At 42.3% G+C, this 67,998-nt stretch overlaps 1 protein-coding gene across 3 annotated transcripts; it reads right to left on the bottom strand.

Annotated features, from left to right (window-relative positions):
- Positions 1–7,544: 7,544 nt before the first annotated feature.
- KHDRBS1 (KH RNA binding domain containing, signal transduction associated 1) lies at positions 7,545–50,689 on the bottom strand. Of its 3 annotated transcripts, XR_010750226.1 has the most exons (12): positions 50,033–50,689; positions 36,745–36,869; positions 35,612–35,728; positions 31,849–31,995; positions 29,027–29,160; positions 28,251–28,452; positions 27,666–27,733; positions 26,644–26,702; positions 22,864–23,056; positions 20,233–20,290; positions 16,429–16,526; positions 7,545–8,226 (listed from the first exon to the last, which is right to left on the bottom strand). XR_010750226.1 is itself a non-coding variant. In XM_066375716.1 (9 exons), the coding sequence occupies exons 1-9, from the start codon at positions 50,412–50,414 to the stop codon at positions 22,959–22,961; spliced, it is 1,332 nt and encodes a 443-aa protein (XP_066231813.1). In that variant the 5' UTR covers positions 50,415–50,689; the 3' UTR covers positions 21,735–22,958. The 3 variants fall into 3 exon arrangements, 1 of the variants encoding a protein (XP_066231813.1); XR_010750225.1 differs by lacking the exon at positions 16,429–16,526; XM_066375716.1 differs by lacking the exons at positions 7,545–8,226; positions 16,429–16,526; positions 20,233–20,290 and having other exon boundaries at positions 21,735–23,056.
- Positions 50,690–67,998: the final 17,309 nt, after the last annotated feature.

Raw genomic sequence — 67,998 nt, 5'->3', positions numbered from 1 at the left:
CGACTATTGATCTTGCCTGCCCAGCATCTATTCATTCTTACTTCTGCTAGTAAGAACACTGTGATTTTCCCTTGGGGAACTACCCTTCCTTCCACTCAGCTTATGTGGTTTGGTGGGGCTTTTACTCTGCATTTTCAGTGTGGGCAGATGACCCTGGCCTGGTGAATCAAAGCATTTCATCCCTGCCACCCCAGTGACAGTGACTGGTTGTAGGGTTGGGGTGGGAGGCGTTAGTGACCCACCACAGACCAAATGAGATATAACCCTAGGATCTTTGCTAGAAGTACTGAGAAACAATTGGTAACTTCCAGATGGCTAAGCAAATAGGATATAAACATGGAGCTCTTGGGCCCTGGCCAGTTGGCTCAGTGGTAGAGCGTCGGCCTGGCGTGCAGAAGTCCCGGGTTCGATTCCTGGCCAGGGCACACAGGAGAAGCGCCCATCTGCTTCTCCACCCCTCCCCCTCTCCTTCCTCTCTGTCTCTCTCTTCCCCTCCCACAGCCAAGGCTCCATTGGAGCAAAGATGGCCCGGGCGCTGGGGATGGCTCCTTGGCCTCTGCCCCAGGCGCTAGAGTGGCTCTGGTTGCAACAGAGCGACACCTCGGAGGGGCAGAGCATTGCCCCCTGGTGGGCAGAGTGTCGCCCCCTGGTGGGCATGCCGGGTGGATCCCGGTCGGGCGCATGCGGGAGTCTGTCTGACTGTCTCTCCCCATTTCCAGCTTCAGAAAAATACAAAAAAAAAAAACAAAAAAAAAAACAGAAAAAAGAAAAAAGAAAACAAAACATGGAGCTCTTGGTAGGTATCTCACTACTTTTCAGCAGAACTTAACTGACAATAAAGGAAACAGCTATACCTGAAGGCTTTATGGACTTTTTCATCACAAAGTCAGTTTGTGTTTGGTATCTGACAACTGCATCTGAAATAATCCACAATATACATTTCTATCCCAGCCTCTAGCAGAAACACCTAGGGTTTTAGTCCTTTCACATCTGCCTCCTACAGGCTCTCAGGGGAAAATAATTATACAATGGCAAGATGTTGGTTAGCTTCTGTCCTCCAGTTCTGTCGCCACACATCTCAGCTGTTTTGTGACCTTAAAGCCCTCACTTCCCTTCTCTGTCTTCATTTCCTGATTAACTTGCTCTCTGTTGACTCTTCCAGGAGTCTGAGTTTTTAAGGAAATGCCACTGGCTCTAGGCCAGTCCTGTGCCATTGAGTGTCAGGAGTTGCAATCTCTTCCTTGGTTATGCTTTTCTGGGGCCAAGACTGGCACTCTGTCTTCCAGATCAGTTTTCAATCTGGAATATGCAGACCTCTGGTGGTATACAGTGGGGGTGCTGAAGCCATGGGATAAAACACAGTACTGCTTTCTGGAGTGTCAGTTTTATCCATGGAAATGTAAGGCAATATTTTCAACATTAAAGTGTAGGTATTCAGAGCACCTTTTCTGAGCCAGACTTAGATGAATTAAAACCCTGCCTCCATCACTTACTAACTACATGACCTTAGAATTACTTAACTTCTCTGTGCCTGTTTCCTCAAATTTTGAAGATAGTATCAGTACCTATCTTATGAGATTGTTGTAAAAATTAAGTCTATGTAAAGTACTTAGAACAGTGCCTGGTGCATAAGTACTATTTAAATATTAGCCATTACTGTTAAAACATGGATATATTATGAAGTACAAAGAAAACTAATGTAATTTTAAGATACAAGACTTTGAAGAAATGTCACCTGAAGGTCTGACCCAGTTCTGCAGGGATTTGCCTATTTTCTTCTGCCAGCAAGAGTACTTACATCTGTGGAGGAAAGGGAGCCCTGTGCACTACTGGTGGGAGTGTAAATAAGAGCAGCCACTATGGAAAAGTTTGGAGGCTCTTCAAAACATTAAAAATAGAACTACCATGCAATCCTACAATTCAACCTCTGGGTATTTATCCAAAAACAAACACATTAATTGAAACTATGCATCCCTGTTCACTGCAACATTACTTACAATAGCTAAGATATGGAAGCAATCTAAGTTTCTAGTAATAGATGAGTGGATGAAGATGATGTGATATATAGTGGCATATTAATCAGCCATTAAAAAGAATGAAACCTTGCCATTTTCAACACAGAAGGATCTTGCGGGTAATGTACTAGGTGAAATAAGTCAGAGAAAAAGACAAATACTGTATGATTTCATGTATATATGGAATCTAAATAGCAAAATAAATGAACAAAACACAAACAAATGCATAGAGAACAAACTGATGGTTGCCAGATGGAAGCAGGGGAATGGGTGAAATAGGTGAAGGGAAATAAGGCACAAAATTCCAATTATAAAATAAGTCACAGGGATGTGATGTACAGCATAGGGAATAGTCAATAATATTGTAATAACTTAGTGTGGTGACAGATGGTTACTAGACTTAATGTGACCATTTTGTAAGGTATTTAAATGTTAAATCTCTATGTTGTACACCTGAAACTAATATTGTATATATACTATATTCTTTAAAAAAGAATACATTTGGCCTGACCAGGCGGTGGCGCAGTGGGTAGAGCGTCGGACTGGGATGCCGAGGACCCAGGTTCGAGACCCCAAGGTCGCCAGCTTGAGCTCGGGCTCATCTGGTTTGAACAAAGCTCACCAGCTTGGGCCCAAGGTCGCTGGCTCAAGCAAGGGGTCACTCGGTCTGCTGAAGGCCCGCGGTCAAGGCACATATGAGAAAGCGATCAATGAACAACTAAGGTGTCGCAATGTGCAACGAAAAACTAATGATTGATGCTTCTCATCTCTCCGTTCCTGTCTCTGACTCTCTCTGTCTCTGTAAAAGAAAAAAAATAATACATTTGATTTTTACTATAAGAGACTAGAAGAGAGAATCCAGGTGAATTCATGTTTTTCTAATTTCTGGGGCCATTCTCACTTCATGTAACTAGTCTCCCCCATCCACTTTGCATATGTACGGCCTCCCACCCATCGTAATCCAGGCATTTGCCTCCATATCTTATATTTGATTATTAAAAAGATAATATATGCAAGCTTTAAAAAAATAACTATTTCTTCAGTTTTTCAAAAATAGGATTTTATTAAGTATTTGGTGGGAGGTGGGCAATGAAGACAGAAGGGACAACAGCACAAGCAAAGCTCTAGAAGTTATGTTCCAAAAGAGCAAGACCATTTTGGCTTGTGAGTAAAGATGAGGCTGAAAACATAGATTAAGTTTATGGCACTTGAGGATCTTGAATGTTACATATATTTGAATATTACGTATATTGAAGAGTCTGAAGTTGATTTCAACTTTCTAAACCTGTTTCATTTGTAAGATTAGGATAATTTCTCTTATTGAATTGTTGTGAAGATTAACAATAAAGAGAAGCAGATAGATGGGTGAGATGTAAGAAACAAAATGACTGTCTTACAAATTGGAGACAAAGATTCTTGCGTCCGGTATAAAGCAAACCATCCCAACTCTCAGGGTGGCCTGTAATCTAGTGTCGCTGAGATTTTTATATTCCTGTAAGGCACACATACTAATAACCACTAGAGGGAGCTCAATACAAAGGAATCAGAGCTCCCAACTCCAGGAAAATTGTGGTGGGCAAATCTGGGCGGGTGTGTATAATCCTGGACCCAATCCAGACTTTTCAATGGTAGGGGTGGGGCATGGATCTAGGTGCCAACTGGCCCCCTTTTCTTAGGATGTTTAAACACATCCTAAGGACAGGGTTAGGGCATGCTGCTACAACCTAGAGTTTAGCAGCTAACCAGATAAAAGATCTCTAGGATGGGGAGTACAGGATGAGGGCCAGATCTAGTTTGGGGGCCTGAATTACTGTATCTCAAATAAAAAGGGCTTTCACCAACTCTGTTTATAAGCCCAACTTCTTAGAAATACTGGGTACCAGGCCAGGTAGTCTAGCTAGATCTGGGAACCTTAGAAAAGGAGCAGGGCTGCAGTGTGAGGAAGGGGGAAGGACAAAGGGAGGCAGTGCCGTATATCTCACAGTCAGTCTTTAGAGCGGCATCTACATTGACTTAAGACTCCAAGCTTTAAATCTATCATAAAGGGTTATGGGATCTAGTTTCTCCAATCACGACTACTTACCCTGTTTCCCCGAAAATAAGACATCCCCCCAAAATAAGACCTAGTACAATTTTTTTTCAAGCTTAGAAATATAAGGCCTTCCCTGAAAATAAGACCTAGCGCATCTTTAGGAGCAAAAATTAATATAAGACACTGTCTTCTTTCGGGGAAAACAGGGTAGATTGTTGCACATGGAAACAGAGTCACAAGAAATTCTTGATGGAATTCAGTTTGGTTGGTTATGCTGATGTTTGTGATGACTACAGTATATTAACCGACTACAGTAATATTAATGACTATTCCCTATGCTGTACATCACATCCCTGTGACTTATTTTATAATTGGAAGTGCCTTATTTCCCTTCACCTATTTCACCCATTCCCCCACTTCCATCTGGCAACCATCAGTTTGTTCTCTATGCGTTTGTTTGTGTTTTGTTAATTTATTTTTCTATTTAGATTCCATATATACATGAAATCATACAGTATTTGTCTTTTTCTCTGACTTATTTCACCTAGTACATTACCCGCAAGATCCTTCTCTGTTGAAAATGGCAGTTTCATTCTTTTTAATGGCTGATTAATATGCCACTATATATCACATCATCTTCATCCATTCATCTATTATAGTAATATTAATTACTACAGTATATTAATAAATGTTGATTTTTTGGTTCAACAATAAATGTGAATTCTTGTTCATGGAAAAATAAGACGTCCCCTGAAAATAAGACCTAGTGCGTCTTTAGGAGCAAAAATTAATATAAGACACTGTCTATTTTCGGGGAAACACAGAACTATTAATTGTAACATTTCATACAACTTTTACAAAACCTCCTTTGTCTTCTCCACTTACCTGCACGAGTTAAGCAGGAATTTATGTGTTGCAGATGTTAAAATGAAGGCCTAGAGGCATTTAGCAATTTACCCAAGATCAAATAACACTCAAGGGCAGAGTTGGGCCTGGAAGCAGTTGGAGTGGCTCTGAGGGGCCCAGGAAAGGGAAGACAGGCCTACAGAGCAAGAGCCTTCTGAACTGCTGCAGCAAGCACTGGCTCCCGGCCAGGCTTCATACCGCCCCTCCAGGGCCAGCTCTGCTGCTAGGCCCCAAGCTGCCAGCCCAGCCTCCACACTCCCACCCCAGTCCCCTGAGAGTCCATCACCCTGGCAACAGCCAGAGAAAAGCCCAGCTAAAATATTTATGGCTCAGAACAGTCCAGAGGCTTCCGATGGGGGGAGGGGAAAGGTTGATGTCATCCCTTCTCTGCTTGCAGGCTGGGTGACTGACATGCAGGGCAGCTGGGCCAAGCCCAATAGGTCAGGGCTCTCAAAGGAAGCTCCCTAAGGCTGCAAGTGTTAATGAGAGGAGGGAGGAGTCTGCATGTGACAGACATGACAGGTGACAAGACTGAGAAAGAAACAGAAGATGGGGGAGGGGGAGGAGGAAGAAAACTCAAGTGTTGAGCAGTATTATGTATAGACCCTGTGCTAGGTATTTCACACATTCCATTTGCTTTTCAGATCCCATTCAGGGAATAGGGATTATTATCTTACTCTTATGGAGTTAACAGGCCCCCAAAATACATGACAAGTGATGAGCTAGGATTTGAATCCAGACGGGTTTGGTGTTAGCCCTGTGAGCTTTCCATAAAATTCCGTGGCTCCCAAGTAGATACCCTGCATTTGGGGGTTGAGCATGTGGCTGCCTAGGAACCTAGGACTGGCTTCTCAGACAGTGACCCCAGCTCTATGTCTCCAGCTACCTATGACCAGGGTGCCATCTGATGCCCTAACTCCTCACCCCAAATCCCTCTCCGCCTGCTAAACTAAAGCAGGTCCTCAAATGCAGATAAAGGGACTCTGGCCACAAGGTGAGGCCTACAAGACCAAGAAACCAGGAAACTGCAGCCTCAGTGGTCAATCCTGGACTGAGTCCCAGTGCTAACCTGGGTTGACAAATCCATTTTAATTTGTCTGGCATTTTCCTGGTCTCAGCAACGAAAAACTCCACATCCTAGGAACCCTCTCAGTTCTGGGTAAACCTGATTTGTCATCCTTAACAAACCTCTTAAACAAACACAACGCTTTACTGCTTCAAAATAGTTGTGCTGAAAGAGGTACAAACAAGTTGAAAGCAGGGACTATGAAAATCTAATAGCCCCCTTTTTTAACCTTAGGCATGTTATTTACCCTTTTTGAAGTTTTTTTTTTTTTTAATTTAATTTTTTACAGAGACAGGGATAGACAGGAACAGACAGACAGGAACGGAGAGAGATGAGAAGCATCAATCATTAGTTTTTCATTGCGCGTTGCAACACCATAGTTGTTCATTGATTGCTTTCTCATATGTGCCTTGATCGCGGGCCTTCAGCAGACCGAATAACCCCTTGCTGGAGCCAGTGACCTTGGGTTCAAGCTGGTGGGCTTTTCCTCAAACCAGATGAGCCTGCACTCAAGCTGGCGACCTCGGGGTCTTGAACCCGGGGGTCCTCTGCATCCCAGTCAGACGCTCTATCCACTGCGCCACCACCTGGTCAGGCTTATTTACCCTTTTTGAACCTGTTTCCTCATCTATAAAATGAGTATGACAGATTGGAGATTAGGTGAAACAGTGCATATAAATTCTTGACATAGTACCTGGTATATACTAAGCATTCAATAAATTATTAGCTACTATTCATAATGTAATCAATAATGAAGATAACGTGCTCAGAGGTTAAACAACTTGCCCACAGTAAATCAACTAATTTTAATATCCCTTTCCTGCTAAGAATAAATCTAAGCTTATTAGACAGTCCTAGGCTCAATTAAAAGGCCCACAAGGTCTGTCCCCAAGTTCAGACCTTCCACTTGATCCACTGTGAGGAGAAATCGCCAAAAGGCATCAAAGGAAGAGCTCACCTGACCAGGCGGTGGCACAGTGGATAAGAGCGTCGGACTGGGATGCGGAGAACCCAGGTTCGAGACCCCGAGGTCACCAGCTTGAGCTCAGGCTCATCTGGCTTGAGCAAAAAGCTCACCAGCTTGGACCCAAGGTCGCTGGTTTGAGCAAGGGGTTACTTGGTCTGCTGAAGGCCCGCGGTCAAGGCACATATGAGAAAGCAATCAATGAACAACTAAGGTATCATAACGAAAAACTGATGGTTGATGCTTCTCATCTCTCTGTGTTCCTGTCTGTCTATCCCTATCTATCCCTCTCTCTTTCTCTCTTTCTCTGACTCTGTTAAAAAAAAAAAAAAAAAGGCATCAAAGGAAGAGCTCAATAGGAGAGGCTCAGTGTAAAACCACCTGGGACATCAGTTCATAGGAAACCAGAAGTCCATATCAAGGGCTGATTTTCCAATCCTTTAAGAGAAAATGTTAGGACAAGTAGCTAGCCTAATATACCTGGAAGGAAGGTGGCAGCTATACAGGAGGGCTTTGGCTCTCTCCCCAAGTTGATAGAAGCTCTCAGAGTGGGACTACTCATCACTTGACCAAACCTTTATTGAGCCCCTCTGTGCCAGACATTTGCTGGGGAAGGGATACAGTACAGAGGTAAAACCCTTCCCCTAAAACAGCTTTGTGAACAAGGTTAGGTATCAACAAAAAAGAGAACAGGTGCAGAGGTTAAATGACTTGCCCCAAATAAATGAACCTCCTCACTTGGCTCTCCTCAGCCTGTTGCAGAGGTGGTGACCAGCTTCTCTCCAGGAGCCCTCTGGAAGTGTCCAAGGGCTCCCAGGCTGGCACCCACAAAACAGGTGTGACAGGGAAGCAGGAGATGGTAGGGTGTTGGTAGGGTATTCCAGCCAGTTCTGCTGGGGGCTAAGTGGAAGCAGGCAAACTGGGAATGACATAGCAGGAGTTGCCAGTTTATTCAGATTTAGGAGGCCATGCTGAGGATACTGTTAGTCCCCTTCAACTCTTTAAAGTTCTGAGCATGCGTAACTGTTAGTATCACAGTGCCCTGTAGCCCTGAGGACTCCATTCTGGGCCTACAGACTCTTAGGGGATCCTGGCTGGCTTTCTGTGGGTAAATCAGACAGATCAAAGAGGTGGGTAAGAACAGACTGTTGATCTCTCTTGGGTTTCTCTGTGCTCAGCAAATGCCCTCAGGCCAGCCTTGACACAGCAGGCAGCTCTCCCAGTTTCCGGAGTCCTCTGATAGCTGCAAAGACACAGGCAGAAAATTAAGGAACATGAAGATGCCACACCATGTTGCTTCCCAGCCTCCCATATGGCCAAGCTGCCTCCCTTACAATCTCCCCACCCACAGCACAACTGCAGTTGTTTCATTCAGTACAAGGTTTCTATGTGGACAGATGAGTAGAACACAGATATCCACAGCCCATGAGCTGTCTTTTCAAGTCAGTCAGGCACATGGACTCTTACACCTCATACGTTCCAGCCTTAGCCATGAGTGATTGGGAGCTGAATCAACTAAACCTTGGGGGCTTTTAGTTTTACAAGCTTTGAGACCTCCAGCTTTATAAAGGAGAAATGCTGCCTGTTCCCCCACAGATGTGTAAATGATACAGATGAACAAAGAGCTTTAGAAGTCTTTGGAAGAAAGGGAAAGGGGAAATAGGCATCTTCTAGCACCTCAATCCTATGTTCAGGTGTGACCTGTGGTGATGCAGTGAATCAAACGTCAACCTGGAATCCTGAGGTCGCCAGTTCGAAAGCTTATGCTTGCCCGGTCAAGGCACATATGGCAAGCAATCAATGAATAACTAAAGTGAAGCAACAATGAGTTGATACTTCTCACTACTGCCCCTTCTGTAAAACCAACAAAATAAAATCTGAAAAAAAAAATCCTATGTTCAGAGGTCTATCCCTTCTGGCCTTATGAGGGATTCAGCCCAGCCCCAAATAATCAGGGTTATCCACGGGAGAGATACAGCCTAAGTCTGTGGCACAGGGCAGGGTCTTGCTCTGATGCCAAAGCCTGTGGCAGTGCTCCCATATTTAAAAAAAAATGGCACCGTAAAGGCCAGTAACCTGGGAGCCCCCCTTTTTTCCTCCTATATCTAATCAACCGCCCATTATATTCATTCTACCTCCTAAAAGTTCCTGAATCCATTTACTTCACTACATTTTCACTACTATCATTCTATAAATATTATAGGTCTTCTTCATTTCTTGCCTGGACTATAATCCATTCTCTACTCAGGAGCAAATGAAGTTGAAAAACCAGAAATCTAATCATGTCACTTCCTACCCCACACTTCCTCCTGGATTCAATGGTCTTCAGTGATGACCACAGAATAAGGATCAGATTTTCACCTCACCTTGAACCTGCCTCAGTCCTACCCTCTACCTAGAATGTGCTCCATGCTCTTCTCCCAATCCATCTCTTCAGTCTTTTACCTAGATAATGCTTTCCCCTTTAGATGTCAGCTTAAACATTATTAGCCCCCTACTATGTGCCCTCATAGCACCGACAGCTGATATAATATGTCTCCCCAAATACACTGTTAACTTCCATGAGGCCAGGGACCAATTTTATCTTGCTCACTTGCCACTGACTTTCCAGTGTCTACTAGTACATAGTGGACAGTCCAATTTATAACCGTGAATGCATTATGAAAAATAAAAAAAAGTGGCTATGTGTACTGCTATCTGAAGAGCAGCTATGAAAAATTGTATCCGAGTGCAGGTAGTTCTCTTTTTCAAAGGCAGATGCAATTTGTTTCCTCCATTCCAACCCCAGAGAGCCTGAGAAATGTGTAGCACTCATTTTATAACTAAAGCTGGGTCATGAATAGGAAGCATGAAGCCTGTAGGAGTCAGAAAACCCCAGAGAAGAATTAGCCCTGGGCCTGACCAGGTGGTGGCGCAGTGGATAGAGCATTGAACTGGGATGCAGAGGACCCAGGTTCGAGACCCCGAGGTCGCCAGCTTGAGCGCAGGCTCATCTGGTTTGAGCAAAAGCTCACCAGCTTGGACCCAAGGTCGCTGGCTGGAGCAAGGGGTTACTCCGTCTGCTGAAGGCCTGTGGTCAAGGCACATATAAGAAAGCAGTCAATGAACAACTAAGGTCTCGCAACAAAAGGCTGATGATTGATGCTTCTCATCTCTCTCCGTCCCTGTCTATCCCTCTCTCTGACTCTGTGTCCCTATAAAAAAAAAAAAGAAGAAAAAAAAAAAAAGAATTAGCCCTATATCTAAACCCAAATGCTTTTTGATTGATTGACTGATTGAAAGAGACAGATAGACAGACAGACATGGACAGACAGGAGGGAGAGAGATGAGAAGCATCAACTCATAGTTGCGGCACTTTCGTTGTTCATTGATTATTTTCTCATATATGCCTTGACTGGGGGGGTTCTAGCTGAGCCAGTGACCCCTTGCTCAAGCCAGTGACCTTGGGCTTCAAGCCTGCAACCTTGAGGTTTCAAATCTAGGTCCTCAGTGTCCCAGGTCAACAGTATCCACTGTACCACCACCTGGTCAGGCCCAAATGCTTTTAAGTTCTCTCTCCTGGTGCCTGGGGGGAAGAGACTGTCTGGCTATCCTGAGGTAGGCCGAGGTGGGCTCCAGAGTTTGACAAGGAACAGCTAATTCAGGCATCTTAATAAAGTATGAACTGGCAATGTGCTCTACTTGGCTGATTAATCTGGGGCAATAGCCTAGCCATGGCTCACACTCTGCCTAGAAACTTCTCACAGGCTGTCTTTTTTCAGAAGTCCCTATGACCTCCCAAAATTTGCCTTGAAAATGACAAGGCCTCCTTGCAAAGAACTCCCTAGGACTAGGTGAGGGAAACACAAGGATAGCTTATGTACTTGCCTGAGATGCAGCCAAAGGCAATCACCACAGCTTAGTCTAGGAATGAGTATGGCACCTACTGCTGAGAGGCTACCCCACTTGTAGTTAAGGAATGTCAAGGGGCTAAACCCCAGAAGCACGGTTATGAAATTCAAGTTCCTTCTAGATACAAATCTCCCTCCTTTAACAAAAGAGAACTGCAGTCGGAAGAACACTGGATGAGAACACGTTCTCCACCTCAGAGCCAAAACAGGCCACAGAATAGAAGACCTCCATCCCAGGGGCTAGAAAGTTATTCTAGATGTCAGAGAACATAATCTGCTCCCCATTACCCAAAAGAGGCTTTGGTCTGCTGTTTGAATGTAACCTCCTTGGGAGCAATCAGGCCACAATAGGACTAGGGTGCAGTGCCCACCACAGGCCTTTGCTCCTAAAGGGCTAGGCCAGGGAACAAAAGAAGTAGTTAGGCAGTGCAGTGCACTTCCTCCCCTCCCCCTAACAGCTGCTGTCTCAAGACAGCTGTATCCAGCCAGTCTGCTCAAGACTATTAAATATTCATCAGATGCTTGCTAGCTTTAAACATGCAACGACTATTAATTTGGAGAGCAAGAGGTACATAAGGGTCTGGAAAGAAAGAGAGAAAAAGAGAGAGTGCTTAGAAGTAACCAATTCTTTTAAGTCTAAGAATCTGAAAACCAAGCCAGTGACACCCATCCTATACACCAAAACTGGAAACTCCTTTCAGTGTAAACTGATCTTGTTGCCACTCTAGACACTGAGGCGGCAGCTCATGGGGGCAGAGACTTGGGTCTAAGCTGTGGTTATCCTAACCTGTACACATCAGCTTTCAGTTTCCCAGGATAATCCTCATTTCACAGGCTTGGGAGAATTACATGGGATGCTGCATATGATACTCCCAGCACAGAATTAATAGCAGAATTAAGAGCTTAAAATGGAGGCAGAGACTTCATTCATTTGGGACAGAGTGGTGAGAACAAAGTTTCTATCTGTGAAGATTCAGAGTTTGGTCTCCAACTCACAGGGTGGGTAAAGGGGATGAGGTTGTGGGAAGAGGCTATATCAACATATGGTGAGGGTTTAACATCCCACCTCCATATTGCCCAAATACTATACTCTCTGAGAGGAGAGATGATTTCCTTTCTGAAAAAGGTAAGAACCAAAACAACTTCAGACAAGACAGAGAGGAAGAACTGCAAGGTGGTGGGAGACTATCCCCCTTCACTCTCCCACAAAGGAGTGGTATCACAGATGGCTTTTCTCTTCTGGCTCCTTACTCCCCTACCTCATCAGTACAATGGCAAACAGGTGTGTTCTGGTGCTTAAGGCCTGCCTCCAAGAGCTCCCTAAATTTTAGAATAAACTCTAAATTCCTTGTCTAACATTTATCTTTTCAAGATTGGCACTAACTTACTCTTCCAGCTTATATTCATAGCTAAATTTATTGGAAGCTTACATATCATGTTGAATGTGATACAAATATTAGTTCACTCAATCTTTACAGTAGTGTTGTCTTGTCAAATGAATTATTACCCCATTTTACAGATGATGAAACTGAGACCTGGAGAAGATAACTCATCTAAGTTTCTAAAGCTAGCAGCTTTGGAGGCCAAATTTGAAATTAGTCTTTTTGAAGCCATTGTAAAATGCTATGCTAACCTTAGTTATACTTTGAGACTTAGCTTCAATGTCACTCCTCTTCGCCAGCACTCCCTATACCTTTCCTAGCAGCTCCTGCAAGCTCCCTGAAATGCAGTTTAGCAACAGAAACAATCACACACTACCCCAACTATGTAAGACTCTCTCACACTGGACTGAGTTTCTTGAAGGCAGAGACTACGAAATGATGTAGACTGTGACCCAGCACAGCCAGTACAAGAGCCTCAGCAAATGTTCTCTGCATTAGTAATAATATTCCTGCAGAAAAGCCTCCTTCCAGATACCGAATGAGTGTACAAGCTCCCTGTGATGGTTCTGGTTAATAGATTAAACTCAATTCCAGTAGTTGAGACTAATCACAGCCTCTAAAATCAGACTGCCTGAGCTTGAATCTCAGCTCTGCTACTTAACAGCTGCTTGACCTTGGATAAGTGATTTAATTTTTCTGGGCCTCAGTTTCATCACTGTGTAAATATGGGATAATTACAGCTACTCCACATGTGGAGAAGAGAGTGTATGGCACACAGTGAAGAATGTTAGAATTGAGAAAATGCCACAGTAGTCAAGATGTACCCTATTTCCAATTTTAACATCTCTGAAATCAGGATGCATCTTACATTCAATATAAAAATAAACCACTGTGTCGGCCCTGGCCGGTTGGCTCAGCGGTAGAGCGTCGGCCTGGCGTGCGGGGGACCCAGGTTCGATTCCCGGCCAGGGCACATAGGAGAAGCGCCCATCTGCTTCTCCACCCCCACCCCCTTCTTCCTCTGTCTCTCTCTTCCCCTCCCGCAGCCAAGGCTCCATTGGAGCAAAGATGGCCCGGGCACTGGGGATGGCTCCTTGGCCTCTGCCCCAGGCGCTAGAGTGGCTCTGGTCGTGGCAGAGCGACGCCCCGGAGGGGCAGAGCATCGCCCCCTGGTGGGCAGAGCGTCGCCCCTGGTGGGCCTGCCGGGTGGATCCCGGTCGGGCGCATGTGGGAGTCTGTCTGATTGTCTCTCCCCATTTCCAGCTTCAGAAAATTAAAAAAAAAAAACAAAAAAAAACCACTGTGTCAATTTAATTGGTAGTCATTTTTCTTTCTTTGTAGTACTTAATAATACATCTTATAATAAACGGCCTCAAGTGTCAATAAAATATAGAAGCAGCACGCTTTCAGCATAGAAAATGAACTTTGGTGTACAAAAGCGTTGATATACACCACCTCCCACAACTTGATATGTAACCATTGTAAATTACTTCATCTTTCCTATTATCTACTACTTCATTTACAACCTAGTAGGCATTCAAATTGACTTCTCTTCTTCCTTAGCCAGGCAAAGCTACTTATTTTTCCCATGTCACTTTCTTCTTTTATTTATTTACTTATTTATATCCAATTTTCGGTTTATTAATTGAGAGGAGACAAGAGACTCCTTCATGCGCCCCAACTGGGGTCTACTGGCAAGCTCCCTGGGGATGGGCTATGCTCTGCCCATATGCAGCTGGCAGTTGCTGAGCAACTGAACTATTTTTAGCACCTGAGGTGAGGCTCCACTGGAGCCACTCTCAGTGCCAGGTGCCAACTCACTAGATTGAGCCGGGAGAGCAAGAGGAGAGGAGAGAGAGAGAGAAAGAGAAAAGGGCCAGGGGAGGGGCGAAGAAGCAGATGGCCACTTCTCCTGTGTACCCTGACTAGAATCCAACCCGGAACTTCCACACCTGGGCCAACCAGCCAGGACTTACAGTGTGTCCGTGAAGTCATGGTGCACTTTTGACTGGTCACAGGAAAGCAACAAAAGACAACAGAAATGTGAAATCTGCACCAAATAAGAGGAAAACTCTCCCAGTTTCATACCTATTCAGTGCAGTCCGATGTGGGCTCACGCACAGATTTTTTAGCGCTCCTTAGGTAGCTATCCCGTATAGCCTCTACAGACTCGTCACTGACTGATGGCCTACCAGAACGGGGTTTCTCCACCAAACTGCCGGTTTCCTTCAACTGCTTATCCCACCGAGTAATGTTCTTCCTATGTGGTGGCGCTTCGTTATAAACACGCCGATATTCATGTTGCACTTTGGTCATGGATTCTAATTTAGCGAGCCACAGAACACACTGAACTTTCCTTTGTACCATCCACATCTCTACTGGCATGGCTGTGGGCTGCTCTGCTGTATACACGGTATTACGTCATCATCTGCGCATACGCACATGCTGCCACATCATCCTACAGAAACTAGGAGGGTTTTCCTTTTATTTGGTGATTTCACATTTCTATCGTCCTTTTTTTTTTTTTTCTTTGCATTTTTCTGAAGCTGGAAACGGGGAGAGACAGTCAGACTCCCGCATGTGCCCGACCGGGATCCACCTGGCACGCCCACCAGGGGCGAGGATCTGCCCACCAGGGGGCGATGCTCTGCCCCTCTGGGGCGTTGCTCTGCCGCGACCAGAGCCACTCTAGCGCCTGGGGCAGAGGCCAAGGAGCCATCCCCAGCACCCGGGCCATCTTTGCTCCAATGGAGCCTTGGCTGCGAGAGGGGAAGAGAGAGACAGAGAGGAAGGAGGGGGTGGTGGAGAAGCAAATGGGCGCTTCTCCTATGTGCCCTGGCCGGGAATCGAACCCGGGTCCCCCGCACGCCAGGCCAACGCTCTACCGCTGAGCCAACTGGCCAGGGCCTCTATTGTCTTTTGTTGCTTTCCTGTGACCGGTCAAAAGTGCACCATGACTTCATGGACACACTGTACTTTTTCCTTTTAAAAATAATGTGTTCGTCTGACCAGGGAGTGGTGCAGTGGACAGAGCATCAGACTGAGAAACAGAGGACCCAGGTTTGAAATCCTGAGGTCGCTGGCTTGAGTGCAGGGTTGCTGGCTTGACTGTGGGTGTTGGGGACCGCAACCTGACAGGGTCCTTGTGGTTTAGATTTTTTGGGGACACAGGTGTGGGGGACTAGCAGTAAGCTGACAGTCAGCCCAACCTTCCACCTCACTTGCCTGCTTAAGTTGCTAAAGGCTAAGTTTTTTCCCAATACCTTTATATTAGCTGTGATGCTGGATTGTTTCTACTCTTCCTATCCCCCAAGTCCCTCTGAGAGATTGGAGGCAGTTTTCTTTTTATCCTTTGTTTTGTGAAGTTAAGATGTTATGTATGGAGGGGGTTTTCTGCACTTGGGAGAATTCTTGGGTTGCCTTGGAAATGTGACTGTTTCAATGATCTCTTTGATTTGCTAATGACTTTATTCTGCCCTATAAATAAAGCAGGTATGGGGGTGGAGATGCTTTTTGCAAGCTATCTTTTGCGATGCAAAGAGACCTCCTGATCCCATCTTTTTTCTCTAAGTTTATTTCTTCATTCCATGCCATTCCCACTCAGGACCTGGAATTACTAGCCACACGGTCCTTGGCACGTGGGATCATAGACATGACCCCATGGTTGTTGGCTTGAGCCCAAAGGTCATTGGCTTGAAGCCCAAAGTTGCTGGCTTGAGCAAGGGGTCACTTGTTCTGCTGTAGCCCCCCACCCCCCCAGGGCAAAGCACATATGGAAAAGCAACCGATGAACTAAGGTGCCACAACAAAGAATTGAAGCTTCTTATCTCTCTTCCTTCCTCCCTGTCTGTCCCTATCTGTCTGTCTGTCTCTGTCACAAAAATAAAATAAAAATAAATAAATAAATTACGGTCAAGATCACTTCACAGACTGAGAAGCGATAAGATGAGAAAATAGAACAACTACTTAATAGTAACACTACCAGCAAACAGCAGCTGTATAGGCTCACACAAAGCAGGAGCCTATATATCAAGAAAGAGGGAACCCGTATGGTGCCTATGCATTCTAACCCAGAAATGATCTATGGGCAAAGCTTTGGGGGACACAGAACCACAGGGTTTGAGGCCAGGAAGAGAATATTTAAATTTCAAAAACTTGAACAAAACATCTTACCAATACTACCTCTATCTCCCTTGTTTACTTGGTTCAAGAGCTCTCTGTATATCTGTAGACAAGCAGCCATTTGGTTTCCAACTTTCAGGCTGCTGTTCCTAAAACAAAAAGCAGTCTCAGTCTGTTTTACCCTTTGTGGTCAGAAAGCCCTAGTAGTTGCTGATGTCTCCTTACATTAATTTTTAGCTTGGCATTTCTTTTTGGGGCGAGAAAGATGTTCTACAATGGTTGTGGTGATGCTTGTACAACTCTGTATATACAGTCATGAGCCACTTAACAATGGGGATACACTTTTTTTTATTTTTTATAAATATTTATTTTAATGGGGTGACATCAATAAATCAGGGTCCATACATTCAAAGAAAACATTTCCAGGTTATCTTGTCATTTAGTTCTGTTGCATACCCATCACCCGAAGAGAGAGCGTCCTCCGCCACCCTCCATCCAGTTCTCTCTGTACCCCTCCCCCACCCCCCCTTCCCCCCCACCCCCAACCACCACACTCCTGTCCATGCCTCTTAAGTCTCGCTTTTATGTCCCACCAATGTATGGAATCCTGCAGTTCCTGTTTTTTTCTGATTCGCTTATTTCACCCTGCACAATGCTACCAAGACTCCACCATTCCGCTGTAAGTGATCCGATGTCATCATTTCTCTTAGCTGCACTTCTTTTTTTTTAAGATTTTTATTTATTGATTTTACCGAGAGGGGAGTGAGGGGTGAAGGGAGGGGGGGAGGGAGGGAGGGAGGAGAGGAGGGAGGGAGGGGGGGAGGGAGAGAGATAAAGGAAATGGGGGAGGAGCAGGAAGCATCAACTGTTGCTTCTCATATGTGCCTTGACCAAACAAGACCAGAATATCAATCCAGTGACCTCAGCACTCTAGGTTGACCCTTTTAACTCTGTGCTACCACGTCAGGCACAATGGGGATAAATTTTGAGAAATATGTACGAATAGGCAATTTTGTTGTTTTGTGACCATCACAGAGTATACAGACATAAACCTAGATGGTCTAGCCTACTAGACACCTAGGCCAGTGGTCGGCAAATTCAGTCAACAGAGCCAAATATCAACAGTACAACGATTAAAATTTCTTTTGAGAGCCAAATTTTTTAAACTTAAACTATATTAGGTAGGTACATTCCTTATCGAGGTAGCACCCGCACGCGGTATTTTGTGGAAGAGCCACACTCAAGGGGCCAGTTGCATGTGGCTCGTGAGCCAGATGTGGCTCTTTTGATGGCTGCATCTGGCTTGCAGACAAATCTTTAATAAAAAAATAATGTTAAAAATATAAAACATTCTCATGTATTACAATCCAATCATTTCCTATCACTCATGTTTATGGTTGTGGGTGGCTAGAGCCAATCACAGCTGTCCTCCGGGACACCACCAAATTTTTATTGGATAATGCGTAACACACACAGGTCGTTGTATGGCTCTCATGGAATTACATTTTAAAATATGTGGCGTTCATGGCTCTCTCAGCCAAAAAGGTTCCCGACCCCTGGAATAGGCTATACAGTATACTGCCATTGTAAATGTGGTCTGTTGTTGACCAAATCATTATGCAGCATATAACTATACTAAAACCATTGGATTATACACTTTAAATGGGTAAACAGGCCCTGGCCGGTTGGCTCAGCGGTAGAGCGTCGGCCTGGCATGTGGGGGACCCGGGTTCGATTCCCGGCCAGGGCACATAGGAGAAGCGCCCATTTGCTTCTCCACCCCTACCCCCTCCTTCCTCTGTCTCTCTCTTCCCCTCCTGCAGCCAAGGCTCCATTGGAGCAAAGATGGCCCGGGCGCTGGGGATGGCTCCTTGGCCTCTGCCCCAGGCGCTAGAGTGGCTCTGGTTGTGGCAGAGCATCGCCCCCTGGTGGGCAGAGCATCGCCCTTGGTGGGCGTGCTGGGTGGATCCCGGTCGGGCGCATGCGGGAGTCTGTCTGACTGTCTCTCCCCGTTTCCAGCTTCAGAAAAATACCAAAAAAAAAAAAAAAAAAAAAAAAAAAAAAAAAATGGGTGAACAGATGCCTTTTCAAGCACAAATTACAGGCCAAATAAAACAAAGATTTTCCCCACATGATCTGGCGGTGGCGCAGTGGATAGAGCCCTGGACTGGGATGTGGAAGACCCAGGTTCGAGACCCCGGGGTCGCCAGCTTGAGCGCAGACTCATCTGGTTTGAGCAAGGCTCACCAGCTTGAGCCCAAGGTCTCTGGCTCAAGCAAGGGGTCACTCGGTCTGCTGTGGCCCCCCACCCCTGTGAAGGCACATACGAGAAATCAATCAATGAACTAAGGAGCTGCCACAAAGAATTGATGTTTCTCATCTCTCTCCCCTTCCTGTCTGTCCCTATCTGTCCTTCTCTCTGACTCTGTCTCTACCACACACACAAAAAAGTTTCCCCAAAATTCTGTTCTTTAGACTACCCTAGGCAGAGTTGAGAGTAACTTCTCTACATTCAGAGACTTTCCCTTAAAATTTCCTACCCATTTATGTGACCAATATCATGCAGGACTTTGTGGGTGCTTCAAACCATGCTCAAGACACATGGCCCTCTCTGCCTGACCTGTGGTGGTACAGTAGATAAAGCATAGACCTGGAACATTGAGGTTTGATACCCTGGGCTTGCCTGATAAAATAATTTCCCTACTAGGGGTTGCCTAAGTATGAGAAATACCCTTTTCCTTAGATTATAAGCAGTATAGGATAAGTCAGATGGTAGGTTCTGGCAAGATATCAACTTGGGCTTGATTACTAATAATACTAATTATGGACCCTGGGAGATCACTTTACCTAATTCTCAGTTACTTCTGTAAAATACAGGTATTACTGGACAACTGTTTTCTTGGCTACACAGAATCCATTTCTCTTTCCTAATTACACCCTGACTTCCTTTTGTGGACTATTATGTTATTTTTAAACTATTCTTTTTTGTGTGTGTGTGACAGAGACAGAGAGAGAGTCAGAGAGAGGGACAGATAGGGACAAACAGGAAGGGAGAGAGATGAGAAGCATCAATTTTTCGTTGTGGCTCCTTAGTTGTTCATTGATTGCTTTCTCATATGTGCCTTGATTTGGGGGGGGGGCTACAGCAGAGCGAGTGACCCCTTGCTCAAGCCAGTGACCTCAGGGTTTCAAACCTGGTTCCTCTGCATCCAAGTCTGATGCTCTACCCACTGTGCCACCGCCTGGTCAAGCAACTATTCTTTATATTTTTAAACTATTCTTACTGTATACTGCTCAAGTATGGGGGACGTGATTCAAGCTAATCCAGTCTGACATTCCCTCCCTATAACTTGAAATCTTGAGGGAAAAAGAAACCAAACATGGTTTGAGTTCACTTATTCCACAATAGTGCCTAAGCAGCTATCACCACTTCAGGATCGCTTCTGAGGTCTACCACTGCTGCTTCAGTTCTCTGCAGTCACTCTGGTTCCTAAACCAGATTTTCTAGCTTCATACTAAATCTGTGAAACCATAACATCCTTCTAATAAATTCCCTTTGTTTACATTAGTTACTTTGTAGCTTACAACCAATGAACTCCAAATGAAACATTGCCTAATTAGGTTACTGATAGGATAGAGTGGGGTTCAACAGCCATAAATTGATACTGTCTACTTCTTACAAATACAGTAAATTCAAGAACTAGAAACAAACATATAAACATGGTCATGTTATAAATGATACAAACATCATACTAGGAAGATGCACCCACTGATCATCTCCCAGGCCACCTCTTAGCAGAACTTTTTAGTTAGCATAAAGTCTCACATCCTTAATAGAAAGCCACCTTAACATACCTGACATGGGTCTTTACTACCCATTCTACTTCACAAAATGTCTTGAGTTTTCAATGACCTGAAAATGGAGAAGTAAGAGATCAGTCTCTCGAAAAGGAAGTTTTAAAGACATACAAAATAAAAGATAGAGATCCTGCATGCAGTTTATACATTACAGGAGAGAAACATGCAACTTTAAGGAAATTTTAATTAACATTTCATTGTGAATATCAATATGGGGACCTATAGGGGCTCATCCTCGTACATTTTAAAATAGCTGAGCAGAAAGCTTTACTTTGGGGAGATCTAATCTACAGTCACTGAAATTTTACACTGTGTCCTTTAAGATGTCAGACTTTGTGCCCAGGTTACATTACAGTTTACTTGTGATGGGCAGGATTATTAAGAGTTATGGCTAATTTATGCGGCAGCATATGGTTTTTCTTTTTACAGCTATTTTTATTAAACAAGTTTTTGCAAAGTTTTAACATTAAAATTAACAGCTAAAGAATTGTTTATGCAAGTTGCTGTCACAGTTTATGTAAAAGAGAAATATGTGCTATTAAAATCAGACATTTAGGTTACCTTTGGTTTTTTGCGATGCATGTTAGCTTTACACATCCTGATTCTCTTGCGATAATTTTCCTTTAAAAAGGGGGGTATAGAGTGATCTCTTTTCATCAAAACAAGACATAATGCCCTGAAAGCTGACTTCAAACCATGGTTGAAAATTCAGTTATTTACACTTTATCACAATCTACAAATACATTTTTTTGTTGGTGTGTTTTAAAAAGAAAAAAAATGTCCATCATGCACTGCTGCAGGCAGCTTGGCACTTCATACAAGAGGATTTTTCACCCCCGAGCAGTTTTAGGTGGCCCATTTAGAAAAGGCATGCGAACCCTGAAAATGAACAGGAGTAGAAACAGGGCCAACCAATTCCGTCATTTCCTCTTGACCTCTCAGAAGGGAGTACAGAGCCAGCCTATCATGCCAGATCCTGCCCCAGCCCAGCTGATTTATTAATAGCATTTCTGGGATTAGAAGGGAAACCCTTAAGGGCATCCAGGGTTTGCTGAATTGTCATCTCTAAAAGCAGGTAACAGGCGCTACCCCTTTTCAAGTTCACAGAGATTTGGTGTCACTCTTAGGACCACCTAGGGGCTCTACAGAAGATGCAACAAGGGTAGCTGGCACTTTACATATTGATACCTCCATGTGGAAATCAGTCCAAGTTTTGGTTTTATTGGGTTTTTCTCTTCAGATACTGGATCTTGTGATAGGATTAGATAAAACTGTTTTCAACAACTTCCAGGGGGTGAAAAAGCTTTGGTTATTTTTAAACTAAAACTTAACAACTCGATAAACTTTTTTTTGGTAAACTTAAAATAAAATCCCCACCACCATTTTAAGAATGTCTCCAACTTTTAACAAGCCCATTCATTAACTTTAGAATTAATTTAAGTTTATTTGAAAGAGAAAACTATTTTATTGTCCACCCACAAAAATGACAATTCATCACATTTACTTTGATTAAAAAAGGACTAAACTTTATTGACAAACTGCTGCAGACATTTTGACATAAAGTTAAGCTACCTATTTAGGCAGACTTACACATGTAGCATTTAATCTTCCAAAAACAAAATGGGAGGATGGTACAAATCCAATTAGGACTTTAACTTATGTACAGAGTGGATTTTGATTCCTTTTTCATTCAGCTGCAGTGTCCCTTTTTATATCATGCTAGTGTTGAGACATACTTGACTATATTTTGGGAAAGTTCAATATTGACAACCGTCAACTTAAGGAAATCACCAGCTTTTGGCCCCAGTGTCCAAGTGAGCTTTTCATGGAGTGCAGAATCTCAGATGGACAAAATACTTTGTCTTTTTAAATACTGAAATTTTAATTGAAAGATTGTGGCTAAAAAGCTCTGCATCAAATTCAATTCAGGTGGCCAGCCCCTCTCCCCCAATCAACCTCTTCAAAACCTAGTCTCTACTAAGTATCTCTCAACACTGTATGTCTGGGGCTAGATTTCAAAACCCACATAATGAAAAAGTCATTTTTACAAACCTAATCTTGTTTTTTAAGTCAATTAATGTTAAAAATTGCATCAACTATTTAATTCATAAGGATGTTTCATATTAAAATTTAACCTTAAGATTCAACCGCCATGTGCTTTTAAAGGAAATGTTTTTAGAGACGTCTGAGCTCACTTTTACATGGTGGCACCTATTGCCATTAACGTTTGTGATTTTAAATCTTAAAACAGCCCTGAATTTTGAAATGTAGCCTAGTTTGGGATTCTGCAACTACAACTATACGGGATGCCTCAAATCAAAACTAAGATAAAGTTAACAAGCCTTAACTTCAGAACCTTTAAGCAAGCAATGTCATTTTTGAAACTAACAGGTTTGTGGTTTTTTTTTTTACTCAACTTCTTTTTTTTATTATAAAAGGTACATTTCTGTTTATATTTAAACAACAAAGAAAAAAGGCATCTACACACTTAAAAAATTAATTCAATATTCCTAAATCTATTTTTAACTCATTTTAAAATACTACATACAGAAGCCAGAATGCAGAGTTAAGAATGAAGTAAGGTGGGGAGAAGAAGGGGACCACGAAGAAAAACACTTAGACAATTACTTGTCTGTTGTGGGTAAAGCAACAGGAATCCTGGGAGATACAAGAAATCAGTAACAACTTTGCTCATAACTGATATTTCCCCCTCATGTTTGTTTTTAATAACGTCCATATGGGTGCTCTCTGTATGCTCCCTTCACCGGCCTAGCCGGAGGGGCCTTCAGCGATGGCCTGGTCCCATTCCAGTCGTCTTGGCCTATGAAGAAAGCAAGAACAATTTAGAAACCATGTACCTAGGCATTTGGGGAGGAGCAGGGGTAAGTCACCTGGTAAAAAAAACACACTGCTTTGCTTCCACTGTCTTGCTACCTCTCCAAGTGGTCCTTCTTTTCTCTCTACTTGGCTTTCCTGAGTAGCTTAGGCAATTTCCCAATTGGAGGGGAGTTGTGAGTGGATGAACGGAAGGAACACTCAGAAAGCGCCTGGAGACTCTCCATAGGCAACATGATCTATACTCCAGCTCCCAAACCTCGCAAAACCCAACATTTGCTGAGACAGTGCAGAAATCAACTTCAGGGGGTCTGCAATGCCCTTTTCTGTTCCCAAAGCAACCAGACAGTCTCAGGTAAGGTGAATTTCTGGGAGTCTTTCCAACTGGAAGCAGAAAGCTGCCTTTCCATCCAAAAGCGAAGTCAGGTTTCCCCATGGAGAAGTGTCCTCTGGCTCTCTGGAAGAAGGAAGCAAGGACCACTTTTCATGAGCCTCCCCACCAGCAGAGCCAAGGCCTACTGCTCTGGCAAAAGGATATACGATCAAATCTGTTTAGAGCACTGATTAGGAGAATTCGTTATTTCTTTCCTTGGGCCCACAGTCCAGAGAAGCCAGACAACATGGGTGACATACTCAGATGGCTTTCTTTCATGACAGGGAAAAGCCTGAGGGAGAGGATCACTTACTTCTAGAGCTGACTTCTCAGAAAAATGAGTTGTGTTCATAACCTTTTTGGTCTCACTCACTGCTATACTTTACCCATGCCAGTTCACTTCTTCAGTGGCCTGCATTCAGGAACATCTTCTTTTATCACTATAGGTTTAAAACCCCTTACATGGCTCTCAAGTCACAAAGAACCCTACCTAAGCCTGTTTCTATGCCTAGTATAATAGACATGACCATCATTTTCCAAGTTGCTTCTGGGTACCAACAAGATAGTTTATTTTTCCAATTCTGTTTATAAAGACAGAAATCAGTCCTGGCTGGATCCTTGGTTGGTTAGAGAGCATCATCCCGAAGCATAGAGGTCGCCAGTTTGAGCCAGTTAGAGCACATACAGGAACAGATGTTCCTGTCTCTCTTACCTACACTCTCTCTCTTCCTCTCTCTAAAAAATCAGTGAAATAAAACATTAAAAAATGATTAAAAAAATTAAAAGGGGGGGGGCATTAATCAGAACAGATTAATTATGGCAAGATCATACCAGGAACACAACGAGCAGTCTACCTTTCAGTCCAATCTTTTTTTTTTTAAATTAATTTTTAGAAAGACAGAGGAAGGGGTGGGAGGAGAGAAACACTGATTTGTTATTCCATTTCATTGTGCATTCACTGGCTGATTCTTTTTTTTTCCTAAGAGAGGCAGGAAGAGAGACAAACAGAGAAACCAGAACATCAAGCTGTTCCTGTATGTGTTTTAAAGGGGGATCGAACCAGCAACTTCTGAGCTTTAGGACAATGCTCTAACCAACTGAGCTACAAGGCCAGGGCTTCAGTTCAGTCTTTTATACAGCAAAAGAGAAATACAATTTAGCCAACACATACAGAGGCCCCATTATGCTGTAGCACTGATGTGGAGAGAAATACCCCAGGGCAATCACACTGCCCTTTTAAATAGTGGCATATGAGTAGGGCAGTGTGGTGTTACTAATGACAAATGTCCAGTGCCATTTAGTTAGAACTAGTGAAAACTGCTTCCCTCGGCAAGTAGCTGATTGGCTACTACATACTGTGCTAAGGAGTTGAGCTCAGCCTGTCCACCTGTGGGAAACCCTAAGAGGCTCCCCTTTTTAGCTAGACTGTCAACTAGTATCTTAAGAACTGTCAACTGCTGAACCCCTTGCCAAGAATTCTGGAATCCCTACAGGTATGTTTAAAACACCTCACATTTAATGGGCTGCTCTCTCTGCATCCATGGCCACATGGCACTTCCTCTGTGGCCCATTAATACAGGCCATAACTGGCTCTCAAGGACACTTTTTTTTTTTTTAAGTCTATGTTATTTATTTATTTATTTCAGAGACAGAGAGAGGGACAGATAGGGACAGACAGACAGGAACGAAGAGAGATGAGATGCATCAATCATTAATTTTTCGCTGCGACACCTTAGTTGTTCATTGATTGCTTTCTCATATGTGCCTTGACTGTGGGCCTTCAGCAGACCGAGTAACCCCTTGCTCAAGCCAGCAACCTCGGGTCCAAGCTAGTGAGCTTTGCTCAAACCAGATGAGCCCACGCTCAAGCTGGCAACCTCAGGGTCTTGAACCTGGGTCTTCTACATCCCAGTCCGACACTCTATCCACTGCGCCACTGCCTGGTCAGGCTCAATGACGCTCTTGAGCTATGTGTTTTCAACCAAACCTCAGGGAAGGCAGTTTGGTCGTACAGCCATTCCAGTCCCTATAGCTCTCTTGGGATCGAGGACTGAGTTGAGATGTCTCCAAGACAGTAAGGATCTTGGTGCCAGTGCTGCCCTGAATTGGCTCTAGTCCCTGTAGCTTCTAATCTAACAGGTGCTATTCCTGTCCCAATCTGCTCTGACTAGCTACTTGCGATCTAGGTCCTTTTCGCTGTTATTTCCTCTACAGTGAGATTCTTTTCCATGAGATCCAAAATTGTTTTTAAAAGCAAGGTAGCATCCTAGATAGGTAGCTCAGTTGCTTAGAATGTCTTCCCAATATGCTAAGTTTGTGGGTCTGATCTCTGGTCAGGGCACATACAAGAATCAACCAACGAGTGTGTGGCAAGTGGAGCAACAAATTGATGTTTCTCTCTCTAAACAAACAAACAAAACCAAAAACTCATTTAAAAAAAGGTGAGGCCTGAACAGGCGGTGGCGCAGTGGATAGATCGTCGGACTGGGATGTGGAGGACCCAGGTTCGAGACCCCGAGGTTGTCAGCTTGAGCGCAGGTTCATCTGGTTTGAGCAAAGCTCACCAGCTTGGACCCAAGGTCGCTGGCTTGAGCAAGAGGTTACTTGGTCTGCTGTAGCCCCACAGTCAAGGCACATATGAGAAAGCAATCAATGAAAAACTAAGGTGTCACAACGAAAAACTAATGATTGATGCTTCTCATCTCTCTCTGTTCCTGTCTGTCTGTCCCTATCTATCCCTCTCTCTGACTCTCTGTGTCTGTAAATTAAAATAATAAAATAAAATTTAAAAAATTAAAAAAAATAAAATAAAAAAAGGTGAGGTGGGCAGAAGAGTAGAGTTGGATGTGGCCTAGGTATCAGCAGCAAAGGCCCAGAAAACACAACCTAGGTCTAGACATCTCCTGGCCTAAAGTATGAAAAAGAAAATCAACTTCAGCTTAAGGCTGCTGCTCCAACCACACCAAGGTGAACCTGAGTCCTAGTTTAGGACATCTGCTTAGCCTTCCAGGAGTAATAGTACCCTTATCTCTACCACACACCACAAAACAAAAACGAGCAGGATTCCTACTGTCACATCTACCAACACCTGGCCTTTAAAGGGTTCTCCTCAGATGTGTGACTATCTGATCCCTAAGACTCCAGCATTCCCTCAGGCACTTACTTGCACTTTCTGCCCCACCACAGAAATAAAGACATACCATATGCTTCATAAGAATCTTGAACCTCCCCATGTCCGTAGTCATAATATTCTGAGTCCCTAAAAGCCAAAGACAGAGTGTTAGAGAACCTTACAGCAACTATGTTTCAGTTTCACCTTTCTTCTAAATATATTTCTGTCATTTTACTTATGTATATAATACAGGAAATGTTCATTCTCCCATGTTCAAACTACAAAACATTCCTAACACATATATAACTATGTACTCAAAAAAATGAACAGCTAACAACTATAGCAAATAAAAATGGATAGCTCACAATTTAAAGTGAAAAAACACAACCCAAAATTGACTAGCAGGGGTTCCCAAACTTTTTACACAGGGGGCCAGTTCACTGTCCCTCAGACCGCTGGAGGGCCGCCACATACAGTGCTCCTCTCACTGACCACCAATGAAAGAGGTGCCCCTTCCGGAAGTGCAGCGGGGGCCCGGATAAATGGCCTTAGAGGGCTGCATGCGGCCCGCGGGCCATAGTTTGGGGATGCCTGGTGTATATTATTTATAGGGCTCACTGGAAGAGAGTAAACTAACAGGAAAAGAACTGTTCTGCCCCCACTGCAGAATTATGAGACACTTTTTCAATCAATCACAGATAAGATACATATATATAAAAAAGGTTCTTTAAGAAAAGTGCAGAAAAGAACCTACGTTATTGCAGTGGGATTCTAGTTTCCTTTAAAATTTTTATATAACTTTAATGTGACTGTGATATTTTTAAATAATAAATCCAATTAATTTAAAGACATTTTCCCTTTGTTTCCATGTAGTCATAGCTCAGGAATTTTTCATTTGCTATTTTCAGATTCTACAATATAATTTAAGATTCACAATTATCCAGACTTGCAAACCTAAGTACATGCCTTACAAATGTCCAAAGCTTAGGGGATACCCTCAAAAGGTAAGAGACATTGCTTCTTAGATTTGTGCTACCTAAATCTCTGTCCTTCCCACTCCCTCTATCCATCCATAGGACAAAAAAATAGCAACTGTATTGCCAGACTCACCCTTGGCTCTGGCTGTAATAGCCTTCGTAGCCTTCATAACTCTGTTCTGCATATGTATCATCATATCCCTAGAACAAATAAAATGAAATACAAAGTCAGAATCACAGAGGGCAGGGAAGGTAATTGTATCCCATGGGAGGATGGCAGGTTTCTACATTAACAGAACATGAAATTTCAACCATTGTAGAAAAGTCAAGAGAGAAAGATTTTTTTTTTTTAAATGAAACAAAACCAACCAAACAAACTAAAAAACAGAAACAAAAACCCTTTGAGTGTGGACGGAAAATAAGGTACAAAAGTTGAACTTTGGTGACAGTAGTAGTGGGTGAGAGCTCCCTTAGTAAAACACTGTACATTAAGGTATAGCTTATTTCCTGTTTAATCTACATACACATAGTAGTAAACCATGCTTAAACTGCAAAACTCTCTTCATGGGTTAACATTCACTGCTAGAGAAAAGAGCAGATTCTAAATCTTCTAGGCAGTCCCTGCCACCTAAATCAAAGGCCAAGGCCCTGTTATTTAGCTTCCTCTGGTTGGCAACTTCTAGGTAGTGGGAAATGGCACATTGTTCAAACTTCTTACATATTCTTCATATGTCTCTGGTGCAGGGGGTGGAGGCAAAGGTATTCTCTGGATGCCTGCTGTCCGTGCTCTTGGTGCTGGAGCACCCCTCACAGTAGGTGGGGGTGGCACTCCTCGAGTCACAGTGGCACCTCTGGTGATGGCTCCTCTCACTGGTGTACCACGCACCAAAGCCCCCCGAGGAGGCACAACACCACGGCCCCTAAAAAAAAAAGTACATCCCCTTTTTATTAAACTTACTGGGGTGTCACTGGTTAACAAAATTACACAGGTTCCAGATACACAATTCCAAAATACAGCATCTAAGAAAGTTGATTTCAAATGGAGTTTTTTAATAAATAGGCTATTTTCATGGTTAGATCTGTTTTCAAATTCTGGAGCTATCTGGATTGTATGATGCCTTAAAAAGACTATTATTAAAAAAAAATAGAGAAATGCATCAGTAGGAATTAAGAGTCAAAATGGAAGATTCCTCAGGTTCCACAGTGGACTGACTTGGAGAGTCTGAACACTCCACAAAGATCAGTGACAAAAGGTAAAATTCCAAAGTCATAGACCATTTAAAAATGCTAGAACTGTTCAAAATTAAAAGACCAAAAGTTTCAGTAGGACTGCTGCACTTGACTATGGCCAAAGTGACCAAGAGCTAGAAATCCACTAGATGCAGGATACAAATTCTGAGAGCCCTTCTAAGTTGGAGATAAGCGTACCACTAAGAGAGATGGTACTAGCAGTCAAATTTACATCCTATTTCTGGATGTCTACATTATTTTTACCTGGGAACAGGTGGAGGAGGAGGAGCAACACCCCGGCCTCTCACAGGCACCCCACGTCCTCGAGAGGGCTCTGGTACTCCATTCAAGTAGGAGAGTTCTAGAAACTGCTCCTGGCAGATATCATCCATCATATCCTGCAAATAAAAAATGAGGAGTGTTTTGTTTTTTTAAAAGACTTTATTCATTTTAGAGAGAGAAGAGAAGGGGGAGAGAGGAGCAGGAAGCATCAATTCCCCTATGTGCCTTGACCAGGCAAGCCCAGGGTTTTGAACCGGTGACCTCAGCTTTCCAGGTTGGTGCTTTACCCACTTCGCCACCACAGGTCAGGCAAGGAGTGTAACATCTCCACTTATTGCTGGAAATCATCTAGCCCACATAAGCCTTGAGTGTTAAGAACAGATCTGAAAGCCCAGATGAAGTCTCAGAGGTCATTCTCTGAAGTCAAAGAGCACCCTACTTGTCACCTCTTTAGAGAGGCAAGTGTTTCATCTACATTAAAATGTGGTAGCTCTTCAGAATGTGATCCCTGTCTGGCTCTCTAGATCATCACTTCTATCCTCCCTTCAGGTATAACCTCCTTTCAGGCCATGCTGAACAACTTTTAGTTCAGAACCTGGCATATCTTACACACCCATTTTTGCAAATGGTTTCCTCTTCCTAAGGCCACTACCATCAATTAAGCTGTATGTACTAGGTATTACATAAGCAGCTTTATATAGATTTTTCAGTTTAATCTCCAACATAACCCTTAAGCAAGTAGGCAGATCTCCCCCCCCCCCTTTTTTATAGTGGGGAAAACAGATTCAGAGAGTATAAAGAAACCAGCCTAAGGACATATAGCTAGTAAGTGGGACACTCTAGATGTGAATTCAGATTCTAGGCTTTGAATCATTAGACTCTCCCCCATTCTTACGAGACTTGATCTAAAATATTACCTCCTTTGAAAAAGTTTCACTTGATGACACCCCCAGTATCTCCTCTTTTCCCACAGCATCCTCTTAATTTTTTTCTACCCAAGCATTTACTAGATCATTTTTAAATTGTCTGTCTTTCTTACTAGATTGTAAGCTCCCGAGGAGCTTCAATCCCTTTGTAACTTCAGACCCAAGCCACCTATGAGATACTTAAAATATGTTTGAGATGAACAAAGCTCAGAAAAGTGAAATAATTTGTCCAAGATGACGCAGAGATAAAGCTCCCAGTCCAGTGCTCTTCCTGCTGTACATGGAAGTCTCTCTAATATAGTTATGGTTCTAAGGGGAAAATGAACAACTCTGGTCATGGATGTGAAAACAGGCTCACTCTTTTTCTTCATGATAGGGAAGAACTGAGTCGTGTCATCTGCAGTATATTCACATATTTCCTGATGAGAGAGCCATTTAGTCTTAATACAATACTTCATGTATTTTTATATATCCCAGATGGATACAGCTTCTAGAATAGAAAATTCTAGTCACCAGAGAGATGTCCCTCCATAGTTCTTCACTTCCTCCTCCTACTTTACACATACATTACTGCTGCTTGAAATTCACCAGAGAATCAAGTGACCAATGACAGCCAATTTGCTTAGAGCCTCCCAACTACCACATTAACACTGAGGAAACCCAAGTCTCCCTGGCAGGCATCTTTTTTGAAGATCCACTTACATGGAAGCCTTGTAAACCTATTCCTGTTGAAAAATATGCTGAGACTAATGATAAAGAGGATATGGGCATTCCCCTGTCATCTTTCAGAAGCTAGATGGCTCAAAATGCTTCAATATAACAAAAGAGTCAAAAGAATTCCCTTAAAGGAAAATTTACCAGCTCTGGATTCTTCTCCAGGATATTTAAAATTGGCTGTTTCACATTGATCATTCTAATGCAGACAAGGTAGTTTGGAAGCAAAGCAGCTTCTGAGACATTTGAGACAGTGCTGGAATCCTTGGAGCTCAGCATTGTAAGTACACACTGTTTACAAATTTTTGCTCTACCAATTCTCACATCCTCTGACACTACATTTTACATATTCAAGAAAACCAAGAACTGTAGCTCACCTCTTCCTAGTTTTAGTGACGAAAATGTGATGCTTGCTCAGTTCTAGTTCCAAATGCTTTCTGAGGTTCCAGATTCAACCTTGGTTATTAAATATTCAACAGTAATATGTTAATTCTAACAACTACCAAGCCTTGCTAAAAGGCAAAAATTGCACCGTTTTCTAATTATTCAAAGAACTGATGACCCTCTGACCAGGTGGTAATTAGCAAGACAGGTAACCCTGTCTATCCTAACTCTCCTTGGGCCTCAGTTACATTCTCAAAGGAGCTGCACACCAATCTGTTTAATATCAACAGTCAAACCTATAATAATCATACCTCTTTCAAATCAAACTCTACTTGAATAAAATTCTTCTAGGAGAAAAAGAAAGCCCTGAATACATCCAGGTCAAATTTAATCCACTAAGATTGGATACTAGAAGTTTTTGATATTATCCACTAGACTCTTTAGAGTTTCTCCCTTTCCTATCATAACCTCCTGGTTCCATACCAGTACCAAAATATATACTCAGCTCAGTGAAGATCCTGTTAACTTTTTGTTAACAAGTAAGGATGCCAGACACAATGTGGACCTAAGATACTAATAAACAACTAAAACCACATTAGACAAGGATAGGTAGAGTGGTCTTGGGTACAGTGCTTCAAAAACTCAGTACAAGTAATGGACCACCTCAGAAAAATATAAGTACAGGTTATGCAGAGACCTGGGTTAAAAACCCCTGCCTTAGCAACAGCACAAAGCCTAGTTCTCTCATGCTTAAAAGATACAGGATATGGATTTCCTTACTGGTACTAGAAACTTCTTGACTTCCTCCATAGCATGGGCCATAAGAGCATAAGCCTCACATGGGGGTCCAAAGACTTCAATGAAGACATGCAGATCCATATTCAAATGAGCATATTTGGGGTCTCCACCTTTGCGCAGCTCTTCCTCCTGTGGAAAAATGAAAACTAAATATCACATCATATAGACTAGGGAGTTAATGATGCCTTTAACCTCAAGGCCAAAGGGACAACAAGAAATAACTGTAACATCCAAGGAAAACAGTAAAGTGTAAGAAAAAAGTAAAACAAGTCCTAGAGAATAATAATTTACACATACCTCCTAAACCTGCAATTGGTCTGCTGCTAAAAGTTAACTATTGTCTTGAATCCCTGGTGTATAGAAGAGATACACTTCAATCTCTATTCAGATAATAGCTATTTGCCAGTCATTGATTCACTGCTAAGCATTTACTTTTATTTATTTTTAATTTTTTCCTAAAATTGTTTTCTGCCCTTGACTCCTCTCCTGTAACTACAATTGCACATATGCTAGATTGCACGGTAATGCTCTGTAGGCAACTAAGACTCTTAATTTTCTTTGTTTATTTTATCTCCATACTTTGGCCTGAACAGTCCTGCCTTTAATTTATCTGATTTCCACTCCTCTCATTTTTCTCTTTCAGTGTCTTATATTATCTTATGTTCATTCAGTGAAATTTGCATCTTGGCTATTACATTTTCATTTTCTATACATTCCATCTCCTTCCTAATTATTTTTCCTCCACATACTTAAACAAATTATATTTATAATAACTATTTTAAAGTCTTGTCAGTAAATCCCAAAATCTATTATTTCTGCATCTTTTTCTATCAACTGATTTTCTTCCTTGGTTATGGGTCACATTTGATAATTTCCATATGTTTAGTAATTTTTTGACAAACAAAAGTGAAAAGATTCCCTTTGGCAACCATCAGCTTTTTCTCCATATAGTGTTTGTTTTGTTTATTCATTTATTTTGTGTTTTCAGAGTCCACATATAAATAAAATCATACAGTATTTATCTTTTTCTGTCTGACAACTTTCACTTAGGATAATACCCTCTAGGTCCATCTATGTTGTTGCAAATGGCAAGATTTCATTCTTTTTAAAATTTCTGAATATTTCAGTGCAAGTTGTAGCACCCACCCCTCCATACACACATCTTTAGCCATGCACCTATTGATGGACATCTAGGTTGCTTACATATCTTGGCTATTACTAGTAATGCTGCAATGAACATAGGGGTGCATATATCTTCTCAAATTATTTTTTTCTTTTAAGATATTTATTTCTACTAATGACTGAGAGAGAAGAAAGGAGAGCGACAGTATGAGACAGGAACATCTGATATATTCCTGTATGTGCCCTGATCAGGGATCGAACCAGCAGCCTTTGTGCTTCCAGACAACACACTAACCAACTGAGCCATCTGGCTAAGGCTCAAAAGTTTTTTTGGGGGGCCCTGGCCGGTTGGCTCAGTGGTAGAGCGTCGGCCTGGCATGCAGAAGTCCCGGGTTCGATTCCTGGCCAGGGCACACAGGAGAAGCGCCCATCTGCTTCTCCACCCCTCCCCCTCTCCTTCCTCTCTGTCTCTCTCTTCCCCCTCCCGCAGCGAGGCTCTACTGGAGCAAAGATGGCCCGGGCGCTGGGGATGGCTCCTTGGCCTCTGCCCCAGGCGCTGGAGTGGCTCTGGTCGCAACAGAGCGACGCCCTGTAGGGGCAGAGCTTTGCCCCCTGGTGGGCGTGCTGGGTGGATCCCGGTCGGGCGCATGCGGGAGTCTGTCTGTCTCTCCCCGTTTCCAGCTTCAGAAAAATACAAAAAAAAAAAAAGTTAAAAAAAAAAAGGTTTTTTTTGTTTTCTAGGATAAATATGCAGAAGAAGTAAAACTCCTGTACTGGATGGCAGCTCTGCTTTTTTTCCCTTTTTAAAAATGTTTCCACTAATTTGAGAGAGAGGAAGGGAGGACGGGGAGGAAAGGAAAGGGAGGGGGAGACTAGAGAGGGGGAGAAGGGAGGAGGGGAAGGGGAGGAGGAGAAAAGGCAGGTGAGGAGGAGAAAAGGCAGGTGAGGAGGAGGGGAAGGGGAGGGAGAGGAGGAGGATAAGGGGGAGAAAGGGAGGGGGAGAAGTAGAGGAGGAGAAGGGGAGGAAAAATGGGAGAGAAGAGAGTAAAGGGGAGGAGGGAGAGAGAAGGGAAGAGGGGAAGAAAGGGAAAGGGGGGAGAAAAGAAGAGAGGGTGAGGACAGAGAGGAGAGAGAGGAAGAGAGGGAGAGCGGAAGAGAGGGAGAGAGAGGGAGAGTGGGGGAGAGAGGGAGAGAGAGAGCAGGAGAGAGGGAGAGCGGGAGAGAGGAAGAGAGAGGGAGAGAGGAAGAGAGAGGGAGAGAGGAGAGAGGGAGAGAGAGGAATAGAAGGGGAACAGAGGGGGAATAGAGGAAGAGTAGAGGTAGAGAGAGGGGAGTAGAGGAGAGAGCGGGGAAAGGGGAATAGAGGCAGAGTAGAGGGGAAAAGAGAGAGAGAGAGAGGTGTCAGTTGGTTGTTCTATTTAGGTGTACACTCATTGGTTGCTTCTCATTTGTGCCCTGACCAGGGGTGGAACCTGCAACCTTGGCAAGCTGGGATGATGCTCTATCCACTGAGCTGCCTGGCCAGGACCTGTCAATCATTGACTGATTCATTGCCAAGCATTTGCTTTTACTGAACTTTTCTTTTATTTGAGAGAAAGAGAAAGCGAGCAAGAGAGAAACACTGATCCATTGTTCCACTTATTTATGCATTCATTGGTTGACGCTTGTATGTGCCCTGACCAGAGATTGAACCCTCAACCTTGGTGTATTGAGACAATACTCTATCTAAGCTACTGAGCTACTGGGCCAGGGCTGGCAAGCATTTGCTTTTAAATCCCAGGTAGAGCCATTAATCAGCAGCTTCTTATCTGCTTACATGGCCTGGTGAGTTCTGAGAGAGGAAAAGAAGTCAGGATAGAGAGAAAATCTCATTAGCTAGAATAACACACTTCAGCTCTAACTGTAGTCTAGTGAGAAATAGGAGTGGACAAAAGAACAGGGTCTGAGAAAACAATGTTCATCAATTAGACTGCAGAAAAGGAGGCCTGAAAGAGTACGTTTTTAGGCTATAGCAGGTATATCTCATCTAAAACCTGACCCTAGAATGCTAAGACTCTTCTGTTTTGGTGGGAAGTTTCTTGGCACTTACAAAGAGTACAGCACATATGAGGCTATGGCATGAAAATAAACAAGCATTAGGTTCTATTGTCAGGATTACTCAAGACTCCTTTTGGAATACCTTCTTTAAATAGGCTTTGCATTCTAGCTGGCTATAAAATAAACCAGACAACTAATCCTCAGACCTACCTGGAGTGACAACACTACTGCTCTCACTTTTCCATGTACTAGAAACGTGCTATTCAAATTTTAGTGTTTTTAGTCTAGGTAAGTTTTAGTACAGTTCCCCTTTCAAGTTTTCATAGATAAGGCTCCTAATGCCGTAGTTGTCATTGCTGTTTCCATTACTACTCAGTGAAAAGTCAGAAAAAACAATTACCAGGGTGCATTTAGGCTCTTTCAGGGTTACCCAGCAAGTAAATTATGTTGGTCTATAACCTCTTACATTCAATACCAATTTAAAGGCATCTCATTCTGTAAATATACAAATACTAGCTTCCATACCAGGCCTTGGGCTATACAAAAAGGCACTGAGGTGTCTTCTCGCTTCACTGTATAAGCTTACCTTGGCTTTGTCTCTCATTGAGCCCTTTCCCAACACAGAGATCTTTGCACCAGTCTCTTCTTGCAGTCTTTTGATAGTATTCCCTTGTGGTCCAAGGATCTTTCCCACAAAATTGAACTGACAAAAAAATAAAGACAGATTTCTAAATATACATACTCCTATAAAACATTTCCACATGTATTATGTAATTCGATCTTCAACAACCCTGTAAAACAGGTAGCGTTCCATTCTCATTTTACTTAAGGATATACTACTGAAGCTGCACTGATAAAGTGATTAGCCTAAAGTTATGAGAGTAGTTCTTTGATTTGGTTTTAGGATCCCTGATGTCTGGTGCTCTTTCCATAATATCATACAGCAACCCTCAGTACTTTAACATACATAATTTTTTTTTAAAATTGATTTTAGAGAGAGGAGGGAGGGAGAGAAAGAAAGAGAAGTGGTGGGGAACAGTGGGAAGCATTAACTCATAGTAGTTGTTTCTCCTATGTGCCTTGACTGGGCAAGCCCAGGGTTTCAAAGTGGCAACCTCAGCATTCTGGGTCAATGATTTATCCACTGTGCCACCACAGGTCAGGCGTTTTGAAAAATATTTTATTATTATTTTTTAAATGAGAGGAGGGGAGATAGAGAGACAGACCCGGAAACCTCTGTCTACAGCCGATGCTCAAAATCAACCAAGCTATTCTTAGTGCCTGAGGCTGACGCTTGAATCAACCAAGCCACTGGCTATGAGAGAAGAGAGAAGGGAGTGAGGGAAGGGAAGAGAAGCAGATAGTTGCTTCTCATGTTGCCCTGATCAGGGATCAAACCCAGGAAGTCTGCATGCTAGGCTAATGCTCTATGCATTGAGCAAGCCAGCCAGCCAGCCAGGGCAGGTCAGGCTTTAATTTATTGATTAGAGAGAGAGAGAGAAAAAAAATCTTTTGATACGGAAAAGATTACAATTCTTTCTTGGCCACAGCTATGCAATTAGTTATGGACTTATTTGCTAGAAACAAGTACATAAGTACAGAAAAAAAGTTTCACAGGCTCAAGTTTCTGATGCATCACCGTCTCTGGAAGTCGTTATTTTAGCGCATGACTCACACCTACAAAGACAACTCAGAGAAGTCGGGCACTTTCTGCCTTACCTTCGGATATTGCTTGACAGGTATCAGTACCCGCTCCTTCAGCTTCATGTTCTTATGAGAAAATAAATCCAAGTAATTCTCCTCATCATCCTTTTTTGAAAGCCCCTTCTGAATCTTCTCAATTTCTGAATAAAAGAAACAGAACTTAACTGAGTTTTGTTCTGATGAATAAGGCAAATTTCCAAGTCTGCATGGAGCAATAACATGGAGTACTATATAATGACACCAATTAGTTCAGATAAATGTGCTAATTTCAGATAGCGACTAAAAACACCAAAGGACATAAGGTGACTAGGAAACCCAAAGCCCACTTCTAGTAAGAGCAGTCTGCACTTTCACCCCCACCTGAATGTCTCTACATTAGAGACATTCAAATGTTTCTTAGAATAAACAAATTTAACAAAACTAATAAAGAGAGAAGGGGAAAAGGGACTACATGAATTAAAATTAAAACTAAAAGTCTGCCATCAAGAAAAAGTACAAAGTCATATTTTTTTTCTAAGATTTTATTTATTCATTCATTTTAGATAGAGGAGAGAAAAGTAGAGTGTGGGAAGGTTGGGGAAGGGTGGGAAGCATCAACTAGTAGTTGCTTCCCAGATGTGCCTTGACTGGGTAAGCCCAAGGTTTCGAACTGGCGACCTCCATGTTCCAGGTTGACACTTAATCCACTGCGTCACCACAGGTCAGGTTGTGGCAGTAGTACTTTGAATAGTAATAGTCCTTAAGAGTTTGAAAGACCTGGTTCTTAATCTGCCACTCATTAATTGTGTGAACTCTGAAAAGTTATTTAATTGCTCTGACTTTTAGTTTCCTCATTTATAAAATGAAGGTAATACCTACTTCATGAAGTTGGTATAAAATCAATAAAATAACATATGTACAAATGCTAATTAGAGCCCATTTCTTGGGAAGTGTCAACATTAGCTAGCCCAAATTCAGCTAATGTCCTAAAGGAAAAGAAAATGCACCAAGGTACTTTCAATTCACAGGTTAAGGTACTTTCATCAGATAGAACCTTAGCATCCAAAAATATTTCCTATCATTAGGAAACTCCATCCATCCATCCATCCATCCATCTGTTGCCAAGTGTCTCAGTGCTTCCTAAAGAGGCACATAAAAGGAGAGATACACATATAATCATTAACCACTAGGTGAGACTTACAAAGGGCCAGGTACCTATCCTATAAAGTGTAGGAGACACAACAGAACAAGTCAGATATGGTCCCCATCTTCACTATGTTTATACACTGGAGTTCCCAGGTAATGAAGTTAGCAAAAAAGTATGTATAATTAAGTGCTACGATAGAAATACTAACAGAGATGTGGGCAGAGTGTGCAAGTAACAAACAGCAACTAAAAGGTTCCATGGACCTGATCAGGGTGGCGCAGTGGATAGTGTCAACCTGGGACACTGAGGTCCCAAGTTCAAAACCTCAAGGTCACCTTCTTGAAGGTGAGCTCATCTGGCTTGAGTGCAAGATCACTGACATGATCTCAAGATTGCTGTCTTGAGCAAGGGGTCATGGGCTCAGCCTGAGCCTCCCAGTCAAGGCACATATGAGAAACAATCAATGAACAACTAAAGTGATACAACTATGAGCTGATACTTCTCATCTCTCCTTTCCTGTTTCTAAATAAATAAACAAAATAAAATGGTTCTATCCCACTGAAAACAGTCAAGAAATTTATATTCCCAGCCCTTGGCCAGGTGGTTCAGTGGATAGAGTGCTGTCCTGGCATGCTGAGGTCGCAGGTTCCGTCCCTGGTCAGAGAACATACATATGAGAAGCAACCAATGAATGCACAACCAAATGGAAAAACTGAGTAATGCCTCTCTCCCCTACAATGACCACTCCTTCTTTAATCAATGGAAAAATTTAAAAAAATTTATATTCCCTAAAATCAGTGGAACATTCTTTTATTTTATTTTTGGGGGGTATTTTTCTGAAAGGAGAAGTGAAGAGGCAGAGAGACAGACTCCCGCATGCGCCCGGGATCCACTCAGCAAGCCCTTTAGGGGGTGATGTTCTGCCCATCTAGGGCGTTGCTCTGTTGAAACCAGAGCCATTCTAGAGCCTGAGGCGGAGATCATGGAACCATCTCAGCGCCCGGGCCAACTTTGCTCCAAAGGAGCCTTGGCTACAGGAGGAGAAGAGAGAGATAGGAGAGGGGAAAAGGTGGAGAAGCAGATGGGCGCTTCTCCTGTGTACCCGGGCCAGAAATTGAACCCAGGACATCCATACGCCAGGCCGATGCTCCACCACTGAGCCAACTGGCCAGGGCCAGTAGAATATTCTAAATACAGACCTTTCTCTTTATATGATATTCCCACAGTGTTTCTACCATAAGTTTTAAAGCAAGGGGTCTTAAAAATTCAGCGGGCATCAGAATCACCAGTAGGGCTTATTAAATTACATTGCTTGGCCTGAACTCCAGTCTGGGATTTACTGTTAGGAGTTCCCATTTCTTTCCTTTTTTTAAAAAAAGATTTTATTTATTCATTTTGGGGGGGGGGATAAAGAGAGAAGGGGGGAAGGAGCAGGAAGCATCAACTCCCATATGTGCCTTGACCAGGCAAACCCAGGGTTTTGAACCAGTGACCTCAGCGGTCCAGGTCAATGCTTTATCCACTGTACTACCACAGGCCAGGCCAGAGTTTGCATTTCTAACAAGTTACCAGGTGATGTTGTATTGCTGGTCTAGGGATCAAGCTTTAAAACTAATGATTTGGTTTAAGAGTACACTACTTTAAAGATCTTTTTCAAATCTGTAATTTTATGTTTTAAAAAATGTTGAGATGAAAGAAAGTTACTTTGACCCTGACAGATTCAAACAGAAGGCTTCCTGTTTATTAAAAAGCCTAGGCCTTGGCTAGTTTGCTCAGTGGACAGAGCACTGACCTGGCGTGAAGTCTCGGGTTTGATTCCCGGTCAGGGCACACAATAGATCATCTGCTTCTTGTCCCCTCTTTCTCCCTCTTCCCCTTGCACAGCCAGTGGCTCAACTGGTTTGAAAGTGTTGGCCCCAGGTGCTGAGGATAGCTATTTGGTCTGAGTGAGTCAGTCTCAAGCACTAAAAAGAGCTCGGCTGATCTGAGTATTGGCCCCAGATGGGGTTGCTGGGTGGATCCTGGTCAGGGCACATGCGGGAACCTGTCTATCTCCCCTCCTCTCACTTAAAAAAAAAAAAAAAAAAAAAAAAAAGCCTGATTTCAGATGTTATAGAATACAGGGAGTTAAATGACCTACTTATGCCTGAGAGCACATACTCCCTTGCTTTCTGACAATTAAAACATTGTCCCAGTAGAGCCCAAGCTCTAAGTCAATGTCAATCAGGCATCTTTGATTCGACTTCCCTGTGCAGTGGGACACTTCTGCTGCTTATCAGCATGCCTGGCAGCCTCTTTAAGACTTCTCTTGAGGCGGCTATGAGGATTCTACTTATCAGTGCCGACACTAACTGCCACTGGAGGAAAAACACGAGACTGACACACAAGTTAGTTGCAAGAATCACACAGGCAATTTATTACTCACAAATCCTTTTGGCGTGCCTGGGTACAGCTTAAGGGGGCCCCGTCAGTGTGCTCCTCTCGGCTGTCTTTGGTCAGAGGTCAGAGCTCAGAGCAGTGTGGAGACAGTACAGGTTCATGTTGGAGTCTGGGTGACTACTGCAGCAGGGGGCCCCTTAGCTTTAGTACCTTTTCTGGCCAACGCCTTCTAACAGGTGTCAATTTACAGGATAATCACCTCAAACCACCTTTTTGGGAGTTCCTCCTGGGGAGTCCTTTTTATGTTAATCTACTGAGATGTTACATCAAGCCACTTTTAAGATGTTCCTAAAGAAGCTTCTTGTTTATGCACACACTATATTAATTCCTCTCCAGACAGCATAACTTTAATTTTCTTAACTGATTTTAATATATCTTAATTACTTTTATATATCTTCCATATTTTTTATATTTTTATATATTTAATTACTATAACCTTATATTACTACAACAAACTTCTAATCATATTCTAAGTATTCTTAAGTAAACATTTACTCCTATGAAAAGAACTGTGAATGGCAGTGCTGTTCACATGCCTATGTTTCACTGCTTGAAACAGCAAACAAATATGACATTATAATGAACAGATTAAATGCTTCATTCAACATCTTATTTGTTTTGAGGTTTTACTGGTGGTATATCCAAACCTTCACCCCTTCCCACCTACTGCTAATATTAACATTTTGTAGTCACTAGTTTTGAGCCTACCATCTCTGAATACATCTTTTCTTGAGTTTTCAGGCTGGAAAACTGGGTACTCAATCTTCAAATGTTCTAAAGGAACAAATGCCATATTTTTTATATGAAAATATCACTGTGGAGCTTCTAAAAACGTGGAACAAATTACATACTTCATTTTATCTATGTCCTTCAGTGTTTAATTGCTATCATCTAATTAAGGGCCTTCAGTCGTATTTTATATCACTTTCGAGAAATTTTACTTAGTTAAGTGCAAGAAGATAAGAATCAAAGTCTATTAATCTGTTGTGTTCCTATACGAAGCAGGGCTGCAAAAACTGAACCCAGTAGAAATGTTTGTTTGTATGGAATGTAATATGGCCTGTGAATTTAAGGCTTTTTTCTACACACAGATCTTTCTGCTCTATTTTGAAGTAGTCAAATCTTTTTTTTTTTACAGAGACAGAGAAAGAGTCAGAGAGAGGGATAGATAGGGACGGACAGACAGCCAGGAATGGAGAGATGAGAAGCATCAATCATCAGTTTTTTGTTGCGACACCTTAGTTGTTCATTGATTGCTTTCTTATATGTGCCTTGACCGTGGGCCTTCAGCAGACCGAGTAACCCCTTGCTCAAGCCAGCAACCTTGGGTCCAAGCTGGTGAGCTTTGCTCAAACCAGATGAGCCCGCGCTCAAGCTGGTGACCTCGGGGTCTCGAACCTGGGTCCACGCGTGCATCCCAGTCCGATGCTCTATCCACTGAGCCACTGCCTGGTCAGGCTGAAGTAGTCAAATCTTAATTAGAATCCCTTTGTTGAATTTATCTTACAATTTTTTAAAGAATATTAAAACATTTTTTGAGAATACTGAGAATTGAAAAGATAACAGAATCTGAGATTAGCCTAGAAAGTAAAAGACTAAAGGGCAACTTGAGTCAAGAATGGGCATCTTCCATATTTAGAAAAGACTGAACACTTATTCCATGCCTATTGCCAATCAAATACTATATAAATATTACTTCATTTATCCTAAAAAATAACTCAGTAAAGTAGCTGGTACAATCTCCATTTTACAACCGAGGAAACTGAAACTCAAGAAGTTAGACTGATAAATCACAAAAGCTATTAAAGTACAAGAATAAGAATTAAAACCCAGGCTTTCTCCAACTTCAGAACTCATGCTTCTATTATTGCCTTTCAGTGGCAGGGGTGTGTGTGGGGCGGTGGGGGGGAGCTTTCTTTATACAAGAAAAAGCTTATTTTGTAAAATTTGGGGAAGTACAGTTTATAACCTCAGACACTGTCATGAAGCAAAAGGCAATAAAAGGGCTCTGCTGGTGTCTCAGATATTCAGTTTTATTGACTGTTTTTTAGAGAGAAAGGGAGAGAGAAAGAGGGAGGGGGTAGGGAGAGACAGGGGGGGTAGTGATAGAGAGATAGAGAGACATCAATTTGTTGTTCCACCCATCCATTCATTCATTGGTTGATTCCTGTATATGTCTCAACCAGGGATCAAACCCATAACCCTGGTGCATTAGTATAATGCTCCAATCAACTGAGCTACATGGCCAAGGCTTTTTTTCTTTCAATTATGTATTCTCTCCTTAGCTTCACTTCACTTGGAGAGCTAGGAGCAGGATATAATAGGGGGAAAAATCAAGAAGATGCTTCCTAAAAATGGCTTACCCTCCGGCAAAAGTACTTTCCAGATAACCTTTTTGAAACCAACTCTTAAATGATTTTTGCCTGGGCCTCTGGAGACTTTGGATGTCCCAAGAGCCAAAGAAAGAAAAGCTAAGGTGTAAACAACACAGAGAGGTGACCTATTTGTTTCTTTGCCAGACATACTCACTGATCATATCTTATCCAAGGCTTTCTACGAGTCAGGAATTTTGCATTGTTTCATTTTGTCTTTATAACCAGGATTATCCTTAATCAACAACCAGAGAAACCTGGGCTCAGAAAAGTTATGTAACTTGTTCAAGATCACAAAACTAATTAGTAAGAGAGCAGGTACTTAAACCCATGTCATTCCTTACATGAGTCAGAGCAAATTCAAGTAATCTGTGGCATTTCCTTTACTCTTTTACTATAAGGACACTTTTTAAAATGTGTGTCTCAAAGGAAAAAGCATGAGTTTTGAAGCTATACAGCACTGGGTTTGATTCCCAGCCCTGCTACAAGCTTGATATATATATAACCTTCAGCAAGTCATTAAACCTCTTTGTCTTTCCTTCCTACTTTTAAAGAGAATTATAGAATATTGTCCATAGTCTCCCAAATCTCTCTTAAGGCACAATTTAGAATTTGGGCTTTCTTCTTAAAAAAAAAAAAAATCTTGAGATAACTGTAGATTTATACAATTTTCTCTATAAATATTTTATACCTACAATACAATAACATAACCAGAAAATTAACATGAATACTATCTATTGACTTCATTCAGATTTCACCAGTTTTACATGCACGTATCTGGGTGTCTTTAGTTCTATGCAATTTAATCAGATTCATGTAACCAACAACAGTAAAGGTACAGAACAGTTCCATTACAAGGACTGCCCATGTTACACTTTTACGACCACAGCCCCCTTTCTCCCTCTCTCTCTCACTGGCAACCAATCCATTCTCCATCTCTCATTTTGTCTTTTCAAGGATGTTAAGTTAGTGGGATTATACAGTGTATATATACACATAACCTTTTGAAATTTTCACTCAGCATAATAGACGAGATCGGGCACGTTCAGGGTGGTATGGCCGTAGACTCACTCAGCATAATAAATTCTCTTGATATACACACAAATTGTTTCATTCATCAGGTAGTTCATTTCTTTTTATTAGTGCTGAGTAGTATGTGGTATATATATGGTATATATGGATATACCATGGTTTAACTATTTACCTAATGGAGACATATGGTTTGTTTTCAGTTTTTGTGTATTGTGAATAAAGCTGCTATGAACACTTATGTACAGGTTTTGTTGTTGTTGTTTTTATAGAGATACACCCACACAGAGACAGAGACAACATATAGGTTATGTGAACCTAAATTTTAATTTTTCTGGGATAAATGCCCAAGAGTGCAATTGCTGAATCATAAACAAGTTTACTGTTGTTTAAAAAAACTGCTTTATCGCCTGACCTGTGGTGGTGCAGTGGATAGAGCGTTGACCTGGAAGCGCTGAGGTTACCGGTTCAAAACCCTGGGCTTGCCTGGTCAAGGCACATATGGGAGTTGATGCTTTCTGCTCCTCCCCCCTTCTCTCTCTCTCTCTCCCCTCTCTATAATGAATAAATAAAATCTTTAAAAGGCGAAAAAACCCAAAAAACAAAAAACCTGCTTATCAGGTATATATACTAACAATATTTTGCTTAATCTTACTATGTTATTTAAAAGTGGTATTGTACTGTATGTATGTAGCTTTATGGGATTTACTTTTTCACCTAATATGAGATCTCCAAGATTTCTCTATGCTGTTGCAGGTACCTGTAGTTTTCATTTTCACTGCTGTATACATACTTCATTTTGAAAATCTCATATTCAATCAATGGTAACACAGGTTATACCATTTTGTGAACAAGGTGCACCATTTTATGAATGAAGCATCTACATGCAAGTTTCTTTGGGCACATTCCTAGGAACAATGTTGCTGAATTTTAAGGAATTAAAATGTTAAATTTTCAAATGAAATGCCAAACTGTTACCCAAAGTGGTTGTACCAATTCACACTTTCACCAGCAATGTTTGAGTTCCTACTAATCCATGTCCCATCAATCCCTTAGTCTAGTTTGATTTTAGCTTTTTTTTAAAGTGAGAGAGTGAAAGAAAGGCAAGAAGGGAGAGAGATGAGAAGCATCAACTGGTAGTTATGGCTCTTTAGTTGTTCATTGATTGCTTTCTCATATGTGCCTTGACCGGGGCGGGGGTGGGAAGTCTCCAGCTGAGCCAGCGACCCCTCACTCAAGCCCTTGCTCAAACCTGCAACCTAGGGGCATCGAATCTCTGGTCCTGAGCACCCCAGATCAATGCTCTAGCCACTGCGCCACTATCTGGTCAGACTAGTTTGACTTGATCTTTACAACACTAGTTCCTCCTCCCTTCCTCCACACTTACTCCTTCAGGACATTTCTTTTTATTCAGATCGTCCTTTGTTACCTTCAATAAAAACTTTTTAGATTTTTTTATTTATTCATTTTTAGAGAGAGAGAACAAAAGAACGGGGGTGGGGGAGAACAGGGAGCATCAACTCTCATTTGTGCCTTGACCAGGTAAGCCCAGGGTTTTGAACTGGCGCCCTCAGTGTTCTAGGTCGATGCTTTATCCACTACGCCACCAGGTCAGGCCAATAAAAACTTTATGATGTTTATTTTATTGATTTTAGAGAGAGAAAAGGAGGAAGGGAGGGAGGAACACTGATCTGTTCCTGTATATGTCCTAACCAGGGATCAAACCCCTAACCTCTGAGGTTTGGGATGATGCTCTAACCAACTGAATTATCCAGCTAGGGCCATTTTCAAAAAAATTTTAAGTTGACAATGTGATCATAATATTCTTCATCTGTAACATTAAGATAAAAATTCTTTCTGCCTCAACAGAATGGCCAGGAAGAGGGAATTATAAGTAGTACATCTCATGGCACATTACATGCTCTGCAAAGGTTAAATATTTTTTATGATTATTCATATACATTTTGAACTGACTTTTTATATAATGCTTACCCCAAGACATTTGATACTATTCTAAAAATGAGACCATTTTGTCAGTTCTTTCCTGATTGGCTAATGCTTGATCAGTAACCTACACATTTGTACATTTTTTTAATTTTTTTTTTACAGAGGCAGAGATAGACAGGGACAGACAGATAGGAACGGAGAGAGATGAGAAGCATCAATCATCAGTTTCTCGTTGCGCGTTGCGACTTCTTAGTTGTTCATTGATTGCTTTCTCACATGTGCCTTGACCGTGGGCCTTCAGCAGACCGAGTAACCCCCTGCTGGAGCCAGCGACCTTGGGTCCAAGCTGGTGAGCTCTTTGCTCAAGCCAGATGAGCCCGCGCTCAAGCTGGCGACCTCGGGGTCTCGAACCTGGGTCCTTCCGCATCCCAGTCCGACGCTTTATCTACTGCGCCACCGCCTGGTCAGGCACATTTTTATCTTGTAATCAGCCACATCACAGACCACTTTTCCAGGTTAACAATCATTATGTTACAAGTAGTGATAACTTCTGCCTTTCTTTACTAACATTTTTACTTATACCTGTATTTGGTCTATAATTTCTTTGCAATTCCACTTTCTGGTTTAAATACATCTTCTAGCCCAGTAGAATGAAACAAGAACTCTAGATATACAGTGTGTCTGTAAAGTTATGGTACACTTTTGACCAGTCACAGGAAAGCAAAAAAAGACGATAAAAATGTGAAATCTGCACCAAATAAAGAAAAACCCTCTCAGTTTCTGTAGGATGATGTGGCAGCATGTGCGCATGCGCAGATGACATAACACCATGTGTACAGAAGAGCAGCCCACGGTCTTGCCAGTCAAGATGTGGACAGTAAAGAGGAAAGTTCAGTGTGTTCTGTGGCTCACTAAATTCGAATCCGTGACCAAAGTGCAACGTGAATATCGGCACGTTTATAACAAGCACCACCACGTAGAAATAACATTACTTGGTGGGATAAGCAGTTGAAGGAAACCGGCAGATGGTGGAGAAACCCTGTTCTGGTAGGCCATCAGTCAGTGACGAGTCTGTAGAGGCTATACGGGATAGCTACCTACGGAGCCCTAAAAAATCTGTGCGTGAGCCCACACTGAACTGCACTGAATAGGTATGAAACTGGGAGAGTTTTCCTTTTATTTGGTGCAGATTTCACATTTCTATTGTCTTTTGTTGCTTTCCTGTGACCGGTCAAACACTGTATTTTGAAGTTCCAACAGACCCTGTAAATGTTCTCCACTGAGTGCTTTAGAAGACGGATTTCAGAGTATCCTTTCAAGATATTCTAGGGATCGTTAATCTATTGGAATGTTTACTCATTCCTGAGTTATTTATAGTAATTTACATTTTCCTAAATGTAGAAAAGTAGAAAAAGAACAGTGATACACATAAAAGCATTTTATTTTTATTATGTAAACATTTATCACACATTATAAATTATTTTTGTTTCAGAAAACTAGCATAGGTACACTGAGTCCATGTCTGCAAATATATTTGTCATCACAGTTAACTATCAATTTGGCTAATACAGAAAGAAGTCTATGGTCAAAACCTAAATCCCTTAGACTTGTGTTGATATTTTTCCATTTTGCAATGAAGATGAATATCCATTCATCAAATATTTAGTAAGAGGCCACTCTGTGTGGCACTCTTCAAAGAACAGGAGATATAGTGGTAAACAAAGCAGACAAAAGATCTCTGCCCCCTGGTGCAGGTGACATTCTAGCTATGAAGGGGTGGTCAACAAAAATGTAACTACGATATATGATGCATCAGATGCTGATAAGTGCAAAGTAAAGCAAAGCTGGGAAAAGGACAGAGAGCTATGTAAATAGTGAAGGAAGAGTGGTCTAGGTCTTGTGGCATCTCTTTGGAAATAGGCAGAGGTGCCACAGTCACAGACCCAAATGCTAGGCTCTGTGTGCATTGTGGGTTTCTTTTTTCTATATCTTCGAGTTATCATATTGACTCCCATTAGCTAGCACTCTGATATGTTCAAGTGGTTTTTACAATATTCTGTCCAAGTAGTACAAAATATTTTAAGTGCAATTTGTTGCAGAGACTACAGTGGAGGGGTAGAGAGGGTTAGGTGTATGGATCCTGACTCAAACTGACTTCAAATCCTAGTTATGTTATTTACTAATTTTGTTTCCTTGGGCAATTTAATTTCTGTATGCATGGTTCCCTCATCTGTAAAAGTGAGAATAATAAGAGTAACTCCCTTATATTTATAGTATTGTTGTAAAGACTAAATATTGATGTTAAGTGCTCAGACCAGTGCCAGGCACAGTTAAGTGTTAGCTATATTTTTCTTATATGTAACCTAATCAAAGTTTAAATACTACTACTCTGCCTTATCAGTCTCATACTTCTTTGCAGTTGGTTACCTTCACTACAGTCTCTTTTCTGGATCATTCAAAAATACCTTAAAAACTGAACTCAACATATATCAAGATTTATCCATGCTATGAAGTATATATAGATAGTCTGTTCTCTCAAACAAGCATTACCTTAATCCCATTTCTCCAATTAAAATGTTTGATTAAAAAAAAGACAAAAAAACCTATGTTAAAAAAATTGAGCACTCTTTTCAAACCTTGATATTATTCAGTACCATGTATTCACAACTAGAGGAAAACTGTGGTGACAAGTTATTATTTAATATTTACAGGTCAAAGGGAACTGTGCAAGTGCTTTTATACACATGAATCCTCAAAACTCACCATCCCACTTTACAGTTGAGGTTACTGAGGTTCAGAATGTTTCCCAAGAGTAGATAACTAATTAAGGGTCAGAATTTTGAGCTCAAAGCAACAGCTTTAAGTCCTAAAGTTTATTTTAAGCCTCACAAAGTTTACTTGGACTAATTAGATTTCAGGAAATAAAGAGTACCAAGTCAACCTTTACCACTTAAGTCTGACATTTCTAAATCTGCATGTACTTGCTTTCAAATTCAAACAGCTGGTGTTTGCTATATGAAAGACAATATGAAAAATATAAAAAGCATTCCTTGCTCTCAAAAAGCTTGCCAGAAGAACACAATGAACAGTAATGCTTCAAACAATCCAACTGTGTTACAGAACAGCAAAGCACTGAGTTGGAAATGTAAGCACTTCAAATATTCCTATTCTTGACCATTGTGTGCTTTATGTTTTTAAAAGACCCCTTACCAATAATGGGAGATAGAGGAACAAAGAGTGAGAAAAATTTTCTTAACAATCTGTCTATTACAGCAACCTTGCCAGAGTCCAACTAGTCATCCAGTGTTGAAGGTGTTGAAGACTGAATTTTTACTTAATAAAACTTACAAAGCGTAAGAAATACATATTAAAACAACGTTTCAACCAGAAGCGAGGCCAAAACAGACTTGGCTTCAGGGAGAAATCAGAGGTAATTGCCCGGTGCAGAGGAGAAGCGCTCCTCTACCGACGTCAGAGAACAAAGACTACTATTCCTGATCTATTTCACTATTGAAGCAAAAAGCAAAAAAAAAAAAAAACAAAAATAAAAAGACCAAGACTTTCTGTGCAGGTACAAGCATTGTACAACTTCCTCAATTTTTGTCCGTTTCGTTGGGGAATGTCATGCAACCGCCCTTTACCTCGCTCTACCTCATTTTACTGTCTCGAGGGTTATCTTCCCGCTTCCTGAATGATAGTGAACACATGTTGTAAAAGAAAGGGGTCCAACCTGCCAACTCTGCAAACAATTACTATCTCACGTGCAGAACTCACAAATCTAATTCGGAAAACCTTAAGCGTCGATTCCCACAGGTTGCTCCTGCCTCGGAGGAACTTAAGCTCCAGTTACCGCTGAGTCCGACCCGGCCCCAGCGACCGCAGCGCGCTGGACGAGGCGCTCCAGCCTCACCCCATCTCACCTCCGCCCTCCCTCTCACGGTCCCTCCCCGTTCAGGCTGTCTTCACCTCCCACACTCTCAGTGGAGGCGCCTACCGCCACCCGCAGTCAAAAAAGCTTTCCATTTGGGGGAAGGAGAAGATAAAGGTTCATTTCTGGAAGAATCCGAGTACTCGGAGCGTGGGGCAGTTACAAGAGGTGGGAGGGGGAAGAGTCGGCAGGGGGCGGGGGCTTAGCATACTATCCATCAACATCTGCGCGCTAAGAGATCGCCAAGGCCCCTTCGGGCCTCTACTGCACCCTAGACAGTCTCTTTCGCACCATGAGCTGGGATGAGAATATGATTTCCAGGCTCCCGAAGATGAGTGTGAGTTGAGAAATGGATTTCACGACTGCCTCGGTCCCCGGGGGGCGGGAAGCGAAAGGAACAAAGCTGCTGCCACCCATGCTCCTGGGTGGCGGGGCGACCCAGGACCCGGAAAGCCCGCTTACCTGCTGTCAGCAACTGCATAGCGTGAGTGAAGGACGGATCAAGCGAGTCTTTCTCGGCCATGAGTTCGGGCAGGTACTTGTTCTCCGGCTCCATCTTTACAGAGGCAGTGGCTGAGGGGGGCAGCAGAGGGGTCGGCGCCGGACCGCCCACTGTCGCGTCCGGACCCGTGGCCGAGGGCGGCAGCAGCGGTGGCGGCTGCGTGGCGGGAGAGGCCCGGGCTGCTCCCCGGGACCCCCCTCCGCCTCCCCGGGACCGGTGAGGGAGCGGTGGCTGCCGAGACGGCGTCTGACGCACGGAGGGGTGGGCACCTGAGGGGTCCATGGAGCCGCTGCGGCCCGAAGACCGGCTCATGCGTGCGGCAGGGTCGTCCCGGCGCTGCATTGGGCAGGATGTACAATCGAGGAATCGAGAAAACGACGCGGCAGCGGCAGAGGCCCCAGCGGCGGTTGGCGGGGGTGGAAGAGACGGAGCGACCGAAGCCGACCCGACCGACCCAGCGAAAGAGAGCACCGGAAATGAGGCGGCGCGCGTGCGCAGCCAGTTGCCGGCACCGCCCTTGGGTCTCTCCGTGGAGAACAAAGTCCCTAGTCGGGCCACTGCGCGTGCGCACCGCCGCGCATCCCGGAGAAGTCGCCTCCCCGCTCCCCTTTTCCCTCCGAGGCCGCCAGGCTGGAGCGTTGTGCGCGCGCGCGGGTGGCCGCGGGCTTCCTTCGTTTTCTTTCCCACGTGACTCAGCGCTAGCGGGACACGTGTCTCCTCCCCCAATGCGCGGAGGGGGCGGGGGCTGTGGAATGTCTTTGTCTGCGCGCGGGCCCGTAGAGTACACCCGGCGGGAGACATGTTACTTGCGGGGCCACGCCCCCTGCAACGGCTGAGCCTCTGAGAAGGGGAAGCGAAGTCACTGAATTATGGAAGTAAAAGGAGACAGGCTTTGAGGATGCGGGGAGGAGGAGGGTGCGGGTGGGGGCGGGAAAGAAGAGAGAATTGCGGTTATCTGGGCAGGAAGACAGTAGGGAGAGAGACTGCCTGACGGAAAAGTGAATAGAGCACAGGGGAGTCTAGGGGTGAAGAAGGGACAGCTAAGGGAGAGTCTAACGGAAGGGTGAGTGGTGCAGATGGGCAAGGGAAGCTTGGAGGAAGAAATTGGGGAAGGCGGGGCAGTGGGAAGACAAGGCTATTGGAAGATTGAAATAAGAAATTTCCCCACAAAATAGTGAGGTAGAGGCTAGGTCCTTTATCATGGTTGCATCATTTGGGGTGACTCCTATTGATGTGAGTGCTAATCCTCCTACCTCTATTGTGCCCTTCTGAATGGATTATTCCACGCTTGTTCAGAGAGACCCTCACCACTGCTCTCAAGACCAAGGTATATAATGAACAGCTTTCCACATAATACTCATTCTAGGTGCTGTATGTACAAATTCACAAAAGTGGTGCCTTCTCTAACCTTCCACAGATTTTTGCTTCCCCCATTCAAAGCACTTCCATCCCTTTTCCTTCTGGATCGGTTTCCCAAATATGTACATATTTTTCAAAAGTAGTTCTAGAAATTGCCTTCTGGGTGTCTGGAAACTTGATTTTTGGATCTGAAACTTAGACAGTTTCAAGTAGGAAACATTAAGGCAGGCCTGGCTACATACTTGTGGGTGGGGGGAGAGAACTCACCCACAAAAATTAGAACAAAATACAACTCCATAAATTATCTCATATATACTGCTCACAAAAATTAGGGAATATTTCAAAATGAATATGAATCGATAAAGAAGCATTTGATTTTTTTTATTAAACAAGAACATCAGAAAAGCAAATGACAAGTCAAAGAAAGTTGTTCAATTATGCAAATGAGGTGCAAAACTAACTTTTATTTCATTGGTGAAAATGCACTATACAAAAGGCTGAAAGTACTGGAGTATCTGCATGTTCCCTGATCCCCTAATTTTTATGAACAGTGTATTATACAGATACGATTCCAGTGCCTGGTGCAGTACTTTACTTTGAGGTCACAAAGGTAGCTTATAGCAAAGTAAGAGAATAAAAATGTTTTAAATAATTGTAATGAAAAACTGTAATGTGACAAGTGCAAAAAGATAAGCGAATATTAAGAGATTGTAGTTCAAAGCACAAGGTAGATTTCAGACAGTGGCGAATGAGTTTCAGGCAAAGGGAAGTGTGAATAAATGAGCAGAGATGAGCCTGTCAGAGATGCGTTTGAGGACTGAAGAAATAGGTGGGTTGAAACAGGAAATGCATGCAGGAGGGGAGAGTGGGCAAAAAAGATTTATAGCTCTCCTGCAGTTCATTTCTGGGGCTGTCCTCAAAAATTCTGCTTGGGTGGTGGTGTTACAAATGGTTGAAATGTCCTTGCTCTGTAATAAGATGCCCAGATGGAGGTACCCTGAGCTGAGCCTAATAAAACTTTGATAAAGAAGTGTCTGAGAAGGAGCTGGGAGTGATATCTGTGGGTTTCTAGACTAGAATCAACATTAGTACAGGATGGCTGCCAAACCTTAACTTAATTGCTCTGAGAGTTGAGTTGAGGGAAGGTTTGAACCCTTCTTTCTGGCGAGATACACAAAACAATCTCTGAAGTAATGGTTGTGTGGGAGCAGTGTCCTTACCTGGTACACACGCACCAACTTTCCACCTTGGAAGGAGGGTGGAAGTGGCTGGGGGTGGGGAACCTTTCCCAGGGGCAGGAAAGAGTAATTCCAGCCCCAAAAGCCTAGAAGTCTGTAGGTATTTCATTTTGTGTTGACACGGTATGCTGTCTCAACCCCTCCTGAAGGCATTAACAGTATATGGTCTTGTGAGAACACTGACTTTGGAATGAAACAAATTCAAATCCAGCAATGCCTTGTCCTTGCTGTGTGTCATTGGGAAAACCACAACCTGTCTGAGCCTAGTGTCCTCCTTTGTAAAATGGAGGTAATGACATCTACCTTGCCCAATTGCTGTGAATGTAAACAAATACCAGTATAAACCTCCCGACAGTAGGGCTTGTAAGCAGAAATAATAATCATTATTATGCCATTTAAAGACTACTGAAGAGGTTTGGGGTGCTCACGTTGGCTGTGGATCTAAAAGGCCTGTTCTCTAATTTCTCTCATTTTCACTGACTACAGCTAGACTTTGTTTTGGAGCAGGAAATTTCCAAAAAGACTTTCTTGTACCCTATTCCCTCCCATAATCCAGTTATTATGGCATAGGGTGAGAGCATAGTGATTCAGATGGAGTTAGAGACGAAACTGGCTCTTCCATTACTTAACCTTTCTGGCCTCTGCTTCCTTCTCCTAAAGAAAACAGGGCTCATAACAATAGCTACCTCAAGGCTGATAGGATTAAAAAGAGCACGTCTGTAAAGCACTTAGCACTGGGGCTAGCAATTAGTACGTGCTTGATAAGCGATAAGAGGTTATTGTTATTATTACTACACAGGCACCGAGTACCTTATTTCAGACTTTCACTTTCATGAGTCCCTAATGTGCAGCTAGAAAGGATGTAGGTTTTCCTGACCTGTGTGATCAGCCTGGGTCTCCACCTGCCTCCACTGCTTCGCAACCAATTCCCGGGAGAAGGGCTCTAGCCCTGGCAGGTGAGTTGCTCATTCAAGAGAAACTACAGTTCATCTGTTCAATCTTAAACATCTTCTTAGTGCCAAATATGTGGAGGTTGGAGAAGGACACAGGGAGACTGAGATTCAACATTTTAAAGTGTTTTTCTAAGATTTTTAAATTACAAAAATATATACTTTTATCTTTAAGAAAAATCCAACCGTAATCAAGGCATAAAGTGAAAAGTAAAATTCCCCCTAAAACTTTACCCATTCACTTGACTACTGTTCTTTAAAGATATTCACCATTCAGTGGTTGCTTGTTTAGCCTTCCAGACATTTTAACACATCTATATGCAAGTTATCCTTTTTGTTTTAAACACAAACTGTAGCATTCTATACAGTTTTTTTCTTTTTTTTTTTTTAAATTGATTTTAGAGAAAGGGAGAGGAAGGAAGAGAGAGAAAGAGAAACAGATTTGTTTTTTCACTTATTTACACATTGGTTAATTTTGTGTGTGCCCTGACTGGGGATCAAACCTGCACCGTTGGCATATTGGGATGACACTTCAACTGAGCTATCCAGTCAGGGCCAGACTTGTTTTTAAATGAAATATTCTGGTGATCTTTCTTTGTCAGTATATACAAGTCCACCTTATTTTTACTGTGTTCTTTTAGTCAGTTCACTTCTGATAGAAATATAGGTTGCTTCCAGCTTTTCAGTGTTACGAACCATACTGCAATAAGCATCACTGTGCAGGCCATCTTCGTGCTTAATCAATATACCTGTGGGATAATTCCTAAAAATGGCATCAAAAGGCTGCAGTATGCTGTAGGGTGGGCAGCATCCTCCTCTCAATTCTGGTTACTGTCTTTCTATCTTTTTAGTCTTCATCAGCGTGGTAACTGAAATGGCATGAAATTCAATGTGGAGTAAGAGAGTCCATGTCCTCAAGAAGCTCACTGTTTAGTCAAGGTGACTAATATGTAAACCGAAAGTTACCGTGTGGTAGTGTGAAAAGTGTTAAAATAGAGCATTGTACAAATTGCTGTGGGAATGAATACACAAGGAGTGGCTGACCAAATCTGACGTGAATTAGGGAAGTTGGATCTTTGAGAAGTTACCGGGTAGAGTGTGTGTGTGTGTGTGGGGGGGGGGCAGTGCATTTAAATGTTGGGAGTTTAGCAGAACCTGATTCTGTGCCTGTACTCCCTCCTCCAGATCAGGACTCTAGAATTTAGATCTCTAGCCCAAACTTCCTAGTTCCAAATCCAGATAGCTGGTGCATCCCTGGTGTCTCCCTTTGGATGTCTCAGAGGCCCTCAAACTCAACATGTCCCTAATAGAATTCAAACTGCAGCCACTAGCTAGCAGTGCTGCTTCAGGGCCCAGATGACTTAATGTAGCTCAGGGCTTTGGATCAGCTCCTCTTTCAGGATCCAGGCCTAATCCAGCACCTTGAAAGCACCTGGGCCAGCAAAACTCAAGGAGGCATTCACTTTCAGGGCCGTTCTCCTTGCCAGCCTCAGTGGTCACAAACTGCTATTAGCAGTCTCGCAGAAAGGCACCTTTGGTGGTATGGGCAAGGATGGAGCGGAGCAGGACAGGGCTGGTGTGTGCAGTGTCTTGGCCCCACTGCCTTGTCTTACAGCCCCATGTGAAAAGTCCCTAAAAGCGTCCTAAAAATACAGAAGGGGACTTTTCAGGGACAGTAACATGAACTCAGGGTGATTAATTAATGTTCATGTGAGTTTTTTGTTTTGTTTTTTGAACTCCACGGGCTGGTAAGCCTGCATGATATTTGGATTATAATAATCTTTTTTTCCTGCCTGTCCTCCCTACCAGAAGATGAGTGGCTGTGGGCAAGAGATACATCTGTCTTTGTACATAGAGACTGGAACACAGAGCAGGCATTGGATAAATATACGCCGATCAAGTAAATATCAGGAAAATAATGAAACTCTCATTCTCTCTGTTGCCTTTACCACTGACTTGCTTCTCCTTCAGTGTCCCCCATCTTAGGAACACTACCCCCAACTTATCGCATAGTTGGAAATCTGGCACTCACCCTTCTCTCCACTGCCTCAATGCTCTATCCCCACCACATGCAATCTCTGTCTAAATCCAGTTGTTCACTTAATAAATATTGCAAAACCCATTCTTGTTTCTCTATTCCCACTACTTCTGCATCCATCTAAGTTGCCATAATACCTCACCTGAACTTCTGCTGCCTCTGAACTGGTCTCCTGCTTCAGCACTCTTTCTCTAGTTTCCACCCAGAAGCCAGCAAAACATTTTCAAAATGCAAATCTGAGCATGTCTGCCTGCCTGTTTATTTCTCTTACACAATATCACACACACACACACCCTTGTTAAACCTTTTCAGTGCCTCCCATTGCCCCTAGGATAAAGACCAAAACCCTTATTATGCCTGACTGAGCTCTGTCTGCATGGCTAGCCCTGCCAGGCTTTCCTGCCTCATCCATGCCTTTCTCCTTAGTTCTTGTCTTGGCAACCCTGGCCCTTTTCAGTTCCTTGAACAAGCCAGACTCTTGTCTTCCGCAGACTGCACACTTTCTAGTTCCCTTGCCTAAAACTCCAATCACTGCTCCCTTCTCCCTAACCCAGCCCCTCCCTGCCCCAGCACTTCTTTTCCTTACTGTTAATTCCTACACATCCTTCAGATATAGTATATGAAAATGTCTCTTCTTCAGGGAAGCCTTCCAGATCCCTAGGGCAGTTCAGCTTAGCTCTCATTGTTATATGCTCTCATGGCTCATTCCTAACACCTATCACTTTTAAAATTCACTCCTTTGTGTCATTATTTGAGATGATGTCACTAGAGTAGAGAAGGAAATCAGGGGCTCACAGGCCATATTTGGCCTGTGTATATGTTTTAATTGGCCTAGATAATTAAAAAAATTGAGCCTGACTGGTGATGGTCCAGTGGATAGAGCATCAGCCATGAATACTGAGGTCCCCAGTTAGAAACCCTGAGGTCACCAGCTTGAGCATGGGGTTGCCAGCTAGCGTATGGGGTCACCAGCTTGAGTGCAGGATCATCGACATGACCTCAAGGTCATTTGCTCAAACCCAAAGGTCATTGGCGTGAGCCCAAGGTCGCTGGCTTGACCAAGGGGTCACTGGCTTGGCTTGAGCCCTCCAGTCAGCACACATATGAGAAGCAATCAATGAACAACAAAGTGTTGCAACTGAGTTGATGCTTCTCATCTCTCTCCTCCCTGTTTCTCCCTTCCTGTCTTTCTCTCTTTAAAAAAAATTTTTTTTTTTGGAAATTGTTACCAGTACTTAAACATTGAGAGATTTCACATTTTATTTTATTATATTTATTTTTGGAGATTTCACATTTTTTTAAAAATCCTGGATTTTTAGTTTTTCTGGAAACATCAGATGTTCTAGGAAGCCTGGGGTCATATTCCTTCAAGTAATTAGGCTCTGCCTTTAGCTGGCACTGCCAGTAATTTCCCAGTTATTTTTGCTGTCAGCATAACTCTTTAAGCGTTTGAGTTAGTGACTCTGTCCTAGAGGGATCATTCTGGTGGTGGAATGCGAGAAGAGATTGGAGTGGGTGGGGAAGGGCAATGGCACCTGGAGGAACCCAGAGAGAGAAGCGAGTTCACATTCAAGTTGGAGACCCCAGACCCAAGAGATACTACATCTGGACTTGGTTGGGCCCAGGCTTGGGTTGGGGGAAGGGAATAAGTTTTAGTATCTAGGACCCCTCTTCTAATATGAGAAGGAAGCTTTGTTTAGACTAAAGAGAAGTAAAAGGAAAACATGAAATGTGCTGCAATCTTGGCTGATCTGAGAGTAAATGAATGGAAACTTTAGGATTTCAGCAAAATAAATGTTCTGGGCTCATCACCTTTGCCCTCTCCATGTCTCAGAGAGGTAAAAGGTGAATAAGACCATGGTCCTTACTGTAGAGGAAACTGACAATTTTTTGGTACAAAAAGAAATTTAAATAACTAAATACAATACACGATATGTGCTAAATAATAGAATAGACTCAATTCATTCAACAAGTATGTTTTAAGTACCTGCCATGTACCAGATACTCTGCTAGGTGCTGAGGATATAGTCATAAAGCAGGCAGACATGGTCTCTGTCTTCATAGAGCTTATAGCTAGCTGGTTTGGGAGATCAGAGGATGATGCAATGAATTCTGGAGAAGGTTTATATTGATGGGAATTCTGGAAGGCAAACATTTGAGCTGGGCCTGAAGAGAAGAATAAAATTATATTAGGGCTTGGGTAGGAATATAGAAGTTTTATTTTAATTAGAGGAAAGAGCAGGATGTGTGAGATGTTTGAGCAATAGTGAAATACTGGGTTGGAATGATGTTTTGTTTTTGTTTTTTGAAGAGAAAGAAGCAGAATTTTTAGACTCTTAAGTTCCTTTTCAATCTAAATACCACTGGATTTTTAAAATAGAAGTTGAGGCCCTGGCCGGTTGGCTCAGGGGTAGAGCGTGGCCTGGCATGCAGGAGTCCCGGGTTCAATTCCCGGCCAGGGCACACAGGAGAAGTGCCCATCTGCTTCTCTACCACTCCCCCTCTCCTTCCTCTCTGTCTCTCTCTTCCCCTCCCACAGCCGAGGCTCCATTGGAGCAAAGTTGGCCCGGGCGCTGGGGATGGCTCTATGACCTCTGCCTTAGGCACTGGAGTGGCTCTGGTCGCAACAGAGCGATGCCCTGGATGGGCAGAGCATTGCCCCCTGGTGGGCGTGCCGGGTGGATCCCTGTCGGGCGCATGCGGGAGTCTTTCTGACTGCCTCCCCGTTTCTGGCTTCGGAAAAATACAAAAAAAGAAAAAAAAAAAAGAAGTTGAATTCTCTAAAATAGAACTATTTTTTTTAATTAATTTATTTATTTTATTTTATTTTTTATTATAATTTTATTTTTTTAATGGGGTGACATCAATAAATCAGGATACATATATTCAAAGATAACATGTCCAGGTTATCTTGTCGTTTAATTATGTTGCATACCCATCACCCAAAGTCAGATTGTCCTCTGTCACCTTCTATCTAGTTTTCTTTGTGCCCCTCCCCCTCCCCCTTTCCCTTTCCCTCTCCCCCCGCCCCCTGTAACCACCACACTCTTATCAATGTCTCTTAGTCTCACTTTTATGTCCCACCTACGTATGGAATAATGCAGTTCCTGTTTTTTTTCTGATTTACTTATTTCACTTCGTATAATGTTATCAAGATCCCACCATTTTGCTGTAAATGATCCGATGTCATCATTTCTTATGGCTGAGTAGTATTCCATAGTGTATATGTGCCACATCTTCTTTATACAGTCATCTATTGATGGGCTTTTTGGTTGTTTCCATGTCCTGGCCACTGTGGACAATGCTGCAATGAACATGGGGCTGCATGTGTCCTTGCGTATCAATGTTTCTGAGTTTTTGGGGTATATACCCAGTAGAGGAATTGCTGGGTCATAAGGTAATTCTATTTTCAGTTTTTTGAGGAACCACCATACTTTCTTCCATAATGGTTGTACTACTTTACATTCCCACCAACAGTGTATGAGGGTTCCTTTTTCTCCACAGCCTCTCCAACATTTGCTATTACCTGTCTTGTTAATAATAGCTAATCTAACAGGTGTGAGGTGGTATCTCATTGCAGTTTTGATTTGCATTTCTCTAATAACTAAAGAAGATGAGCATCTTTTCATATATCTGTTGGCCTTCTGTATTTCTTCCTGGGAGAATTGTCTGTTCATGTCCTCTTCCCATTTTTTTATTGGATTGTTTGTTTGTTTGTTGAGTTTTATGAGTTCTTTGTATATTTTGGATATTAGGCCCTTATCTGAGCTGCTGTTTGAAAATATCATTTCCCATTTAGTTGGCTGTCTGTTTATTTTGTTATCAGTTTCTCTTGCTGAGCAAAAACTTCTTAGTCTGATGTAATCCCATTCATTAATTTTTGCCTTCACTTCTCTTGCCTGTGGAGTCAAATTCATAAAATGCTCTTTAAAACCCAGGTCCATGAGTTTAGTACCTATGTCTTCTTCTATGTACTTAATTGTTTCAGGTCTTATGTTTAGATCTTTGATCCATTTTGAGTTAATTTTAGTACAGGGGGACAGACTGTAGTCCAGTTTCATTCTTTTGCATGTGGCTTTCCAGTTTTCCCAGCACCATTTATTGAAGAGGCTTTCTTTTCTCCATTGTGTGTTATTGGCCCCTTTATCAAAAATTATTTGACTATATATATGTGGTTTTATTTCTGGGTTTTCTATTCTGTTCCATTGGTCTGAGTGTCTATTTTTCTGCCAATACCATGCTGTTTTGATTGTCGTGGCCCTATAATATAGTTTGAAGTCAGGTATTGTAATGCCCCAGCTTCATTCTTTTTCTTTAGGATTGCTTTGGCTATTTGGGGTTTTTATAGTTCCATATAAATCTGATGATTTTTTGTTCCATTTCTTTAAAAAATGTCATTGGAATTTTGATGGGAATTGCATTAAATTTGTATATTGCTTTGGGTAATATGGCCATCTTGATTATATTTACTCTTCCTAACCAAGAACAAGGAATATTCTTCCATCTCATTATATCTTTTTCGATTTCCCTTAACAGTGGTTTATAGTTTTCATTATATAAGTCCTTTACATTCTTTGTTATGTTTATTCCTAGGTATTTTTTGTTGTTGTTGCAATCGTTAAGGGGATTATTCTTTTGAGTTCGTTCTCAAATGTTTCATTGTTGGCATATAGAAAGGCTATTGACTTCTGTATGTTAATTTTGTATCCTGCGACCTTACTGTATTGGCTTATTGTTTCTAGTAGTCTTTTTGTGGATTCTTTGGGGTTTTCGATGTTTAGGATCATATCATCTACAAAAAGTGATACCTTTACTTCTTCGTTTCCGATATGGATGCCTTTTATTTCTTTGTCTTGTCTGATGGCTCTGGCTAGAACCTCTAGTACCACATTAAATAAGAGTGGAGAGAGTGGACAACCCTGTCTTGTTCCTGATTTAAGAGGGAAAGCCTTCAGTTTTGTGCCATTTAATATGATGTTAGCTGATGGTTTATCATATATAGCCTTTATCATGTTGAGATATTTTCCTTCTATACCCATTTTGTTGAGAGTCTTAAACATAAAATTGTGTTGTATTTTTTTTTTTTTTCGTATTTTTCTGAAGATGGAAACGGGGAGAGACAGTCAGACAGACTCCCGCATGCGCCCGACCGGGATCCACCCGGCACGCCCACCAGGGGCGACGCTCTGCCCACCAGGGCAGAGGCCAAGGAGCCATCCCCAGCGCCCGGGCCATCTTTGCTCCAATGGAGCCTTGACTGCAGGAGGGGAAGAGAGAGACAGAGAGGAAGGAGGGGGTGGGGGGTGGAGAAGCAAATGGGCGCTTCTCCTATGTGCCCTGGCCGGGAATCAAACCTGGGTCCCCCGCATGCCAGGCTGACGCTCTACCGCTGAGCCAACCGGCCAGGGCCAAATTGTGTTGTATTTTATCGAAAGCCTTTTCTGCGTCTATTGATAAGATCATGTGGTTTTTGTTCTTTGTTTTGTTGATATGGTGTATTACGTTAACCGTTTTACGTATGTTGAACCATCCTTGAGATTCTGGGATGAATCCCACTTGATCATGATGTATTATTTTATTTTTATTTTTTATTTTTGCATTTTTCTGAAGCTGGAAACAGGGAGAGACAGTCAGACAGACTCCCGCATGCGCCCGACTGGGATCCACCCGGCACGCCCACCATGGGGCGACGCTCTGCCCACCAGGGGGCGATGCTCTGCCCATCCTGGGCGTCGCCATGTTGCGACCAGAGCCACTCTAGCGCCTGAGGCAGAGGCCACAGAGCCATCCCCAGCGCCTGGGCCATCTTTGCTCCAATGGAGCCTTGGCTGCGGGAGGGGAAGAGAGAGACAGAGAGGAAGGCGTGGCGGAAGGGTGGAGAAGCAAATGGGCGCTTCTCCTGTGTGCCCTGGCCGGAATCAAACCCGGGTCCTCTGCACGCTAGGCCGACGCTCTACCGCTGAGCAAACCGGCCAGGGCCTATTATTTTTTTTAATATGTTGTTGTATTCGATTTGCTAGTATTTTGTTTCGTATTTTAGCATCTGTATTCATTAGAGATATTGGTCTGTAGTTTTCTTTTTTTGTGCCATCCTTGCCTGGTTTTGGTATGAGGGTTATGTTGGCCTCATAAAATGTGTTTGGTAGTATTGCTTCTTCTTCAATTTTTTGGAAGACTTTCAGTAGAATAGGAACCAAGTCTTCTTTGAATGATTGATAAAATTTGCTGGTATAGCCGTCTGGGCCTGGACTTTTATTTTGAGGGAGGTTTTTAATGGTTTTTTCTATTTCTTCTCTGTTTAGGCTTTCTGTTTCTTCTTGACTCAGTCTAGGAAGGTTGTATTGTTCTAAGAATTTATCCATTTCTTCTAGGTTGTTGAATTTAGTGGCATAAAGTTTTTCATAGTATTCTACAATAATTCTTTGTATATCTACGGTGTCCGTGGTGATTTCTCCTCTTCATTTTGGATTTTGTTTATATGAGTTCTTTCTCCTTTTTCCTTGGTAAGTCTTGCCAAGGGTTTGTCAATTTTGTTGATCTTTTCAAAGAACCAGCTCCTTGTTCTATTAATCTTTTCTATAGTTTTTCTGTTCTCTATTTCATTTATTTCTGCTCTGATTTTTATTATCTCCTTTCTTCGGCTGGTTTTGGGTTGTCTTTGTTCTTCTTTTTCTAGTTCCTTAAGGTGTGAAGTTAAGTGGTTCACTTGGGCTCTTTCTTGTTTGTTCATATAGGCCTGAAGTGATATGAACTTCCCTCTTATCACTGCTTTTGCTGCATCCCATAGATTCTTATATGTCGTATTGTCATTTTCATTTGTCTGTATATATCTTTTGATCTCTGCACTTATTTCTTCTTTGACCCATTCATTTTTTAAAAGTATGTTGTTTAGTTTCCACATTTTTGTGGGATTTTTTTCCTCTTTTTTGCAGTTGAATTCTAGTTTCAAGGCTTTATGATCAGAAAATATGCTTGGTACAACTTTGATTTTTCTGAATTTGCTGATGTTGTTTTTGTGGCCCAACATATGGTCAATTCTTGAGAATGATCCATGTACACTGGAGAAAAATGTATACTCAGTCACTTTGGGATGAAATGTCCTGTAGATGTCTACATATCCAGGTGCTCTAGTGTTTTGTTTAAGGCCACTATATCTTTGTTGATTCTCTGTTTGGATGACCGATCTAGAGCCGTCAGCGGTGTATTGAGGTCTCCAAGTATGACTGTATTTTTGTCAGTTTTTGTTTTAAGGTCAATAAGTAGCTGTCTTATATATTTTGGTGCTCCTTGGTTTGGTGCATATATATTAAGAATTGTTATGTCTTCTTGATTCAGTGTCCCCTTAGCCATTATGAAATGGCCATTTTTGTCTCTGAGTACTTTTGCTGTCTTGTAATCAGCATTATCAGATATGAGTATTGCTATGCCTGCTTTTTTTTGGATGTTATTTGCTTGGAGTATTGTTTTCCAGCCTTTCACTTTGAATTTGTTTTTATCCTTGTTACTTAGATGAGTTTCTTGTAGGCAGCATACAGTTGGATTTTCTTTTTTAATCCATTCTGCTACTCTGTGCCTTTTTATTGGTGAGTTTAATCTGTTTACATTTAGTGTAATTATTGACACTTGTGAGTTCCCTATTGCCTTTTTATAGATTGCTTTCTGTTAGTTTTGTGTCTTGTTTGATCCTTCTCTTTCATCTTTCTATCTTTTGTTTTTATTTGGTTGTATTCCATACATCTTTCCTCTGTTGCTATCTTTTTTAAATCATGTGCTTCTGTGGTGGTTTTTTCAATGGTGGTTACCTTTAAGTAATGAAAAGGGTTCCTACCCAGTTCATTGTAGTGCACTATTTTGTGAGTACTTTTGCACTCCATTGTCCTTTGCTATTGTTAATCTCCATCTTCTCCTCCCCCTTTCTTTTTGTTGTTGTCACAGTTTAAATTTGGTTTTATTGTGTTCTTCTTGGAGCTTTTACTTGTGGCTTTTTTTTTTTTTTTTGTTCTTTGTATCTGATTGGAGAACCCCCTTTAGTAATTCCTGGAGTGGGGGTTTTCTGATGATAAATTCCCTCATCTTTTCTGTATCTGTGAATGTTTTTATTTCTCCTTCATATTTGAAGGATAGCTTTGATGGGTATAGTATTTGTGGCTGAAAGTTCTTCTCTTTAAGGACTTTAAATATTGGGGTCCACTCTCTTCTAGCTTGTAGAGTTTCTGTTGAGAAATCAGATGATAATCTAATGGGCCTTCCTTTATATGTTGTATTCTTTTTTTCCCTGGCTGCCTTGAGAATTTTTTCTTTGCCTTTGGTTTGTGCCAATTTCATTATGATGTGCCTTGGAGTAGGTTTGTTGGGGTTAAGAAAACTCGGAGTTCTGTTTGCTTCTTGAATTTGAGGCTTTAGTTCTTTCCACAGGCTTGGGAAGTTCTCATCTATTATTTGTTTGAGTATGTTCTCCATTCCATTTTCTCTCTCTTCTCCCTCTGATATACCTATTATTCTTATGTTATTCTTTTTGATAGAGTCAGATAATTCCTGTAGGGCTCATTTTTTTTTAATTTTTGAGTCTCTTTCTTCTTCTCTCTGTTGTGCCTCAAGTTGCTTGTCTTCTATTTCACTAATCCTCTCTTCTCTCTGGCCTGTTCTATTAGCTAAGCTTGTTACCTCGTTTTTCAGCTCGTGTATTGAGTTTTTCATCTCTGTTTGATTTGTTTTTATAGTTTCAATTTCCTTGGAAATATATTCTTTGTGTTCATTGAGTTGTTTTCTGAGCTCCCTAAATTGCCTTTCTGTGTTTTCTTGTATATCTCTGAGTATTTTTAGGATTTCTATTTTAAATTCTCTGTCGTTTAACTCCAAGGTTTCCAATATATTAAATTTTTTCTCCATAGATTTTTCCTCATCTATCTGTGTTACCTCTCTTTCTTTTGTATCCATGATATTCGATTTTCTCTTCCTTAATGGCATCTGAGGGTGGTTTTGTTGATAGTATTAATGAGATTTAATAAAGAATAAAAAGTTAAAAAATAAAAATAAAAAATCGAGTTTTTTAAAAAAAAGTTAAAGAAAAATAAAATAAAATAAAAAATTTTAAAAAAAGGAAATTATTCCCCCCCTCCTTTTTTCCTCTCCTCTCCCGTCTTTCTTGAGAAAATCTTGTGTTGAACTGTGAGTTATATTGTACTAAATAGAACAAACAATGCCTGTACTGGAGGGCCTGAATTGGGGAGAAGTAATAAAGGGGCAAAAACCCCCAAAACAATAACAAAAAAAACAACAGAAAAAAAGGGGGTATGGACCCACAAAAAGCAAATAAGGAAAAAATTTGGGTCAAGAATAAAATGATTTGCTTTTAGGTGTTGGTTGACTAAGAGTTATGATGAGAGGAATAAGAGGGAAACAGGAAAATGGGGGGACAAATTAAAAAATTACTATTGTATTTAGTGGAACAAGAACTAGATAAAATGGAGAGCCAGGGATGGGAGCACTGCTAGTGAGTTAAAAAGGTGAAATAAAAACCCCCCAAAATCCACAAACATAAGTTTGAGTCCCAGATAAGATAATTTGTTCATTATTGAGGTTTGAATGAGAGGAGACGTAAAGGAGAAAGGAAGAAACTAATATAGAGGGAGAAAAGAAAGAGAGAGAGAGAAAAAAAGAGGCTACCACTAAAAGAAGAAAAAAGAAAAAAGAGGAGAGAGAGAGAAAGAGAGAGAGAATTAAGGGTTTTGGAGTGCAATCCTCATAGAGAGAAAGGAAGAGGAAAGAAAAGATAATGGGAGATGTAACACTTATGGGTAGTGTAGTTCAAGGAGAGGAGAGAGTAAGACCGGCAGAGAGTTAAACGACCAAATTGGAGGAGAAAAAAAAGAAAAAAAAATCAAGAATGAAGATAAGAGAAAGAAACGAACAAATATAATAAAATGGGATAGGTTATAAAGTCTGTGGATTATTCTTGATTTTGAGAGGTTATCTTCTTGCTTTTTCTCTTCTCTCCCTCTTCCTGGTCAGTTACTCTGTACCCTGGGTTCTGCCCCTTTGGCACCCTCAGGTAGAGGTTTGCAGTTGATAAGTCTCTATGGAGATGTCATGTATTGTGCTTCAGTCTCGTTGGCAGTCGAGGCTCATTAGCATTTATAGGCTCCGACAGTGAGAGAGTCCGTGTTCCTGGAGCCTCTCTCCTAGTCTTTCCTTCCTCAATTAGTAGCCTGATAATCCAGCTATGGGGTTGCTGCTGCCTCTGCCTGGATAGTTAGAGGCTCAAAGAGCTGGCCACTCCCCACTCTATTCCCACTCAGCACAGGGCTCTGGGTAAGGCTCAGTCAGTCAGAGCTGCTAGCGTAATCAGGCAGGGCTTCCGCCCACTCAAAGACCTCTGGCTCTGCCACTCTGTCCGGTAACACGGGCGGGTGCCCACTCCCGGGGCACTTGGAGGAAATTCTCGCTCACTATCTGCGCGCGCAGACCAGGATATCAGGCCGGAAGTCTCACCCTCTGAGTGAAACCCTCTCCTGCACAGAAAAGTTGCAGCGTTGGAATTGGCTCTCACTCCCTCCCAGTGCGCGGCTCCCTCAGGGCACTGGGGCGGCCTGAGATTCCGCTTTTGGCCCACACAAAGGCCCCTGGCTCTGCCCCTCTGTGGGATAACACGGGCGCACACTGCCGAGGCACTCGGAGGAATCTCTCGCTCACTATCTGCGCGCGCAGACCAGGATATCAGGCCGGAAGTCTCACCCTCTGAGTGAAACCCCCTCCCTCAAGGAAAAGTTCCAGCGTTGGAATTGGCTCTCACTCCCTCCCCGTGCGCGGCTCCCTCAGGGTACTGGGGCGGCCCGGAGATTCCGCTTTCGGCCCACACAAAGGCTCTGACTCTGCCTCTCTGTGAGATAACACGGGCTCCCACTCCTGGGGCTTTGGAAGGAATCTCTTGCCCACTATCTGGCGGGCCGACCAGGAGATCGGGGAAAATGGCTGCCCCACTTGTCTTTCTTTGTCTGGGTTTGGCACGAGTCTTAGCTTGTATAGACTGGGTTGCCACAGGAACAGTTTTTCCTCGGCTTGGATCTCCGTGCTACAGCCTGGTACGGCCGTTTGTGCCGCGGCCTGGATCTATTCACCCTCTTTACCCGCCTCAGTTTCTATATTCTCAGTTCCCAGTGAAAGCCGCCCTGTTAAGGTTAGTGAGGAAAGTGGAGCATTTCTTACTCCCTATTTCCTTCGGGGTTTGATTATATATTTAGCCAATTTTTCGCTCGAGCATACCTTCAGGTGTATTGCGAAACATCTGGAGGCTCCAAGGATAGGTTTTTCTGTTTCTGGTTGAAGATCTTGTTGAGTTTTGGGGGAGATTTATCAGTATCGCTTCCTACCGCGCCATTATGCTGACGTCATCCAGAACTATTTTAAATATAACTAAAATGAGAAACCAGTTCACAGGTGAAACACTATTGCCACAGTGTATAAAGTTTCACTGTAAAATAAGGGAATCTGTTTATTTTTATTTTGTTTAAAATTTTTATTTATTTATTCATTTTAGAGAAGAGAGAGTGAGAGTGAGAGAGAGAAAGGAGGAGGAGCAAGAAGCATCAACTCCCATATGTGCTTTGACAGGCAAGCCCAGGGTTTTGAACTGGTGACCTCAGTGTTCCAGGTCAACACTTTATCCACTGTGCCACCACAGGTCAGGCAAGGGAATCTGTTTAAATCAACACAATACTCCAGAACTTACACATTGAAATGATTTTTAGATTCCTTTTTTTCAAATTATTTTCAGAGCCTAAAGTCCTTTCTTTAGATTATTATCAAAGGTGGTAATTTTTTATTCTTGAGGGTGAATTTAATTTTGGAGAACAAATATTTTAGAGCTGAAGTTAGTGAATAAGGTAGAAATCAAATTGGGGAGAAAAAGAATTAGTTGTGACTACAGACTAGTGTATTTTATTTTTTTAAAGGTTTTATTTATTTTACAGAGAGAGGAGAGAGGAGTAGTGGAGTGAGAAGTATCAACTCATAGTTGCTTCACTTTAGTTGTTCGTTGATAGCTTCTCATATGTGCCTTGACTGGGCAAGTCCAGGGTCTCGAACCAGGAACCTCAGTCTTCCAGGTCAATGCTTTATCCACTGTGCCATCACAGGTCAGGCCTTGTGTAACTTTTAAAGTGATCCTGAAGTCAATTCTAAAAGATGAGGTCCCAAAATACTTTTTTTTTTTTCCTTTTCTTTTCTTTACAGAGACAGAGAGAAAGAGAGTCAGAGAGAGGGATAGATAGGGACAGACAGACAGGAACGGAGAGAGATGAGAAGCATCAATTATCAGTTTTTCGTTGCGATACCTTAGTTAT

The sequence above is a fragment of the Saccopteryx leptura genome, chromosome 3 (genome assembly GCF_036850995.1).
Source record: "Saccopteryx leptura isolate mSacLep1 chromosome 3, mSacLep1_pri_phased_curated, whole genome shotgun sequence".
Classification (NCBI taxonomy): Eukaryota; Metazoa; Chordata; class Mammalia; order Chiroptera; family Emballonuridae; genus Saccopteryx; species Saccopteryx leptura.
Note: the sequence above shows the minus strand (reverse complement) of the source record. Positions and strands in the feature narration are given on the sequence as shown.

Excerpts from the sequence above, each read along its gene's own strand:
- KHDRBS1 (XM_066375716.1), bottom strand. The coding sequence starts at position 50,414 with ATGCAGCGCCGGGACGACCCTGCCGCACGCATGAGCCGGTCTTCGGGC. Across the intron at positions 36,870-50,032 it reads TATGCAGTTGCTGACAGCAG|AAATTGAGAAGATTCAGAAG; the intron begins GTAAGCGGGCTT and ends TCTTTTATTCAG. Across the intron at positions 26,703-27,665 it reads TATTACAGCCAGAGCCAAGG|GGACTCAGAATATTATGACT; the intron begins GTGAGTCTGGCA and ends TTTGGCTTTTAG.